The sequence below is a fragment of the Solanum pennellii genome, chromosome 6, assembly GCF_001406875.1.
Source record: "Solanum pennellii chromosome 6, SPENNV200".
Classification (NCBI taxonomy): Eukaryota; Viridiplantae; Streptophyta; class Magnoliopsida; order Solanales; family Solanaceae; genus Solanum; species Solanum pennellii.
Window position 1 is genome coordinate 43337922 of NC_028642.1, and position 70158 is coordinate 43408079.

Sequence of the window (70158 nt, forward strand, 5' to 3'; positions counted from 1 at the left end):
TATATTGGTTTCTATTTTGAGTTGGCCGATGATACCTACTCAGTACGTGTTCCTTGTACTGACCCCTACTTGTATTTTCTTCTTTGTTCTTTATGGAGTGCAGTAAGTGTACCATCGACTTCAACTCGCCCTCAGCTCTAGTCAGTCTCCAGCACATCAGAGTTCAGGGTGAGCTATTATTTCTAGCTCGTGCTGGATTCTTTCATTCACGTCTTGATGTCTTTGAATTTCGGACATGGACCATCTTTTTACTTATTTTGGTTTCTTAAATACTCTTAGACTTGGTAATTTGAGGATAGGTGTTCTTGATGTGATGACTTTCAGATTTTGGGGATAATAAGTGTTAAACTTTAGAAGCTTATTTAATTGGTTACATTAATATGTTTTGGATCTTCCGCATTATTTTTGTTATTCATAGTTGAACTATTGGTAAGTGTTGGAGTTCAGATTTGTTGGTTCGCTCACCTAGTAGGTTAAGTGTGGGTGCCACTCACGACTCGTTTTGGGTCGTGACAAAGGTAAAATAATAAAATTTTACTTAATTCATTAAAGTAAAACGCTATACATTTTATTCTCTCAATTTTCACTGTTCCTGACTAACATCCACCGAGAAGCCGCCGCCGTCACCAGTTTTGACGGAGAAATCAAACATCCTCTCTCTCACCGCGGTTAATCAGTGGACTCAAAATGTTAAGAACGGAATAGTAGGTGAATAAGAAGGATAATTTTTACTTAATTGTTTTATAATTTTAATCCGTCGACGTAAATTGCTTCTTCAAATCCTCCATCTCCGATGTAGTTCCTCCTCACCGGAATCCCCGATGGTAGCTGGAAAGAAGACCAAGAAGACTCATGAGAGCATCAATTACAACCTCACTCTTGTTATGAAGAGCAGTAAAGAAGCATTTGATTTGATGTTACTCTGGATCCTATTCGAAAGTTGTTCAATTCAAGAACATTTTTTTATGAATTTTCTGAAATGGGTATTATGAAATTGATAAAAATAGTTTTCTGGAAATTTATGAAATGGGTATGAAGGAAATTGATGCAAAAATGTATTTTCTGAAAAATTTGAGTTGGATTTTGGAGGAAGCTTGACTAAGTGGGTTTTTGATAAAGATGAATTGAAAATGAGTAAATTAATTGTTGGTCTCCGGCGAACGCTAATGTCCGCTGAATCAATTGTTGATCTCCGGCGAGCGCTGGGCTCCATTGTTGGTAAATCGTGGAGAAGGAAAAAAGAATTTGGTTAGGTGTGAAAATGGCAAAAAGATTGGGGAAGTGGGGAAGTAGAAGACTTTTTAATTAATTATTTTTTAATTAATTTATTTTTAAGTTTAATTTTTTTTAACCTAAAAAAGTTATTCACTCGCCTTAAAAAGAGTGAAGTCACACACTTTTGTCAATTCAGCCATCTTAAAGACACATAAGCTTGGTAAATGGTCAGAGGGATTTGTTAATTTGTGTTTTAATGAGTTTTAGGGTTTAGATGACAAAGAGGTAAGTAGAAGGGTTCTAAATACAAACTGATACAAGTATAAGGGTCCACCAGACCATTCCGCCTAATATTTAATATGGAGAAAAGACATAAACTGACACCTAAAGTTGTCCCGAACTTTCAATAAGACATTTAACTATATGAGTGTCCTATTACCCCACGAAAGTAGAAAATATCTTTGTAAATAGACCACTTTAACCCGTTTTCTCTCTATGTTTGTTTTCACGCAAATAATGCGCGTGAATGATATATTTGTCTTCCAAAGAATGAATTAACAAGTGACACGTGTTAAATTTTTTTAATCTATTATTTAATTCTTTCCTCTTTAAAATACCCATCTTCCCCAACTTTTCCCAGTTCTTTCAAAGGATCCATTTTTGACGATCGGTGCTTTTACTCGATATGAACTCCTTGGTATAACAAGAAAAAAAATTATTTTCTCTTTAAAAAGGGTACTGCTAAGACTGGGCAAAGGAACGGAACGGGATCACCAGATTCGGTATCGGACCGGAACAGGACGAGTTGACCGATTAGTTGATCGGTATCGGGATGAATCAGACCGGAATTACCGGGACGGATACTCAATTCCGTCCCGCCCCACTATATACCGGAATGAAATCGGAACAGACTGAAATGGAACGGGATGACACATCTAGTTATTTCAAAAAATGATTTTTTTGAATTACGAAAATATGAATATTTTTTTATTTTTCTAAATTTAAATTAATAAATTTTTAATTTTTAATGTAATTTTTTACTTAAGTTTCTTAAAAGATATTTTTTATAAAAATTTTACTTATTAAGTTTGCAAGTTAAGTCTAATTAAGTTTTCAAGATTTAAATCTTTTGAAGTTTATAAGTTATTACTTATTATTTATTAATGTGTTATAATTTATAAGTAATATTTATGACTTGTAATTTAAATAAATTAAATTTGTAATTTTTTTAAAAAATTAAATTAAATAAGGATAAAACAATTACACAAATTAAAAAATATCAATTTAATTTATTTAAATTTGTATTATAAATTACAATTTCAATTTACATCTACTAGTAAAGTGCATAGTTTACGCAACCACCTTCTAGGAAGGGTCTGTTTCAACTAAGTCTCGAATATAATTCTAATAGGGCGTAGTTGGGTTACTTGGGTAGTATTTATTATTTAATGTAAAATATAAATTATAATTTATAAATATATAATATAAATTAATTAATAAATATTAATTAATCGAGCCCGGAACGAAACCGGAATAAACCGGTACCGGTACCAAACCTCGGTTTCATTTTGTTCCGTGTCCCAGTTCGGGATGTCCCGTTCCGTCCCGTAGGCAACCGAACCGGGACGAACTGGAACGACCTGGTGCCGATAAATCTCATTCCGTTGCCCAGCCTTAGGTACTGCCGAAGTGAATCTCACCCAAGCTCGTAGTACATGCTTTGAAGCCGGCAAAAAGGATAAGGCAAATTGGAGCTTCATTGAATCAAATTTGAAGATGAAAGGTGTGAGGATCTTGGTCCTTCTATAGAGACTTTCCTCTTCTTCTTTTTTTCAAATTGTTTTCTTTTTCTGGAATTGGTAATTCCTTTTTGTTTGTCTGGGTCTTTTTAACCCAATTTTGTAATTTTCTCTTTTATTATTAATAATAAATGGACCATTGGTCCAATATGAATTTTAAAAAAAGAAGGTAAGATTCTAACACTTTTTAGTTTTTATCCTAAAATGATTTCTAACGTGTGTTTTTCTACGGAAAATCACAAATCCATGAAGAAAAATAATATAATCTTTATCAAATACTAAATAAACATGAAAATTTCTTGTTTGCTCAGCTATTGTCCCAAGAAATTGACCAACAAATGGCAAAATTGAAATAGATGTAATCTTCAAAAGAAGTTGTAATTGAAGTGTAATTGAGAAAGAAAATAAAATACAAAGAAAGAAAGTGAGAAACTGAGAGAAAAGAAAAGAAAGTGTATCATTTATTTTTTTTAAACGATTCGGATCGGGTTACACCCGTATTTAATTAATATTTAAATTGAATTAATTAATTAAAAAGAGAGTGTACCTCACGCGTGTGAGGTTGATGAGAAAATGAGTTAAAACGGTCAATTTACAAAGATATTTAATATTTTTGTAGAGTAATAGGACATTCACATAGTTAAGGTGTCTTTTTAAAAATTCGAGACAACTTCAGGTGTTACTTTATGTCTTTTCTCTTTAATATGCTTCTACTCTTGACGAATGATACTAAGTAGAAATTAAAACTAAAAAGTGCAACTCACTATTATATGAAGTTCAGTCCGTAGTTTATCTATTGTGGAAATTTCTAAGTATATGATGTATAGTTCTATGACAAATTAAGTTTTGATTTCATATATTTATACTATTTCAAAATTTATCCCGTTAATTGGTTAGGTATTTTCTTAAACTATAATTATGCAATCATTATTTATCAACTCTTGCATTATCAACTCTATATTCTTCTTTTTTTTAATCTCTTTAGAAATGTGCTCTTTTTGTTTTCTTATTTAAGTCACAATTTTTAAAGATAAAATATATATTATGTTGGAGATAAAATAGGTTTGATAAAATTATATGAATACTTATGTTTAAAAAACATTATATATAATTAAAAAGAAAAAATTACATACATGGAATAAAGATATAATAAATATTATGTTGGAGATAAAATAGCTTTAATAAAATTATATGAATACTTATGTTTAAAAACATTATATATAATTAAAAAGGAAATTACATACATGGAAGATTATAGGATTATACTGAATATGTTGTAGTAGTAAAAAATTGATGAACGATTTGAATTGTCAAGAGTATAAGTAAAAATATTTTTCACATTATTATTATAATCAAACAAATACAAATTGATTTTTAAAAATAAAATAAAATGAGTTTGTCGGTCACACATGAAACAACACTTTTTGTGACTATTGAAAAGAAAAATCGAATTCTTCTAGAAACTATTTTGACAATTAATTATACAATTATAAATTTAGAACTTTGCCCATAATAATGTTTAAAATTACAAAATTGTCATTGGTCGTCCTCATCATGACTCTTCTATATTAAAAAAAAACTAGATAATGAAAGGCCCGTTTACGGGCCCAATATTATAATTTATCATAGAAATTTGATTAAATTTTAAAAGAAAAATTATTATGATATTTTCAAATAAACATGATAGGAATAACAATAAAACATAATATTTATTAAAAATAATGACTGATGAAAATTACAATGAATCATCTCATTCTTTATAAAGTAATAAAAGGATGAAAAAAAATTATGACTTTGGTCTTAATATTTATTAAAATTAGGAGAACAATTTTGTATAATAAAGAAAGAATTTTTCCAAAATAATTAATAAACATGATGGATTAATGTTTTATATCAAAGAAAAAGGATTTAAAAATATCAGCAACAGTTTATATAATATATGCTGCAGTAATTTAACATGAGGTAGTTAATATAATAATTTATATAACTTGCTATGATAAAATAATAGTAATAAATAAATGTATATTTTTCAATAAATTATATTATATAATGACATATATGTTATGTAAATTTTTGAGATACATAAAAAGAGAAATCAAGTTAATTAGATACTTCAAAAATTATTGATCTCTACAATCCAAAAAAGAAAAAACAATGCCATGAATGAAAAGTCCGAAGAGAACCAAAGGAAATGACATAACATGCTTATGAAATTGTTGAAAATTTTGTTCTTGAAGAGCTATCTCACTGGTTGCATTCCTTTTGAATTAAGCATTTTGCGAAAAATAATTGTGATTGATATTGAATGTAACATGTTAACTGATTCATTAGGGTGTTTGAAAAGTTTGGATTAGTTGAATTTTGTTGAAAGTTGAGTCATTATAGAGATAATTGATCGAAATCTAGTTCTTAATGTTGAAAATGAAACTGCATTATTGATTTTTTTAATAAGAGATCTATACCAGAGTGTATAATATTTAGGACGCAAATAAAAAATAAAGGACGAAATATTTATTGATATAAGACATGAGAGGAGAGAGAATTAAAGAGCGAATGAAATGAAGAATGAGTTAATGTCTATTTATTTGTGTCATAATCGTAGTTCTAGAAAAATCTTATAATTTGTAGTTCTAGAAAAGACATGTAACTTGTAGAGGAAATTTACCACTTGAAAAAAATATTTTTATGAAGTTTAAAAATACAATTTATAATTTTTAAAATGAAATATATATGAAATGATCATATTACCGTAGATTGTCCTCAACTTTTAAAATCAAACACATATTTAGATTAATATGTTTGTAATCAACTAAAAGTACAAATTTGATTCTATTTTTTAATGAAGAACTACACTTTTATAATTTAGTAAACAGTTTTAGTTTACTTTAAATACAAATGCATCATCCTATTCATTTTATTTGTAAAGTTACTTTTTAACATCTTTTAAAATATATATATTTAAAAATATTGAAATTAATTTGATTTATTCTTTAATTTCAATCTAATATATATTATTAATTTTGTCATACTTGTTTCTTTTCAAGTACATTAATTAGAGTCAAAATAAAAGTGAAAATAATTAACTATATTTTTTAGTAATGAATTTTTATGTTAAAGTGGGCCTTTTCAGTAAGCATAATGAATATAAAAATTAGGAATTAATTAGAATAATAATTAAATAGAGTAATGAATGGATATCACAATAACTCATAAAAATGTGAAGTAATAACAAAATGTGTTGATAGAAATAACATTAGTCAAAGATGTTTCTAGAACTATTTAGTTTCTTGTTATTATTCTTGGTAGATTTTTGTAAGTATGAAATTACATTTTTACCCTTGATCACCATTCACTTTCATATATATACAAAGACATGTTTCTAGAATTATTTATTTCTCTTGCTATCTTTATTAAGAGATTTTTATTAGTATAAATTTACCTTTTTATCCTTAGTCTTCCTACCACTTCACTCTTCTATATAATAAAATAATAATAGAAAAATAAATTCAACAAGTACGATTAGTCCCTATAAATTAATTACACAAAGAATATTCATAACCGTTAAAAATAAATATACTTAAAACTATTGACGTTAATTAACTATTACTAAAAATTATTTTGATGTAGTGAATATATATGTACAAACTTTGGGCAGAAGTAGATATTGCTCCCTCCATTTCATATTAATTATATTATTGACATATTTCACATTCTTTAAGAAAAGAAGATTAAGACATAAATTAGGCATAACTTTTCATTATTACCCTTATTAATTATTATCAAATTTAGGATTAAAATAATTAAACATTAATTAATAATTAATTACATACTAATTAATGAAGGATAAAATTAAAGAACATTTTAAATGTAGTCTTAAAAATTAAACAATTTGTTAGGGAAAAAAATAAACAAGAAAGTGAACAGAAAAATAGAGCAAAAACGGAAGTAAAAGTTGCTGAAATAATTTTTTTATTAATAATGGAAGCAACAAGTCTGCCTATAAATAGACTTGCTTTAAAGGAAAAACTACATATCTACTCATACTTAACTACCACATATGCATATTTTAACTTTACTTATAAAATATTACATATAATATCACTTTTTTAAAAATATATCATATTTATTAAAAAAAAATTAAATCCGATACACAATCTCTTTAAATATGATAATGAATAATTATCTTAAAATTACATTTCCTCAATTAGTAGGACACTAACTATTCTAATTAATTTCGCTTTATTCTTATTCTTCATTAAACGTTTCCTTTCCCTATCACAAAAAATTTGTATCTCATTTCCACTCCCACACGTATCCCTTCTTCCTTAACCATTTTTATTCCTTTGGCATGTGCTAAATCCATATCAAACTCTACATAATCAGCAATAGTTAAAGTGGCAAAGTAAGATTTCTTTAGTTTTTCCTATCGTATATTTGTTTTCAATTATATCATGTATTTGATTCGACGATTTAGATTTTCTGTTATACCTCAATATTCAGTTTCAACATGCTTGGTCATTGCATTTAGCTCAGTTTTCAGTTATATTTCAACATTTACATTCAGTTCAGATTATGTTCTTGTTCAGTTATATTTGTTCAACTATATTTCATATCATGCATGCTCAATACATTTCACGTACTGATGCATACTCTACGCTACATCATTTCATGATGTAGGTCTAGGTACTCAGCATTCAGATCACGCATAGATCGGTTCTCAATCCGTATTCAACAGTTTCAGTGGTGAGTCCTCATGCTTCAAGGACAATAGACATGTGTTTTTTCAGATTTAGTCTTTCATTTCAGTTTAGTTTTGCTAGGGTTAGCTTGGGCATGTTCCAACAACTCTAGTCAGTTAGAGGCTTTTTCACACATAGTATTAGATTCAGTTTTAGCTTTTGAGTGATTTTTCAGTACCACTAAACTCATAATACTTAATATATATTCATATCAGTTTTGGGTATCCCCCACTTTAAGTTATCTATTGTTTCCAACTTCTGCATAGTATCTTTTATTCAACTGTTTAGTATGCTTATGATATGCCAATTTCAAGGTTAGCTTGAGGTTACTCGGGATCTTAGGTCCCATTTTTACGTCAAGGGGGTAGCCTTGGGGCGTGACAAGCGACCCTCATCCCACTGTTGTCTTTTTCCTAAGCGGCCTCTTGGTCGCTTAAGCGACCAAGAGTCCGCTTAAGGCGCCGCACCACACACCATATTTTCAGAAAAGAAGCTAGTGCCCAAGACTTTGAACAAGTCCTCGGATTCATTTGGAGTCCAAATGACTCAAACCAAAAGTCCAAACCATTTGGAAATGAAATTCCGTACACAACAGAAACGATGAAACAACCATTCGAGGTCATTTCGTCAAAATGTTGACCAAAGTCAACACTTTACAAAGAAACACAAACAATATGCCAAAAGTTAGAAACTCAACCACATAGCTTCGAGAATTGAATCAAAAGGTCGTTCTAAATCAAACTTGGCTCAGAGCTAACCACACTAACATAATTTGATTTCGAGCACGTTTAAGAAGAAAGTTGATCAAATTCAAAATTCAGGCAATCCTCTAAATCTAAAACGCTTAATCACACCAACTCCAAATAAAAATCTCAAAATTCAAACCGGTCACTCCACTAGACTAAAATAGTCCTTCCGGAGCTGATGGAGTTGACTGAATTCCAATCTGACACCAGAATCTCTAGATGTTGACTAGAGCCAACTCTTTCAAGCTTAAAGCCTCCAAACACAAAACTCACAGTGAACTCTACCGAACACCTCAAGAAGCATGTCACCTAACCCAGCATCACACAAAAGCCATAAGGAAGCTAAGGGAAGAGGAAAAATGGTAAGAACATGCAAAATTGAAGAAATAACCACGAGGTCATTACAACTTGTTGGTTGACTTTTTATTTTTAGTTAACAGAATATATATATATATATATATATATATATATATTCTTTTTAAATTAAATGTTGATTCTTCGATGCACCAAAGTTCTAAGACCTTGCACCAAACAATGAACCGACTTTTGAAAAAATAAAACCAAACCCAAAAAATTGATAAACCAAGTTCGGTCAATTCGCTTAGATTTTTTTATTTTCAATATTTATGCCAACTCTTAGGCCAAATGCTTTTATTTTTTTGGTTGGGGGGGGGGGAGGATTTTTACGAAGGCATCATTGATCACTTTTCACATTTTCTAGTTAATTGTGATCTCTATTAGTTGTTATATAAAAGATAAGTAATTAAAAATTGTTTAGCTTTGTTTAATTAGTTAAAATTTCTAACTAGCTTAATTGCACTAGATGTTATTCCCTATGAAAATCAAACCTAATTAGGTTAACTATATTGTTATGTCTCTGTTTGAGAAGTAAATTTGGACTTCACATAGAATAGAATGCTAAGTAGGTATTTATTGATCACTTCAATGTTACAATACATCTAGAGTATTTCCTGCAAAAGCGATGGCAAAATGGGCAAGTCTTTTTCCTTGCGATACATGGCGTGGATCCTGCAAAGCGCAGAACCAGCTACTTTCCAAGCAAAACCACATTTCTCTATGCTGTACGCGATCCTTGCATTATCATATGTTACATGATATATTGCAAGGGCCTCATCGAAAATGTCTTCAGTCTTTCTTACTGTTTGTTCAAACTCCACAGCACCATATAGCAACTGCATTGCAACAAATCAACTTAATATTTGTCAATGACAATCTCTGAAAGTTGATACGAAGGAAAAACTAACCATCTTGTACTTCTTTATAACTTCATTGCAAGAGGTGATTCTAAGTTCACAATCTAAGTTCATGGCCCGTGTCATATCCTTTTTGTACTCTTCATATCTTCCTCTCCACAATGTCATGCATCTTTGAGGGATTTCAACTTCAAAGCAAGGCAGTTTAGAGATCTCTACACAAAACAAAGAAGCAACACAATCATCACTCAACTGCTATAATTTTCAATCGAATCATCAAATCTTTATATATGCCATAGGAAAACATAAGCTCAAACACTATGCACCAATGGGGCTTCGTTGGAAACACAAGCCTAGATCTTATGCATGCAAGAGGGGTGCTTTAACCTGTTATACACAAATCTTCATCTGGATATGAGTCGACATGATCATAAATCTGACCCAGAATAGAAGTTGAATGATAGCTGCAGGAGTTCCCTTTTTCCATATAGTGGGGGAACTTGTTTGCCTTCAGATAATGAGGGATGCTAACCTGTCTTGCCAGAATAACATGCATGTGTTAGAAACTCTGCCTTCAGGCTGAAAGGAAGGTTGGTGGTTGGTAAAACTTTTTTGGTTCAACATAAGCACTTTGAGGTATCATAATAGAAAAGTTAGAGAAATAGATAAATAAATATATCCACCAAACCGAGGGCAGAATTTAAGTTAAATTAACCTTCTTCCCGCTTTTAGGTGCATCTAATGCATCATAGTAGATGTCAATCAGGTGAAGCATCTTGCCTTTCAAGCTATGCATATCATCCACATTATCATCTCGCAGCATCAGAAGACGATCCATAAATGCCAGCCAGCTATCAGCTGCCAGAGACATATTGGCACTAAACAGCAGAAAGGGACTACATTAGAAACAATAAAAAAGAAAGGCTATAAACAACTTTGAACAATTAATAAATAAACGTGTTAGCTATGGTTAGAAGTATCACAAAAAGAAGATTGTTCAAAATACTCGGATTCGATCATGAATTTTGAATTAAACGGATGAGAAATTGACGATAAGCATTATAGATCAGCAGGCCATCTAGGAGGTAGTATTACTGGTCTTGTACTTCTCTCAATTCCCATCATCGACCACCTAGATAGTTTCTCCTACAAAGAAAATATAACTAGAAAACATGCCAGCTCGCTGGATATCAGAAAACATTTCTTTGCCTGTTAAATCCCTCTGAAACAGATGACAAGTCAAAAGCTCTCTGGATACAATGATGATGTACAGATTACTGAACTTCTTAAATTAAACATCAGGATAAAATAGTAAGCATACCCTTTAGACTTTGCTTCCAGAAATTGCCTAAAAAGCTCATATTCCAATTCATCAGCTGAAAATTCACTTGGTTTTTTGCTAACTGCCTTAGGAGTTGAATGCATGCGAATCCATGGTCTACTTGTTGTATAAGAATCTACCACCTGAAATAGTAAAACCAAATGTTGTACAACTGTATTCCTCCAAGACAGGTAGTCAGAAATTCTAGTAAAACAATCAAATACCCAGCATGAAACAGATGTAAGTGATGAGAAATGGAACTTGAGCCTAACTCAACCCCAAAAGTTAGCTCATGAGGGGAGGATTGCCCAAGATTGTATAAAGAGGCCCATTTTTAAATCTCCAACCAATATAATCTTACAACCTCCAGCATACCCAGAACTGGACATCTAGAGCATGGGCATATAACATGGGGACCCAACATTGGATAAACCAAGAAATTGAGATAAACATTGTTTCTCATACCACAATAAGAAAATAGACCTTGGGCCTAACTCAACACCAAAACTAGCTCATGTGATGAAGATTGCCTAAGACCATACAAAGAGACCAAACTGCACCTCCCACACCAATGTTGTACTCAACACACACCACACATCCACTCCAAAGATTAGACATCTAGAGTGTAGACAATACAGTATGGGAGCCCAACATCGATACGAACTGGGATGGGCCAGATTTTGATTTCATTATAAGAAATGGACATTGGACATAAGCTGCCTCATAATCGCCCAAGACCATATAAGAAAATCCATTTTAAATTCCAATAATGTGTGATCTAACAATAAGTATGGTCTCTTCCTTCCAGAAAGTAACTTTGAGAAAAAACATCTGAAAACCAACCTTACGGTTTATGGAAACCCAATACATATCACCATCAAAGTCACCATTTGCAATCTCAGTAGCAGCTCACCTCGGGCCTTTAGTTGAAAAAAATATACCATATTTGGCATCACCAACAACATCTGCAAGCTCTTCCACATATCGCGCTTTCATCACATGTACATCTCCAAAGTGAAGACCAGGATTTCTATAGACCAAAACACGCCCAGATACTTGGCCATTATCTCTGCATATGTGATGCACATTTGGAAAAAGGATCAGAAGCTGAGACATTCTCCATAAAATGAGAATATTGAAATAAGCATACTAGATCAAAATCTAAACTAATTATTATGTTTAAAAGCTTAAATTCTCTTTGGAAGAAAACATTAGCTTAATATAATTTCAAATAATTGTAAATGTCATTTTCAGCATCTCTCCTCTGTTATCAATTATCATTGTTAAAACTTACAAAACAAAGAATTTAAAGTTGCTACACAATGATTTCCTTGGGTCACTATTATTGTCAAGTAACAGTTAAGCCACACATCTAGAATGCAAAAAGGCAATGCATCCTGTTGAAAATATAGATCCTCAGAATAGGAGGGGGTCAGATAGCAGGGTCAAACTATAAACATCCGTCAGTTGCCATTGAAAGGTACATTTCCTTATCTCTCGAACACAGAATATAAAAAACATATAAAAGCTCCAAACGCTTGTACAGAAAATGATTTTCAGTCTACTTACAGAATAACACAGACTTCATTGCTTTCCAGTACACCAGTGGGGTCAGCTGTTCCCATAAGATAAAAACTGTCATTTATTGGAAGCTTTCCTCCTCTAAGCTTAGTTCTTTCAATCTTTGCAAGCCTAGACAAGCGAGCATGGAGATGAGGCTCATTGAGAGGTATCCCAGACGATATCATCCTTGCTGTTAGACATTCATCATCCATTTCTCTATAGTTGATAGCAACTATTTGAAGAGTTGAAGAAATGACTCAGCAAACAAGTTCTGACAGGTTTCACAAATTAAATGAGAGATAGTAATAGAAATAATTGGACACTTGTTCCTCCCTACCTTTCTATGACTGAGGAGTAAACATATTACGATAAAAGAACACTAAAGAATATAAGGTTGCAGTATGGGTGATTCCATGGTTATGTTACAAGACTTATCAGTATAAGAATATAAATGCAATAGGAGTATCTGATTATGCTGTTACCTTTTAGAGCTGCACGTTTCCTCAAACGTACTTGTTTCGTCTCTTCCAGTGCACTTCCCAAAAGCTCCATAAAGTATTCTTTATGGACTCCTCCGTAGCTCAGCAGAGAGATTAAATTCTTGGACAGATATGCCTTATTTGGTCTATGACTTCAAGAGAAAAAGCCTAAGAATTAGGGAGTGAAATGCACGTAGAATGTCAAAGTTTAGCATTGACTAAAATGCCGACTAAGTTTGGCACACATCTCTCTCCCTGAAGCATCAAATATGAATTGCAAGAGATTGTCATTTTCCAACTTTGTTCCCATGAAAGGAATTTACTGATAATCCTTGTAGCCTTTTGAAGGTAACATTGCCCATAACTTTTCATAAGACTGTGAACCTCTGATACCACATCCACATCATCACAACCTAAATTTCCTAAATTGCACAACCATAGGTAAGTCTGTAATTACTTAACCTTTTATCAACAAGGTATGGTGAGGGTTCAAGATTAAGCTCTTGACCCCTTGATTCTCGAGAAAATCGGTGATCTCGAAGTTTTTTTGAAGCCTGGTTGGAATATGATTGGGCATGTCTTTGTAGATCTGGAATCAACACTTTCATCTAGGAAGAGAAACAACAATTATGGTTCGCGAAAACCCCCAGACTCACCTTTCTTTCCCAAAAAAGTAGACCTTTACCGGACGTTGAACATGCTTAAGGGCTTCTGTTTTCTAGTGATATAATAGAAATTGGAATGTCCGCCATGCAGGATAGCGGTGTCAAATGGGTAAGTTAAGGTGATTTGAGCGTGTCTAGATGGGTTGAACCAATAAATGGGCAAGTCATTAACTCGGACAAAGGTCACTTGGTATGGATCAAATAATGGTCTAAACAATGGGTCATATCCCAACCCAACTAGCCCAACTCTAACCAAGTTTTTATTTCTTCGTTTTTTTCTTATAATTTGTGCAATTACTTCATAGAACTTCCATTTATTATAGCTATACAAAACATATAAAAAAAAACTTTTTAAAAAGTTTATGACGAGATTTCTCGTGGTTCAGTTCTCTTGGGAGATCTATACGCGGTTTGAGGTCCGGGTCACGCACCCTCCGGCTCTGGACTCACTATGACCTGTTCTTAGTAGTTTTAGCTATTATGTATATCTATCGGATTTATGGGGGTTTGTTCAGATTTTCTCAAACTTGTGCATGAGTGTACCTTCTGAATTTATAAGAACCTAGTCAGAATTAGTTAGTTGTAATTATTTCATTATTGTCCTTAGTGCACTTGCGTGCATTTCTATTAACTTTCTGTCTCTTGACCTTTGTTTGTGCTTTATTCTCGCTTTTCATATTGCTTTACTTCTCTTGTTCAGTCGGCCTATGATGCCTGCTAAGTACCCGTTGTTTAAATACTCAAGCTACACTCTGCATTTGTTTCGTGATGCAAGTACAAGCACCAGTTACCAGCATTGATATTCGAGCCTGCTGCAACTTCAGTTCAGAGACGAGAGTGAGCACATGGCGTCCTGTACTTACCTGTCTCTGTCTATATTTTGTTGGCTAGTCTTTTGCTTTATAAGACAAGCATTGTATTTTTGGGTCCACTTTGGGACTTGTACTCTTTTTGTACTAGGAGCTCTGTACTTGTGACTTCCAGGTTCCAGAGGGATCTTATTGTATATATATTTTGGTTTGCTTCCACTTGTTCTCTATTTTTGTTCTTTAATTGTCGCTTCCGCTCTCTTTCTATCCTTATGCTCATTAATTGTTGTTCCAGGTTATGGGTTGGCTTACCTACGGTGGCTTATATTAGGTGTCATCATGACTTGAGAAATCAAGTCGTGACAAAGTTGTTGAGAAATTATGTGAGACAGATCGTGGCTTTCTTCTCCCTTGAAGAATGAGTTTTCCATGTTAAATTTCATTGTTCATTACTTTAGGTTTTAATTCTTTACTGTTCTTAATATTGTCAAGGGACCCTTGACTTGAGGTGGTTTCATACAAGCAATTCATTGCATTTCTATAACATTTAATAGAGTTTTTCTTTTTTTTTGGAGAATTAGTGCTGTTGTATTCTTTTTTTTTTTTTGAGACAGTAACAACTTGTATTCTATTCCAAAACAAAAACCAGAACCTACCACAATAAGTTACAAATTCTTAATTACAATTGTGGAGAGTACCAGGAAGATCTTTAATCCTAAAAATTTACAAGGAACCTAAAACATCTTTAGTTGATTCTAGATCTACCATGTACTCCTGTTTACACCAAAAAAGAAACAAAACTAAGCAGTTCATCTTAATTTCTGGATGGAATTGCTCTTGTTTTGGAAGCATCTGATATTTCTTTCTTTCCACACAGACCACCAGATGCAAGCTGGAATAATTTTCCATATTTCTTTATGCCCAGAAATCTTGGATAACTGCTCCATAACTTCAGGCTCTGCGTAACTTTCCTAGGCATAACCCATTTCATGTCCTTCTGATTGATAAAGACATTCCACAAAATGTTGGTTATTCTACAGTACAGGAAGAGATGGTTGCTGTTGTATTCTCCAGCATTAAGAAATGCTCGCCACCTCCAAAAAGTTACAAGGTAGCAAGGTTAAACTTTCAAGCTTTACAGAGCATCTAAGAAATCTACCATCTCATCTACATCCTCTATACCATCTCCTGTAGTGAGATGGAACACGAGGAGCATACAGAAACTTGGGAAACGAAAGTTTTACACCAAGTTCTCCAAGTGCGAGTTTTGGCTTGACATGGCATCATTTTTTGGGTCGTGTGGTAACTAGAGATAGGTTGGGGTATATCCAAAGAAGATTGAGGCAGTTCAAACTGGCTTGAGACATACTACTCGTCTACTCCAACAGATATCTCTGATTTCTTAGGCCTGGCAGTTACTACGAACGGTTTGTGAGAGATTTTTTAGTTTTGGCAACACCATTGACTAGACTGACTCAAAGGGAGTTCAGTTTCAATAGTCAGATGATTGTGAGGCAAGCTTTCAAAAGCTTATGGTTATCTTGACCACGACTCCAATTTTGACACTTCCTACCGGACCAATTAGTTACAAGGTATACTGTGATGCTTCATGCATTGGCCTTGGATGTGTCTTGATAGGAAGGTGTTCTTATGTTTCACGACTGTAAAAAATCATGAGGGAACTATCTGACTCTTGATTAGTTGGTTGGGGTTGCTGCTTTGATTATATGGTGGCACTACCTATATGATGAATCATGTACATTTTACACTGACCATAAGAGTTCGCTGTGCAGGTTCAACCAAATGGACTAGAATTGCAGGCAGCACAAGTGGATTGAGTTATAAAAACTTTATTACATCACTATCTTGTATCATCAAGGTAAAGCTAATGTGGTAGTTAATGCCTTAAATTGCAAATCTATGGGGAGTTTGGCTGATTGTGAGTGGATAGAAAGCCTACAGCTATGGAGGTTTATAATTTGCTAACCCAAGGGTTAGGATTGATGATTCAGTACCAGGCAGCGTACTTGTCTGCATTGTGACATGGTGTTCCTCAGTCACACCGATTAGGGAGAGACAGACAGGACGAGGATCCTCATTTAGCTGAGCTTCAGGAGCGTGGTTTAGAAGGATGGTTCACTGATTTTACCACTGATGATGATGGGGTTCTTCATTGTGGTGGTCGACTTTGTGTTCCTGATTGTAATTGTTTAAGGTGCCCAATTCAAGGTACTCAATACATTTGGTCTCTACAAAGATGTTTCAGGACCCTCCGGAGTTGTATTGGTAGAAACGTATGAAGAAAGTGGTAGCAACATGTACCTTGTTGCTTGAACTATTAGAAGATCAAGCACAAGCATCCGACACTTACTGCTTTGGTACATGCATTGCTCTTTCAACAGTAAAAGTGTGAACGGATCACTACGTACTTTGCTGTTTGCTAGCCACGAACTTTGCACAAGAATGATTCGGTTTGGGTGGTTAAGGATAAAATACTGAAGTGTTTAGAAGAAGAAACATGTCTTGTATTTTTGTATGTATTTGCATCCCATGAGAAGGGGTATCACGCTAGGAAAAGGAAAAATAATATGTCCTAAAATGATGCTAATTAATTAACACAATTAACACTTTCCCTCAAGTTGGAACATAGTCACATACATCTCGCACATGTCCAACTTGCAAATCAAAGTATCAAAAGTCTTTCTGCTAAGCCCATTTGTATGCACATCTGCTAGCTATTCTTCTAACAGTACATGAAGCAAACTCAAGGTGTCACTTGTAACTTTCTCTTTGATGAAGTGACGATCACTTTCAATATGTTTTTTTTTTGGGACAATGTTGAAATGGATTCTGAGCTTATATTGGTTGCAGCTTTATTTTTGCAGTATAAGGAATTCCCCTTTTTGGAGCAAACTCACTTTTCCCCTAACTTTTGTAGCCTAAGAAGCTCACAAACACCTTGGGTCATAGATCTATATTCTATGTCCACACTTGATCTTGTAACTAGACTTAACTTTTTTACTTCTCCAAGTAACTAGGTTCCTTTCTATGAAGGTACAGTAATCGTATATAGATCATCTATTATCTAAACATACAGCCAATCGCAACTATAAAAAGCTTCTATCTGGAGGTGACCATGTTTACAGAAAAGCAAACCTTTCCCTGGAACAGACCTCCGATAATACAGAATGCAAGCAACAGGATGCATATGAGGATCTTGAGGATCGTGAATGAACCAACTTAGTGAGCTAATGAATAGGCAATGTCTGGTTTAGTGTGAGAAAGATAAATGAATCTTCCAAACAACCTCTATTATCTCTCCTTATCAACTAACCCTTTCAATCCATGTTTGAAACTTGTGATTGTTTTCAATAGCTTATTTTGCTGGCTCATAACAGTTTTTTTTAAGAGATTTAGGATCTATTTTCTTTCAAAAATAAAGATTCCTCTTTTTGATCTAGCAACCCCAATCTGCATGAAATACTGCAACCTCCCTAGATCTTTGATCTCAAATTCTTGTGCTAACAACTTCATTCACATCATCTCCTCTTTGTCATCTATTGTCATTAATATGTCATCAACATAAACAATGAAAAGAGTGAGTTTACCCTTTTGATGTCTCGTGAAAGGGTGTGATTGCTTTATTGGAAACCGAAAGAAATCATCGCTCTGGAGAATCTATCAAATCAAGCTCTAGGGGATTACTTCAGTCCATACAAGGTTTTCTTCAATCTGTGCTTCAAAAGGTACTCTTTCCCAAATCCAGGGAAAATTGAAAAGAATTATTCTTTTTCGGTAAGTAAAGAGAAGAAAGAATGAATTAGGAGTTCATGTTTTTATATTCTGAGAGAGAGCGAGAATCTGAGAGAAGAGGGAGGGGCGGGAATCAGGTGAAAGATTACAGGGTTTCACCCCCTTGAGCTATCTTTTGTTGAATTATTTTAATACCTAAAACAAACAAACAGACATACAACACACACAAAGAGAAGGCACGAGAAAAGTATATTGGGAAAATTACTGAATGGGGAAGCATAATATTTTCTAAGATAATTTTAGGATTAACTTTAAATAGTATATTAAACTGCGTTTGAATCAAAAATTTTAGCTTCACACAGAAGAATATGCCAATCGATTCTTGTGCAAAATGTAACAATAGTCAGCAACGTATCCAAAAGATAATGACTTTTTTCAGTTTCCAAATACAAACTATATCCTTCGATACTCAGAACAAGTATTTTACTCAATATTCAACTGTGAATCAGTGCCCAGGAGATAAAGAGGATACCTGATTGCAACTATCTCCAATGAGTCAAAAGTTGGTATACTTGAAATTGTTGGATCTATCTCAACCTTCACCATTGAGGGTCTAATATGAATTTTTCGTGATCCAATCTATAAGAATGATGAAAAAGTGAGGCAATTATTGAAAGCTCCATAAGCAACACAGGAACCAACCACATAAAGGGGGCATAAAGTTTTCACATAACAACAGTCTGATTTTTTATCAATACGAAAAACTATCAAAAAGATATCTAGAACTTTTACTAGCTGGCACGTTAAAGTTCAAACACAGAACATGATATATATTGTAATAACTGGTCAAAGATGGAATTGCAATAGAAATGTACAAGTCAAATTTATTCTCCAATTAAAGAAGGTAAACTAAGAGAGCTTCTTTGAAGGATTAAGGATAAGCTTCTCCGGATGAAGAACTAATAGGGCTAGTGGTAGCTTCCCTAGAAGTACTATTTTAACTAGTGCTGTCAAAAGACTATCAAAAACTTATGCAAGTACTTTTAAAAGTACTCTTTTTGAAAAGACTACCTGAAAACTTCTAACACAATGCCGACATATTTTAAACTATACAGCAAATGTGTTATCCAAAAAAGAAAATAACAACAATAACCAGCAAATTGCTCCACAAAGAATCAACTACATGCATATACTACAGTAACTTTATAGAAAATGATGTTCCTTTGAGTATTTGATTTCTTATATGCACATACGATGTCTAGTAACAAAAGTTGAACTGCAAAGAAGCATGCTAGCGTTATTATTGCTTCTACTTGAGTTATGTTCCTTCTATAATTGTTCCAATCTTCTCTAGCTATAATTTTGTTTTTATATCACTACCTCTTTGGTATATCCATGTCAATGTATGAAGATAAATTGAGCAATTAGAAGATTCTCAATTTTGAGAAACAAAATATTTTTTTGAGTAATTCTTTATTCATAGATAAACAATTGCATATGTTAATTGATTCTTCCATTATGTCAAATATTTCTTTAAGTGCTTTGAATTATTAGAAAAGCATGCGAGAAGATATAGTCTCTCAATTTGGACATGTTCTTTATGTGGTGTTTTTATACACTTAGATAAGGGGTACACACGCAACATGCATGACGACAGATTAGATAAATGCATAAAGTGCTCCGACAAATACATGGTCAAAGTATTTGAATGAAAATAGGGGCATCGAATAAGATACCATGAAAAACTTAATAGAAGTCAAAACATATCACATAGTCCAACCAGGGATAGGACAGACATAAGAAGATGCACAAATGTGTGGCTAATTATAATACATATTCATTTTTCAATAGTTTATCACTTCTTGTTTCAATAATAGCTTTTTAATCTTTAATAATAAATTTCGAGTTTTTGATCATTAAGCAATAATAAAGAAAGGCATGCTACATTTTTTATCAAATACTACTCTTAACAGATCATGGCAAGTTTAAATTAAGGCAACCTCTTAATATAACTTTCTTGGACATTTTCTCATGAACAATTCCTTCCTTCTTCAAGATTGTTTTCTAGATGTTGGAATTAGTTTAAACTTGATGCACAGAGGAAATTAGAGTAAAACAGAGAAGAGTTTGTGGTACATCAATCAGGGTATTCTTCAGTATTGGTCAAACAAATGAAATGCTCAGAGGCATACATGGGAACATTCATATATCAAACATCCTTTGTTTTTTTGATGCATGATCTACGACTTATGCGATATGACAAAGCTAACCAAAAAGATTATGATAGAGGATTAAACATATAACATATCTTAACTGAAAGGTGCAGAAATACCTTTCTATTGACAAGAAAAGTCCCCTTCACAGCACAACCGTTGAAGAACAAACGGCACTGCATCAACAAAGGCTTGGAGGAAGAACAATGAAATAATTAATGGAAGCTTCTTTCGGAAAATGAAATATAACAAAGTATTCATAGATTAGTTACCGGTTCCCTATTGCGAGATACACTCGCTCTTCTTTCTACATTCACGTCATCAAGGTCCACGATATCAACAAAATTCTGAGAAAAATTATATGATTGATGGAGTTATACCAGCCCAAGAATAAACAAATATCAGCAGAGGCAAATGATGATGCACAATCCCAAAGTGTTTTGATAAGTTGATATTTTGCCATCTGATCCATATGCGTATCTTCATGTTTTGTACTCTTAAAGTGATCATTCTAACCAAAACTTATGTAATATTGCTGTCTTCCAGACGTTGCAGTGTTGAAGAAGCAAAATAATGTAAAAGGAACGGAAAAAGAACAAAACTGTGCAAGATAGGAAGCTTTTGGACTCAAGTGATAGAAAGTAAGAAATTTGAAAAAGAGCAAAGAAAAGTGTGTTGGCACTTCATTGTGTTGGCCACACTTTCCGGTAGAGAAATCATGGAGGCCAAATCCGAGAAAAATGTGGACACACTAGAAAGTGCCGGACAAACTTTTGGGCAAACTTTTATATTATTATTTAGTTTTGATGATTTGAAAAACAATGGGATCTGATAAGGGGACCTGATCCCATATGAGAATGGTGTTCCTGTACAAGATAAGGACAGCTAGGAAAAGTACTCTGCACACTCTGCCATCCGTAGGACTGCAGGAGGTGGTGCGTCTGGTGCAGTGTGGCAGGGTCGTTGACCAATAGCATTGCTTCTAAGATTTTGTGTCCATCACATATAAGGTTCACTTCAATGGACACAACATTAGTTTTTGCATCCTGAAAGGTTCAAGAACATTGCAAAAGCCATTCTCTTAAGAAATATCCTCCTCAAGAACAAAAAGAGACCTGATAGAGTTGTCATCGTTCTTAGTTGTCTTAGGTTTATACTTCAGTGCTTATACTTGTAGATCTATTCCTGTGTTATAAAGGAATTAGATCAGTTAGTGTTTTCATCTTTGATTCTTCGTTTTAGCTAGAGTTAGCTATGGTGAGTAACTGACGTCTAAATTGAGTTAATTGATTTAGTGGGCAATAGAGTAGTAGCTTTATAAGGTGTTGTAACAGAATTGTTACAGTGAGGGGGAAGGGATTTAGAGTTAAATTCCTAGATTGCAAGAGCTTGTTATCGACTTTACATAGAAAAATGGAATTCGAAACCGCTAAATTGTTGCTCCTTGATGATTATAGAGTTGTTGAAATCATGTGAGTAAAGATCGTGGTTTTCAGCGCCCTTGAGCAAGGGGGTTTCCACGTAAACTGCTAGTGTTATTTACTTGAACGTTTTTATTTAAGTTACTGTTCTTCACCGCCCTTGAAGATTAAGAGGAACAAGCTAATCAACCTCAACCCTTGACGACTAAGTCAGGGTGGAAACACAAGTCTTCTAATCCTCTTGATAATCTCATTTTTCCCTTGAATTCTGAGATGCATACTAGGTCCAAAACTAGAAATCTAGTTGCATTCTCAGCATTCATATCATATATTGAGCCCAAAAGTATCAAGAAAGCCTTGAAAGATCTTGATCGGGTGAATTCCATACAAAAGAAACTTCACCAATTTGAACAGAGTAAAGAGTGACACCTGGTTCCTAGGCCCCCTAATAGAACTCTAATAGGGACCAGATGGTTGTTCAGAAACAAGATGGACGAACATGGTATTATTACAAGAAACAAATCAAAGTTGATGGTGCAAGGATATAACCAAAAAGAAAGCATTGACTATGATGCAACATTTGCCCAGTGGCAAGGATGGAAGCTATCAAAATTGAGATTACTTTGCAACTTTCATGGAATTCAAATTGTTGCAAAAGGATGTAACAAGTGCATTCTTGAATGGTTAATTGAAGGAAGAGGTTTATGTAAAGTAACCCCCTGGGTTTGATGATGTTGATTATCCAAGTGATGTGCTAAAATTGGATAAGGCTCTCTATGGACTGAAACAGGATCCTAGAGCTTGGTATGAAAAGTTATCTAAGTTCCTTATGGAAAATGGCTTCGAAAGAGGAAAAATCAACAATACTATCTTCTTGAAAACAAGAGGTAAAGATTTTCTCATTATCCAAGTGTATGTCGATGATATTATCTTTGGAGCAACTTCTGAAGTCATGTGTAAGGAATTTGCTTCACTAATGAGAAGTGAGATTGAGATGAGTATGATGGGAGAATCGAGTTTCTTCCTAGGGTTGCAGATCAGGCAAACATCGAATGGTACTTCCATTTGTCAAGAAAAGTACATCAAGGAGCAGCTGAAAAAGTTTCACATGACGAATGCAAAGCCTATTGATACTCACATGAAAAAAAAACCAATTGGATGCAAATGAAACTGGTCCTACTGTGAATGAAACTATAGATAGAGGCATTATTGCAGACGTGTTCAGTGTGGGTATGTGTGCTAGGTTTCGAGCTTGCCCCAAAGAGTCTCATTTGAAAGTTGTCAAGCGAATCCTAAGGTATCTGAAGAAAACGGGGAACCTGGTCCTGTTTTATTCTTTAGGAGACTCATTTGAATTGGTGGGATATGCAGATGCAGAATATCAAGTTGATGAATGACTCACTTTCTGGGTTTTCACTCATCTTCTAGGGGAACCAAGAAGCAAAACTCAGTGGCTTTTTCGATTGCTGCATCTTGTTGTGCTCAGCTTCTATGGATAAAACAACAGCCTGAAGACTTTGGAGTGATCACTCACACTATCCCACTCTTGTGTGATAATACAAGTGCTCTCAACATGGCTATGAATCCAGTTAAGCATAAAAGGACCAAGCACATTTATGTGAGAACCACTTTTCTGAGAGATAATGCAGAAAGGGGAAACATTTGTATGCAGTTCTGTAAGACTGAAGACCAAATTGCTGACATCTTCACTAAACTTATGAGGATCAGTTTGAGATTAACAGATTGAGATTGGAAATGTTGATGATTGACTGAGATGATTTCATTCGAAGACAAAACAAGCAATACAAATCACGCGGATACCTGCCTCCTTATCATAGCCGATGGGGATTGGATAATTCGAATGAAATCGACTCAGTCAATCTTCCGCATTCCCAACCTCAATCTATTAATCTCAAACTGGTCCTTGCTCAATGTTTTGGCGAAGATGTCAGCAATTTGATCTTTAGACTTACTGCATACATATGTTACCCTTCTTCTACATTATCTCATAGAAAGTAGTGTCTCACATCAATGTGCTTGGTCCTTTTATGATGAATTGGGTTCTTAGCCATATTGAGAGCAGTTGTGTTAGCATACAAGAGTATGACAGAGTGAGTGATCACTCCAAAGTCTTCATGTTGTTTTATCCATAGAAGCTGAGCACAACAAGATGCAGCTGCTATATATTCTCCTTCAGCTGTAGAATGAGCCACTGAGTTCTGCTTCTTAGTTTCCCAGGAGATGAGTGAAGACCCCAGAAAGTGAGTTATTCCTGAGGTGCTCTTTCTATCAACTTGATATCCTACATAATATCAGCATATCCCACTAGTGCAAACGAGTCTCCTAAAGGATAAAACAGGACCAGGTCCCCTATTTTTTCAGATACCTTAGGATTCGGTTGCCAACTTTCAAATGAGACTCTTTGGGGCAAGCTTGAAACCTAGAACACATACCCACACTGAACACGACATTAGGTCTGCTTATTGTCAAGTACAACAATGAACCAATGATGCCTTTATACATAGTTTAATTCACCATAGGATTAGGTTCATCAACATCCAGTTTAGAGTTTGTTCCCATAAGAGTATCGATAGGCTTTGCATCCGTCATGTGAAATTTTTTTAGCAGCTCCTTGATGTACTTTTCTTGACAAATGGAAGTATCAATCAGTGTTTTCCTGATCTACAACCCCAGTAAGAAACTCAATCCTCCTATCATACTCATCTCAAACTCACTTCTCATTAGCGAAACAAATTCCTCACACATGACTTCAGAAATTGCTCCAAAGATAATATCATCAACATACACTTGGATAATGAGCAATTTTTTTCCTCGTGTTTTCAAAAAGAGAGTATTGTCGAATTTTCCTCTTTTGAAGCCATTTTCCAAAAGGAACTTAGACAACCTTTCATACCAAGTTCTAAGAGTCTGTTTCTATCCATAGTCTTATTCAATTTAAGTACATGATTTGAATAATACATCTTCAAATCCAGGGGGTTGATTTACATAAACCTCTTCCTTCAAGTAACCATTCAAGAATGTGTTTTTTACTTCCATTTGAAACAATTTGAATTCCATGAAAAGCTGCAAAAGTAATCAGAAATCTGATAGCTTCCATCCTTGCCACCGAGGCAAATGTTTTATCATAGTCAATGGCTTCATCTTGGTTATAATGAAGCTCTATTGGGCAAACCTCGAACCACAAACCTGTTGACGGGCGGTAGTTCAAATGACGGTCCGCCAGTCCCGTAGTACATTGCACTGCATCAGTTTTAAGTTAGCATCGTTTTGGTTTTTTTTTCCTATGCATTAGGCACTTAAACTACGTGTTTGGTGCTTGAACTACATCAATTTACTCAGTCTAAGCCTAATAATCTAGTCAGACATACCCAAAACCCTCATTCTCCAAAAAATCATCCAAGTTAGAAAAAAAAAAAAGAAAGAGGCGACCAAGTCTTCTAAGAACACATAGAAGCATTCTTCAAAGTTCAGCCCCGAAATCCAAAGGATGTCTCCACAGATATTTTGTCACCACGTTTGTGGGATTTTACTAGTGGATTCTTTTCAACCCCTAAGTCCCTAGAATTCAATTAGTTCCTTGATTCCACATAACTTGTTTAGACCTAGGGTTTGTAAAATCTTGGGAATTGTGGTGAATTCAGCTGCTATAGTATCCATAGTCTAAACAATATGTTTTCTTGGAACGTTGCTTAATTCCTGATAGAAAACTCAGAACCCTAGGTTGTTTAAATTCTCTTAGTTCATGAATTATATTTGCTAGGTTAGTATAAACAGAAAATCATGCTCCGGATTTTGAATATCACATTCTCAATATATAAATGTTGCATTCTCAGTTAGCATATCAGTATTTTGAGTTATTCAGTACTTGATGCATTTCAGCTTCATATGTATTTAGTTAGGAGTTCACTTAGCATCGAGTTGGACTAGAGCTCAGCGTACCCTCATAGTCCTAAAACTACGTGCCCGCGTAGGATTATAAAGTCTACTTTGTTGGGCATCAATATTATTGATCAGGCCACAATCAAGCATTCATACCCCTTGCAAGGTATATTGTGTCCTCTCGATGGGGTGTATACATCAAACTCCACGTTTAGCTCCCGTAATTTATGTCGGTCAATAGTAGCTCACACAGTTGGACTATTAGTGCATTGACTAGGTTTTCCAGCATATACTTCAGTACTCAGTTCAGCATGTTATCTTCATGATTAGTACTTGCCATTGCATTCAGTTTAGTTTTTCAGTTATATTTCAATATTTATATCTTTGTTCAGATTGTATCATCGCTCAATTATGCATTATTTAGCTTATATATCTTTTATTCAGCTTGGTATCTATATCCTGCATGCTCAATACATTCCAAGTATTGACACATACTTGGTGCTACATCGTTTCATGATGTAGATACAGGCACTCAATGTCCAAATCACACTTAGATCTATTCTTGATTCGACTTCAGAAGCATCAGTGGCGAGTTCTCATACTTCGGGGACAATAAACATGCTTTTTATTTTAGTCTTTATATTCAGGTTTTGTTAGAGTTAGCTGGCGGCATGCTCAACTCAGTGTAGATTTCGCACGATTCGTTAAGTGTTGGGTCAGTCAACATTAAAATCTTAGTTTATTTAACTTATATTTAGACCATTTGGGTATTCCCTATTTTCAGATATCCATTGTTTTAGCTTTCGCATAGTATATGTTTTACTCAGTTATTTTCAGTATACTTCATACATGCCAGATTCAGCATTAGTTCGGGGTCACTCGTGATCCTAGATCACGTGTTACGTCTAAGGGGTAGCTCAGGGGCGTGAAATATAACTTTCAGTTTCCCATTTTCTTTAGAAGATGCTCAGGGAAGCTCTTTACACGACATTGAAACTGTAAATCTGTACACTTGCCAATTTCAGGGTTTCACTTCTATGAATAAAGAAATTATGCATACCTCATAATTTTCATCTTTTATATATTCTGCTTTTGAAAAATCTTTGGGACAATGCATAGCTAAATCTTCTGATATGAAACCAGTCCCATCAGTATGTATACGAGGTTCGCCGTCTTCATCTTGAATAATACAACCATTTTCATCCTACGATTAATCAAATAAAAGGATAAGCAAATTTTCTAGACATATTTATCAGAAAATCACAACAGGAAGTCCAAATATATGAAACAGAGCCGCTACCCGACAAAGTATATCTTCAATTCTTTCAATGGTGACAGAATCAAGATCCGTTTGAAGCTTAATCGTCTTTGATAGAATTAAGGAAAGCCTGCATGTATGCATAATATTACTATCTGCCAAGAAAGCTCAATAAATACTCAACATGACTATCAAGGAGACCAACCTGGCTGCATATTTTGCCATATTAGAAACCATATGCACATGCATGAATTTACACCTTGCTTGACTGATTGTTTTGGTAGAAAATACATAGGATTCTCCATCATTGCAGGTTCCAATGGACTCAAACCTAACAAAGTAGCACTTCAAAGAAGCAGTTTTTGTCTTCATCATAGCTGGACTTTTCTTCCTCTCTTTATCATCTTTATACACTGCACAAGAACCATAATGTCAGAAAAGAACTAAAATGCAGCCAAAGGTTGGGACTTGGGATTATCAGGTGTAACAGCAATTATGACAAACAACGACATTGGCAATACCAACACGAATAATAATGGAAGTGTGGCATGTGTTGGGCTTTGTGGAGGCTTGTGAGCCGGCCCGACCCATTACTGAAACCCTAGGTTAACCATTTGGCTTTCCTATAAATATGATCCTTGTATTTGTAATTCCAGAGTAGCACAAGTGAAATAAAAATCCTCCTGTTACAGTCGTGGAGTAGGGAAACCGAACCACGTTAAATTCTTGTGTGTCCCGTTTGTGTTCCGTTTCTCTTTTCTCTAGATTATTTGTGTGTGTTGTGTGTTTAATTCCCAACTTGGTATCAGAGCGAGGTTTCAACAACATTGTAACACAAACTGTGAGAAATTGTCACCTAGGGTTCTTGTGTGAAGAACTGTGTGCAGGGAGGAGTAGCCGCCGTTACCGTGTGGGTAACCTCAAGCAGCAGCCGGCTAGGAGAACCGCGCAGGGTGCGAACAGCCGTCGTCCGTGTGCTGTCCGTCGCGCCGTTTCGTTGGCCGCCGCGTCGAGGAGCCTCAGATCCAGCCGCGAGCGTCCAGATCGTGAGCATCGTCCAAATCGCCGCCCGCTGTCTGTAGACGCCGTTAAGGGAATTGCCGAAGTCCTTTGAGATGGCAGAAGATGGGAAGTTCCGAATTGAGAAGTTCGATGGTACAGATTTCAGTTGGTGGAAGATGCAGATTGAAGATTTGCTGGTTCAGAAAGATTTGGACGTAGTGTTGGGTGACAAGCAAGGAAAATTGTCTGATGCAGAGTGGGCAGTTTTGGATCGGAAAGCTATGTCAGTTATCCGACTCTCGTTGACCAAGAATGTTGCGTTCAACATTCTTAAGGAGAAGACAGCGAAAGGCATCTTGGAAGCCTTGTCTAACATGTACGAGAAGCCATCTGCAGCAAACAAAATTTTTCTGATTAGAGAGTTGGTGAACACAAAGATGAAGGAAGGCAGTTCAGTTACCGAGCACATCAACTCATTGAATTCGATCTTAGCCAGACTTTTGTCAGTTGGCATTAAGTTCGATGATGAAGTTCAAGCTTTACTACTGTTATCATCATTGCCTGACAGTTGGTCCGGAACGGTTACAGCAGTTGCCAGTTCAGTGGGACCTAATGGATTCACCTTTGAGAAGATTCGTGATCTCGTTCTTGGCGAGGATGTCAGAAGAAGGAGTTCTGGAGAATCATCAGGTGATATGCTAAACGTCGTCAGAGGCAGAGGAAATAACAGAGGTAGTGGGAGCAGGAACCGAAGAAGGAGTCAGTCAAAGGCTCGGGATGGCTCAGGTGTAACATGTTGGAACTGCAAGGAGGTGGGGCATTTCAGGAATCAATGCCAGAAAGACAAACAAGTCAACATTGCAGAAGACAGCGTCAACGAGGATTTGTTTATCTGTTGCGCGGAGAGCAATGTGGATTCCTGGGTCATGGATTCTGGTGCTTCTTTTCACGCTACCCACAGCAGTGAAGCATTGCAGAATCTGGTTATTGGAGACTTTGGAAAGGTAAGGCTTGCAGACGATAGAGCTCTTGATGTTACGGGCATGGGTGACATGGTGCTGAAGACGCCAGTCGGTTTCTGGACCTTGAAGGATGTCAGAGTTGTTCCAAGCTTGACGAAAAGTTTGATTTCTGTTAGGCAGTTGGATGAACAGGGACATCATGTGAAGTTCGGAAATGGGCAGTGGAAGGTCGTGAGGGGCAATCTTGTCATGGCTCGTGGAACAAAAAGAGGATCGTTGTATATTGTCGGATTACCGTCTGAGGGAGTGACCGTCCCAGTTCAGAAGAAAAACAAAGTCCGGTTCACAGAATCTCGTGGGCAGAAGAAGGTTGTCTTTGCAAGAAAGAAACCCAGAGCCACAGGTCAGATTCAGGATGAACGAGCAAGGAAAGGTTCAGGAAGACCAGTCAGAGGCGTTTGTGGCAGTGGGAGCACCGGCCGTGCTTCAGCCAAGGCTCCTAGAAGACAGTGGGTCAAGAGAACCAGTATTCCAGCTGTTGATACGTCTCCAGAAAATTTCTTGCTGAGTATGGAGAGTGTTTGTTCTCAGGGAGTTCTAGGATCCGGCAGTTCGTGTCTCAAGTGGGAGCCGGTAGGGACCGAGGACGAGTCAAGGGCAGTTTCAGCCGTGACTGATGTGTTGAAGCTTCGGGGAGCTTCAACGGGCCTTTCAGTTGACTGATGAGAAGGCCGCTGTAGCAGGAGAGAGTTGAAAAAGATTACTAGACATACAAGTGTTCTAAGTGGATGACAGTTGAAATTCTTCAAGCCTCCAAGTGGGAGATTGTTGGGCTTTGTGGAGGCTTGTGAGCCGGCCCGACCCATTACTGAAACCCTAGGTTAACCATTTGGCTTTCCTATAAATATGATCCTTGTATTTGTAATTCCAGAGTAGCACAAGTGAAATAAAAATCCTCCTGTTACAGTCGTGGAGTAGGGAAACCGAACCACGTTAAATTCTTGTGTGTCCCGTTTGTGTTCCGTTTCTCTTTTCTCTAGATTATTTGTGTGTGTTGTGTGTTTAATTCCCAACAGCATGATGGGGACAATTGAAAGTCAGGAGAAGCATTAGAACTTTTACCTGCAGCTATATTGTTTTTTTTTTTAAAATGAATCAAGCCAACCATTAAACTATTGTGAGGAATGTATTTAATGATTATGCCACAATAATTTGGAATATCAAGAATTACACCATATCCCTATTTCATAAACTCAAAGGACTCCTCTTTTATGCAGTAAGGAGATCGATGGGGCAGTATAGAGAGAGGAAGAGGTACTAACATGTGGTGTTCATTGACCTAGAAAAAACTTGCGATAAAGTCCCAAAGGAGATTCTTATGGGGTTGTTTGGAGGGCAGAGGCTCAAGGTGTACATGAAGCTTACATTATGGCAATTAAGGATATGTACAATGAAGCAAAGACCCGACTGAGGACTATGGAAGGAGGTTTAGATCACTTCCCCATCGTGATGGTATTGCACTAGGGATGAGCTCTTAAATCATTTCTATTTGCCTTAATGATGGACTTTCTAACACGATGCATACAACGAGAAGTGCCATAGTGTATGTTATTTGCAAATGACACAGTTTTGATTGACGAGTCGTGCGATAGCACTAAAAGATATGTTGAAGGTTTGGAAACAAACACTGAATATAAAGGGTTCAAGTAGGCGGACTAAGACAAAATACTTAAAGTGCAAGTCCACTAATATAACCCACATGGAAAATGTGGAAGTTAGAATTGACACTTAATTCATCCCCAAGAAGGAAAGTTTCAAGTATATGGGATGAATAATCCAATGGGACGGGGAGATAGATGATGACGTTACACATTGTATTGGAACAGGATGGATGAAATGGAAGCTTGCATCTAGTGTCTTGTGAATGTGTCACCAAACCTTAAAATAACTTTAATTTAGTGGTGGTCAGACCAGATATGTTGTATGGACTATGGAGAGTGTTAGCCAGTCAAGAACTCACAAGTCCAAAAGATGAGAGTAGAAGAATTGAGGATGTTGAGATGGATGTGTGGGCATACAAAAAGAGAGTATTAGGAATGAAGCTATTTGGGGCAAGGTAGGAGTGGCCCATGTTGGAATGCAGTAAAGTCAGACAGTAAAGAACAAATACGAAAACCTAAATATTGACAAGTAACTTTACGTGGAAACCTCCTTGCTCAAGGGAGGAAAACCACGATCTGTTCTCAACAGGACTTTTCAAACCACTTTCACTAATCTTCAACAACCAAAAGTAAATGTCAGTTAACAAAAGAGATTAGCCTGCTGATCTCCCCACTAAGTAATACTCCTTATCACTTAGCTGAGCCTGAGTAGATACAACACTGCTCTCAAAAGTAAAAGCCTAAGTTACCCGTAACCCAAACCCTTACAATGATTCACCCAAGGTTGAAACGTTTCTATCACAGTTAAAACGAATTCTACGATTTAAGAACAATTACAAGTAAACAAAATACAGCAAACACAAAAAGCAATGGAAGCACTTGTATCGGTTTCCTTGTTGTTCTCGAGGCTTGAATTTCTCTCTTTAAATGAACGAATGAATTTTGTTTTTATTTGTTTGATATATACCAAGAAAAGTTATTACCTATCAAACAAACAACCTGGTCGTCGCTAATTGGTGAAGTACTCTGCTACTTCACCAACTTTCCTGACGCAGACAGCTTTTACAGCTGTCCAGCACTTTGAAGCCTGGACGAGTTTCATACTCTGCAAAGGACCAGATCCCAGAAGATCATCAAAACATCTAAGAGCATAAACACTTATCAATTTCCACCGTTTTGATGATGACATACAACCTACATAACTCCTCACGTGAGTATACAATCATTCATTCATATAGCCATAAACAGTAAGCATTATTCATATGGCCAATGAACTCTCCTTCACTATATCAAGTCTCTTTGTTGAGTTGAGCAGAGTTTTTCCTTGAAGATGGCTTTCACTTTGTAAGCTTATGGATTTTCAGAGAAGAGAAAATCCAAATTTAGTTTGTCAAATCTTGAGTTTGTGTTATGTGTTAAGAGATTATATCAAATACACACAAACTCCTTGGGACCGCCCATTGGCTGAGAGCCTGCCATTCTGGAAGGACGTGCATCTACCACATCAGAAGTGGCAACTTTTCTGACAGCTGTCTTGTCGTCCTTTCACATACAGAGTCTTGCAGGGACCAGGTCCCTTGCAAACTTCTTTATGAATTCTTGAAAGGCTTGTTGGCTGACTTTTTTCTTTGAATGAATGTATTTAATATGGTGTTTTTCATGTTAAAAATATCAAACATAAAGAGTTATTATCCATTGGACAAACACCCTCGTCCATTCTGATTGGTGTAGTACGCTGACGCCTGATGTACCGTGGTTTCACAATACTTTCAATGCCTTTTCCTTAAGTTTAGTGTGTCTAAGGCCTTTTTGTATTGATTTTTGATGTAGTTTTCTATTTATTCTCGGGAAATCTGTCCAAAGGAGAATGCGGAGATTTTGAGCTGAAATTAAAGAAGTGACCACCTACGGACCCCACGACGGTCCGTCGTGACTGTGACGGTCCGTAGGGGTCAACCATCGTGAGAATATAATGGTTGTTGAAGGAAGTTGGGGAATTCTGACCAAGTGTGGGACTACGGAAGCTCACGACGGACCGTCATAGCCACGACGGTCCATCTTGCACATTCGTCAAGGCTAATAGAAAGTAGTCCCAGTACCCAACTTCAGAAGATTCTAAGTGTCGTGAAACGAAGTCCCTCGATGGACCGTCGTGCTTGAAATGGTACATCACACCTGTCCGTTGAGGGTAACAGAGAGTTGATGAAGAAAGCAGCAGAGATTTGTGCTTAAGTATGGAACGACGGAAGCCACGACGGTCCGTCGTAGTCACGATGGTCCATCATGAAGGTCGTCGACTCGGACACATTTTTGGCAGATTTTTCCTTGAATAGATTTCCCTCTTTTATTAGGTTTTGTTTTATTATAAATAGTTCGAAAAACCTTGTTTTTGGGGTTGGACCTTTGGATATTTTTCAGTTTTATTGTCTAAGTATTGAACTCTTGATTTTGGGATTTGATATTGCTTTTCCGGAATCGATCATTGTTTTTTTGTGATTTATTCAAGTAAATTTCTGGATTTTGTTCATTCTCATCAAAATAAGTGCATGAATTTTTATATTATCAATATGAATTGTGAGATTATTAGCATGGGTAACTAAACTCCATAACTAGGGTTGTGGGAACCATGGGTAAATAACAAGATAAAACCTAGCTAAAATAACAATTCTAGAATAGTGTCTTGCATATATTGATAATTCTTTCGCTAAGAAGTCTTTTTAACGGTGGCCAACGTTAGAACTCGCCTTATTGCTACTTGCCGGACCAAGGAGGTAGATAATACGAAAAGAATTATCAACATAGATTTAGTGTATACTATCTAATAGGCTAGTGTCGGTTGGTACGAGGTAACAACTTAGTCAAATATCAAATATGATGTTTTATATGAGGTAAAGATAAGGTTTAGTAAAGCAACACACTGTAGCCGGACCAAGGTGCGGAGTGAAATTCTCTAGATGCCAGACCAAGGATCTAACTTATCACTTTGCATGCAAGATACTAGGAAAGGATTGTTATGGCTAGAATTACCGAGTTAGGAGCCTATGGGGAACACTTGCGCCCTAGTTACTCTCATTACTTGATTAAAACTCCAATACTTGAACCTGTCACTTGTTTACTTTAATTTAGCTAATTGCTTCATTAATCAAAACCCCTTTTTTGTTATTTGTTTTCGAGAAATAATTGACTAAATAGAAGTAATAATAGAATAAAGTTAAGTCTGAACCATTTTCCTCGTGGGAACGATCCTAACCTCATTAGTTGGGTTCTTTACTTGATACTATCGCTTTTACTTCGTTTTGAGAAGTAAATTTGAGTGTATCAACGCCTCACCAACCTCTAACACGACAGCTTTACAGTTGTACCCCATCATAGATCTGGACGAGCGAACTCAGACAGAGACCAGGTCCCTTCATTTGTGAGGATCATCAAAACACCTATAATATAACAGCCCTTTTGGTAGACAAGATGAGGCAAGGCTGAGATGGTTTAGGCATGTGAAGAGAAGATGAGTAGATTCCCCAGTTAGGAGGTGTGAGAGGTTGGCTACTACGGCTATAAGCAGAGACAAAGGTAGACCAAAGAAGTTGTGAGGAAAGGTGATAAGACAAGACATGACTCACAATGACCTAGGAAATTACCCTAGATAGGAAGATATGGAGGTCGAGGATCATGGTAGAAGGTTAGTAGGTAGTCAAGCTTTGTTAAGTTCACTTGTCAATATATGTTGTTTCCTTTGCTTCATTTGTCGTATTATTTGTTGTTGCTACTTCTTCTCTTCTTAGTTGTTTTCAGCATGGCTTTTTCACTATTGTATATACTTTACATATTTGATTTGTGACATAATTACTCGAGTTGAGGATCTATCAAAAACAACATTTTTACCTTCACAAAAGGTAACGGTAAGGTTGTGTACACTCCACCCTCTTCAAACCTTGCTTGTGGAATTACACTGGTATATAACATGATTGTTTGTTTTTTCTCTTTCATTTGTTATTATAAAAGAGAACGAAAACGAAATTTCAAACAAAACATACCAATAACATGTTGAAGTACAATATACAAAAAGAAAGAGAAATTCATAATCAAGGAAAAGAATAAAATGTTACCAAAGAAACGGTAACGTCTCAAGCCAACAAGAATGCCTTCCTCGAGAATTATATTGGCACAACTTGTATCTTCAACAAATTTTACAATCAGTACATTGTCATCTCCCAGGGCTCTCTGTAAGTGAGTCCTTACTGTGTTCAAGTATGGACCCTTGATAATTCAAAGCCAAATAATTTGAATAATGTCAAACCAAGAACTAGGAAATATAATTCTTAAAGAATACAAGGAGACGCAAATTAAAAACTATCATATTTTATGCCACACCGAAATCCTAATGCCAAAATTGATGGTCATTGAATGTCTAAAATCTCTTAAAGCTGAAAACAAATAAGATAAAGGTATTTTCTCACAAGTAAAAATAAGAAAAATATTATTACTAGAGAACAATGTATAAAGAAATGAACTTTGCTAGAGTAATATTTCTCTTTTTTATTTCTATGCTCAGTATGCAAAAGTTCTTCAAAGGCTGGTAATACTCCCTCTAACACTTACTGGAAAAGAGGATTCAGATGTCAGAAGGTAAGGTATGCAATGTAAATGATCCATGAAAAGAGTAACCACAGATTGACAATACGAACCTTGAAGGTACAGTATCCGTTCTGCTTAATGTGGCAATAGTAGATATGTGTCTTTCTGCAATTCCAGTCTAAGTACTGCAATGACGAAGAAGATCTGTAAAACAAGGTGCTCAGCATCACCTGAGACATACTTAGGCTAAGGGTACTCCACAAAATAGATTAAAGAATAAGCAGATACAGTACATATCTTTCCGCACTACCTTCACCACAGGTACAACTTATGTGTGTTGTCTCTACCAATTAGCAAGTGGGAACCAGAAGAAGAAAATAGAGAGAGAGAGAGAGAGAGGAAGACAGAAACCCATGTTTGAATAATTAAGTATTACTTGTGGTACATGTTTTCACTAATAAAGCCATGCAAATTAACAATTCCATTAGATGTGCATTTTGGCTCTAACTAGATTGACCTGGAATATAGGTCATTAAGCAACAATCTCCTCCTTCCATTTATTGACCTACCTTTTAATCTTTTGGGCTATCTCAAATACTATGACCTACCTAGAGTGTTAAAATGATACTGCAAAAATAACATCACGGGATTATAAAGATGCATACACAATAACCGATACCAGCGAATCAAAACACTTAAAAAGACAGATATGTTTTTCTATCATTCTGTTCCTGCACCAAAAGTAATAAATTTTGTAAGCATCTGTTCTTCACAAATGATATACTCCCTCTGTTGCAATTTGTTTGTTTGATATTGACTTGACACGGAGTTTAAGAAAGTGAAGAACGGCTTTTGAATATTGTGGTCTTGAAAGGAATATGTTGAATTTACCAAAATGTCCTTCAATCTTATGGTCTTAAAAAGGCTATGTGGAAAGTTAAAATTAAATAGTTGTCAAAAAAGGAAAGAGGTCTTAAACATGCTATGTCAAAGCCACACTTTCACACTTCTTTATATGATTATATTACTTACACTCTAAGTTATACAAGTACCATAGTTTCTTTCCAAAGGATCTTCATGATCCAGACACCCATTGGCATGAAAATGTCGAGGGAAGTGATGAAGGACCCAACTAACATACCTTATTCTACACTTCTACAATTAAAAAAAAAACATGGCACCACATGTTCCTCAACAAATATTAACAATTAATATCATTGGCATATTAAAGGTTGCCGAAATGTTTTGATCCTTTATTTTTCAAAAAAAACTTTGGTATGTACTCTTTATTGTACTCTTCAAAACACAAAAGTCAGAGTATGGCTCCCCACTTTCTTCAGCATGTTCTATACAACTTTATCTTTTAGCTTTCTTTTAATAATCATGTAAGATTATAAGAAGGCAACCAAATCAGGATAAAATAAGTTGATAACAGAGTAGTTATCAAATATATAAAACCATAAAAATAAATCCATACTGAAAAGATGCACTTGAGAAATGACAAAAAAAAAAAAAAGATTGGAGGTGAGAAACACTTTATGCTTGAGTTATTAGAAAAAGAATCGCCTTCGAGGGGAGGTGATGTACCTTTGATCTATCTGACACAGCATAACATGCTTTTCCAAAAGCATTCCAAATTTCTGATTCAAAATCAGTCATGGAAAGATTATTCTTTCTTACAATATCATCAGCAATTTGAGGGGATATAACATCTTCCAACTTGTTGCTGCCAACAGCAGAGATTCAAGTCACATACAATTAGAAAGTTATTCAAGTAAGGGTAATAGAGGACTAACCATCCAATGTAGCTCAGTACCAAAAACAATTTTCTAAATTCGAGTTCATTGAGGATCATCAACTGTTGGCTGACATAAGGTGAGGTTCTTCTACTGTTAGATTCAGGCTCCTCGCAAAATGATAACTGGCGAGCAACTTTCTGAGGGCTTGCACAGGCCAAGAAGCCCATCTCAAGCTTTGATTTAGAAGAACTTTCACCTTGTACACGTTTACCCTCTAAGCATATATAGAAAGTACAAACATATAGTAAGAAATATAGTAAGAAGGGGGTTCGGCTAAAGCTTATAAGCTGGTCAAACAGACTTTGTTAGCTTACTACGTGTTTGGTAAACACCCGAGCCTTCATAATTTATACACTTTTAAATTTATAATTTTTTTCAAATACTCTTAAGAATGTTTTTGTCATTTTAACAACAAAACAAATTATTTATACAGTGTTTTTGACCAAAATTACCCTTAGACTATACCTCAAGCTTATATTATATCCTTAAAATATCATAGCATCCTTCAAGTATTTAAAATTGAATAATTTTCATCCTTTTATTTGAAGTCATCAGAAAACTAACAAATCTCACAATAATCAAGTCACACTTTCGTAATTATTATTCGTAGATAAGCCGAAATTTCTATTGTATACTTTTTCGGTAATTGAGTTTAGCATTACACAAATTCTTTTAATTTGATAGTTTATTTCATTTATTTTTTCATGTAATTTGATATTAAAAATATTATTAGTTGAAATATGTTTTTTCTCAATTGAATATGCTAGAAGCACCGTTTGTTGGAGACTTTCACTTCTAATAATGTAGAATGAAACTCAAACGCAAGAGATAGTCAATATTTTGATCACTTCAATATCATATTGGCCCAAAAATCTATTAATCTAAATACAATTTGGCTATGAAAAAGGTAAAAGATAATTAAATTTCACCTTCTTCATGTTCTTCATGTTACTAAATGAGAAAAAAAAACAAATCATGTATCCTCACATCTTCCAAACATTTTTTGTTTCCATAAGCAATAGTGTCTAAAAACTTAAATATATTTTCACGAACTTCTTATAGTAAGTAATGATATTATGGATGAAAACTTTTATTGATAATTACATAAATTATTCATGTTTTGTTTAGGGTGTGTTTGGTAGAAAACATTTTTTGAAAAATATTTTTCGATTTTCTCATGTTTATATGGATAAAATATTTCCCAAATCAACTCATTCTTATTTATTTTTTCTTCTAAGAAACATTTAGTTTATTTTAAAAAATATTCTCAATTGCAATTCAAAAATTATATTCTACTCTTTAGTAAAAATAAAAGATAATTTTTTTAAAAATATTTTTTTCATAAATCAAACATTTGAAAAAATATTTTTATATTCACCCACCAAACATTGAAAAATAAGTCAAAAATATACATGTTTTTTCTGGCTAAACACACCTTCAAAATACTTGAAAGATAGGTTTTGTGTTATTTTTAGAATGTAATTTAAGTTTTTGGCGAAAGACTTTGTGTACGCAAACATTATAAGAAAAAGGAATTAAAATTAGGGGAAAGGAAAATAGTACCTGGAGATGGAAAGAGAAGAGGGGAAGAAGAGCGTTTGAGTAGACTATTGAAGGGGCTAGAGGAAGAGGAGAGACAATCCGGGTAGCGATCAATCATGTAAACAAGAAAAGCAGAGAGACTCTTCTTGATAGGACGACGTGATATTATTTTGAGCATTTCTAATGACCCTTTTTCACCAATAGAGCTCAGCCTCCTTCTAATGCCAGTACACGGTGGTTTCTGCCCCTGCTCCTTGCAGATTCTCTCAAGCATCGTCTCTACAGAATATGGTAAAGGTGCATCCAGTATACACGAAGGAACATCAATTTCTTCAATAAATGGGTCACCCATTTTTCCTATATATACTTGAACAAACCAGCAAAAAAAGAGTGATCACACTTTTAAACAAAAAATCATTTAATTTCCCGGTTTTTAAGACATTGGTAAAGAAAGTGGAAAAAAGATATTAAATTCTTCATACTTTTTCTTTTGTCTTGTCAACTTTGTTAAAGAAGAAAATTACATAATGAGTTTTGGGAGAAAAACAAAACTAGTGCGGTAGTAGTAACTACACTCTTGCATGTTAAATGCCGTACAAGTGAAGTAATACTTTTTGACCGAAACGCTCTGAGGATAGGTTTAAGGGAATCGTGTCAAAAACATGTTTAAATTGTTTTTAATATATTTTAGATTTAAATTATTATTTATTAATTTGAAAAATGTAGATATATTTTTAGATATTGTCTTGATTTTTTTACTTTATTTAAATTTACTTTTTTCCTAAAAAATTAAAGTATTAACTATTTGAACTATTTCTGGCCAAATATAATTCTTTTTCATATTGGATTTATTATTTCTTTATATAAACATATCGAATTTATAAATAGAAGATTCATCTTCTCATACTAAGAATACAATATATGTGTTTAAAGGATCGTTTGATAGATTGTATAAGAATAATATAAAATAAGGTGCATTAATAATGTTTGATAGATTGTATAAGAATAATACAAAATAAGGTGCATTAATAATGTTTGCATTAGTAGTGCTTTCATTAATAATGATTGCACAAGTTATGCAAGCATTATATTTTGTACACAGTTTGGTTTGATATATTAGAAATAACAAATCTTGTTAATTTTATTTAAAAATATATGTTTACAAAAATATCTTTCACACTTTATTTATTTTTACACTTCTTTTACAACAATATTTGTTGTTAAAACATCATTTACTCTTCTTTTTTTTTCTTTTTCAAAACTATATTAAATAGTTGTGCTATTCGAGTAAAAATATTTTTATGAAAAGTTGACAAACAATTTTCTTATCAATTTATTGCCACAATAGTAAATAATTTTATTAAACTACGTTGAAATTAGATTATTTTTTAAAAAAAATAAAAAAAACCTTAAGAGGCTATAAAATCTATGAAGACACAAACAAATTAAAAGATATTGAAAAACATATTAAAAGAAAAATAAAACATATGACAAGAAACAAAATGAAAAGAATAAAAAATGTTAGGAAATGTTTTTAAAAAGGTTTTGAGGATAGTTTTGTAATTTTTTAATCTAATGCAAGTGTTAAATGTTGTGTATTACTAATATCTAGAATTACTTGGTATTAGTCATATACAACTTAATACACAGTAGAGTGTATAAGTAATGAAAGCATTAGTTATACATGACAAGAAAAAGTGTACCAAATAAGGTACTACTAATACACACCTGATACATGCATTATATTTCCTAATACACTCTTATGAGAAATTTGATTATCTTAATAGTTAATATTTTTCTTTTATATTAGTGTTCTTATAATAGTATTATGTTTTTAATATAATTTTTGTCATCTAATTTAGGGAAACTTACATAAATATGTTATATTAAAAAAAATATTAACTATTTATAGCAATAACATTTTCTTTAATACATTTATACTACAATTTTACTATATATTACAAAGAACAATTTATTGTTCACCTATAAAACAAATTTTATTGATGGACAATATATTTATCACACATTTAAATTCACGTATAATACAATGTGTCAGTTTCTTACCGAACAAACATAATATACTTAAAATAACAATTATAATACATATATATTGCATACATAATTCACTTTTAATACAAACTGCAGATCGAATATACTATTGTTACGCATTGCTATAAATGATAATAAAAAAAATATTAATAAAATTAGTAATTATTTATTGAAAGGCACTCATCCAAATAAATATTCCTCTAATTTATCAATATTTTGATATGCAATTATAAATTTCCGCATAACGCCATGATCACTTTCGAACCCAAAATGTTTAATATACTCTTTTATTTATAAAAATCTTTATCACACAGAATTTACATAGATAAAATATTTTACTGTGATAAAAATTAAACAAGCTGTTAGAATTAGCTAAACGGTAGATTAAAGTATTTGTATTCATATTCTCTCTATATATATATTCTCACTTTACTCCACCACCTCTTTCCACAAAACCCCATCCTTTTATTTTTCTAAATTTTCTTTGTAAAATATTTTTGAAAAATTCAGACTTCACCCCTCTTCTCTTTACTAAAAAAAAATTGATGTTATTTTTATTAAAAATAAAATATCCACTCCATCCCTATCAACCCTTTGAACCTAATTATTTTTTAAAATTTTCTTATTTTATGTTAGATATATACATATATTTTAGGAAATATTTTTTCTACTTATGTTTCGAATATAACATAAATAAAAAGATTATTTTTATGAATGAAAAATAATTGTAAAAAAAAATTAAAAATTGAGGGGAATATGATGGAAGGAAGTGATGGAATGGGATGAGAAAAATATTTTACATTTTATTTTTAAAAAAATTGGGGAAGGGAAGAATAACAATACTTTAATTTTTAACTTTAACTAATACTGATAATTTATTTTTTTTCCTCATGGTGGAATGTCTTATCCATATAGAGTGTGATACGATAATTTTTTTTAAATAAAAGAGATATTGTATTACACACATCATGATGAGAGTATCGTGAAATCACTCATTAGTCCATGATACTATAAGAGTTATATATTTTATGGTATTACTAAGGTTTTTTGTTCAGAAATTACTCATTAGTCAATGATATTGTAAGAGTATATGTATATTGTTGTGGTATCATAATTTCCGAATAAAAAACCTTAATGATATCAATACAGTATATATATCGATTTATTATCAATTAAAATAATTGTCACTCTTAATGATACTAATACAATATATGATCTAAGCGAAGTTATCAACCTTGATGATATCAATACAAGTATAATACTGATTTTATATCAGTTAAGCGAAATTAATTAAGGGTATATAGTGTATTTATTTAATAGGATATGAATATAAAAGGGTGTATGTCTGTAACTATTTTATTTTTATAGGATATTTGTTTAGTTTCCCCAAAATTATTTTATATGTCATGTAAATATGGACTTCACAATAAACTAAAATTTAAAAGATCTCCTTCTTAATTTATAATAATTTCGACATGACAAATAAATTATCTTATTTGTCAATATAAATATGAATCTCACAAATTAAACTTTTATATTTTTAAACCGTATCGCCCCCATATAAATTCCATTTATACCCACGTTGCTTCAATTTTCAGTTTCTACACTATGAGCTACTGCTCGTAAAAGATTTTATTTTTTTTAATTTATTGTTTACTTTAGTTGGATACTCCAATCTCCGTATTCATATATGTTGATATAAGTAAACGAGTAATAATGATATATACACCAAAACAAAATACAAGTAATAATGTGCAATTTCTCTTTCCAATTCCCTAATGTGATTTATAGAGTTCCATTAGATTTATGTTGCTAGCTAGTTGTAATGTGATTGTGATATGTCTGGAGCTTTAATGATTTTGGATTTCATACCGAAAATTGATATATATTTTTCGTTTGTGATTGGAAACAAAGAACCAGATTACTGAAGGATAAAGTGATTTACTTCTTTAAAAAAATATTTATATGATTCGTGTAATTTATATAGCATAAAAATAATTTATTTTGGTATATTAAATTTATTATAATAATAAATGTAGTTGGATATTTTTTTAGATAAATATCTTAAGTTGAGTGATTTTTTTATGTATAAAACAAAGTTAAATGACTTTGTTAGATCATTTCTCATAGTTCAATGACCTCTTAAGATATAAACTCATTAACTTTGTGTATTAATAATATCTTATTTTGTGGTCGTTTGATAGAATATATGATAAAAATGTTAAATATTGGGTCGTTTGGTAGTATGTAAAAAAAATATAGAGTGTATTCGTAATGTTTGTATCAATTATGTTTGCATTAATTATACATACATTATTTTTTGTGCATTGTTTGGTTTGTATGTTAAAAAAGGCGAAATGGTCTCGTAGACCCTTATATTTGTATCGATTTGTATTTTGGATCCTTCTACTTACCTATTTGTCATCTGGACCCTTAAATTTAATAAAACACAATTATCAAACTCCTCTAATCATTGATCAAGCTTATGTGTCTTTAAAATGGCTGGTTGGCAAACGTGTGTGATTTCAGCACCTCAAGGCAAGTGAGTACTATATCTCAGTTTTGAAAATATTAGTGAAAGAATAAAATAATAAAAAATTAAAAATTAATTAAAAAGTCTCCATCTTCTTCACCCACCTAACCTTCATTGCAACCATCTCCATGTCTGACCCCTTCTTTCCATACTCTTGTAATTATTGTCTTGAAGAGATCTTGGCACTGAAACCTCCTTGAGTCCATTGGTTCGCCGACAAAGGGAGAGGTCGATGGTGACAATGCTCGTCGAAGACAACTGATTCGTTGTAGAGTGAGAGAGACGGTGCTAGTAAGTTGAGGGGAGAATGTTGCGGGTGAGAGTTGGAGGATCTAGTTACTATAGCAAAAAGATTTTCGGTGAGATCTGGTGGTGTGGTGACAGATTAGGTTCGTAGTTTTGTGAAGGTTGAAGGAGGAGGGAAGCTTCTCGAGCGCTATATTCATCATCTTTATCTTCTTCATCATTTGACCGATGAAGATTAACCCAGTAAAAAGGAGAATAAGAAATGCAACAAGGAAAAGAATCTTGGGGGAAGCCTAACGACAAAGCCATAGGAGTGCGACCAGAAAATCAAACCCTTACATATGACAACAATTGTCAACAAAAAGTAAAGAGAATAACCCAAATTTGGAGATCCAATCATCAAGTGAAATGATTTTTGATTGTTTTAGGGAAAATACACAAGTAACCCCCCCAAATCTATGCCCAAAATCACACTTATACTATAGTAAGGTCCTATTACCCGTTGACCTTATTGTATAAATAACTTTCTACCCCTCTTCGGCTTATGTGGCACTATCTTGTGGGCCCAGGGCGTATTGACATTTTTTCCAAGCTAGTGCCACGTAGGCCGAAAGGGGTAGAAAATTATTTATAAAATAACTTCAGGAGGGTAATAGGACCTTAGTATAGTATAAATGTGTCTCTGAAATTTCAGGCATAGGTTGAGGGGATACTTATGCCTTATCTCATTGTTTTAAAGTGGGAATGAGGAGAAGATGTAGGAGTTTCAAAATTTTATTTTAAGGAATAAATATAAATTTAATTGTTTTACTTTTTATTAAATAATTTTGGTTAGTAAATTTTAAAATAGTTTAAAAAGATAATTATGACATGCAATTGATATAGATGATACGAATTTGACATGTCATTGATATAGGTGATATGTATTTGACATTTCATTAACTTAAAGGAGAGTGCACTACACACGTGATGAGAGGGTCTAAAAATTTTATTTGGATTAAATTTAAGGATCCAAATGACAAAGAGTTAAGTAGAATGATCCAGAATACAAATCGATATAAGTACAAAGATTCACTAGACCATTTCGCCTTAAAAATATGTACTGCATAAAAAGATTATTTACAAAAATATCCTCCACAATTATGATGAAAAAGATGTAAAAGAGATTTTGAGTGATAATTGAGTCTTTAACCATTTTAATGCATGTATTAAATCTATTTGCACTACTAATACTTAGAAATCCATGCTATTAATTTATAATTAAAATAAAAAGAATGTGATGACACTTGTCTATTCCCATCAAAATAAGTTAGCTTCAACTCAACGAAATGAAAGTTAGACGAAAAATTCATCTTTCTTATTAGGTAATGTTATGGCTGTCTCAATATTTCTATGGCTCTGCCTATTTGAACTTATGAAATTACAATTGCTCTATATTTACCTAGTGTAGGAATAAAAGTTGAACTAATACATGCAAGATAAATTTGTTAGGTCCGTGCTTAGCACTGACATTTCATATGAGTTCAAAGTCAAAAAGGCAAGAACAATTGTCAAAATTTCCAAAAGGGCATATCAATTAAAATCAAAAAGGTAAAATTGATCCTGACGAAGCGATTTTACTGTTACTCTGTTAAAAATAAAAATCGCTATCTTAGCAGCGACACCAATTTTATCCAAAACTTCTTTTTTTCTCCATTAAAATCACTATTGTAGCAGCAAATTTAAGTTCTTTTTTTCGTACATCGCTGTTGTCACAGCGTTTTAAGTCCATTTTCTTTTTCTTACCTCACTTTGTAGGGGCAGCGTTCTATCTAGTAAGTCAAGATTTTACTTTTAGAAAGTTTAATTTGTCGGCAGATTTAATTAAATCCTAGTTTATCTAAAAAACTATGATAAGAATCAATTAAATTAACACTTATGTTGTCCATTGTACTTGATGATGATTTTACTTCTCCTTTTCCTTGCAATGTGTGACCCTATCTATTTTTTCTCAAAGCATAATTAACTCCCTACCTTCAAAGCATCATTTTGCTTTAAATCCCATCACAGTATATCAATCAAAATTGACATTAAGCAAATAAAATAGTCTGATATTTGTTAGTACTACTAATTTTTTTATGATAATTACCATGAAAGCTAATTTTAAGGCAGCGACTTTAAAAAAGAAAAAAAATTTATATGCAATTGTTGTCCCTTTCCTTGCAATGTGCACCTTGTCAGAGTTTTTAATTTTTTTTAATAAAGCCATGCCAACGACTTTCAAAAAGATAAGATTTATTTGTTAAAATCGCTGGCTGGTGAGCGGTTTTCAGGGGAAAAAAATTATTTTATTTTTATCAAAACGTTGCTATAGCAGTGATTTTGATTTTAAAAAAAAACAAAATCGAGAAAAATATTGTTTTCAGTAGCGGATTCAAAATTTTATGGTTATGGGTGCTCACTATTTTTAATTTATATTTGTATTAACCAAAGAGCCTAATTCTGCGCTAAAATTTCTCGACAAGAGTGTTTTATTAAGAACATCAATAGTCAATCAGAATTCTCTGAATTGGTTCAAAAAAAAAAAAACAATATATCTTTACGTGCGATTGTAATAACCAAAAAAACAAGTCAACGAGAAGAGTGATTGATTAATTTTTTGCTTTTGAGTTGGAGAACTTAAATGAAGACTCTAGAATAGAATATTTCCCCCCTCCCTTTTCATTTTTCCTGATTAGACTGACAAGAAAGAAATAGTAAATAAACATGAAAAATCATAATTATTTATATTTTCTGGAGATTAGGTTGCATAATAGACATGATAGTGACCGCTTCAAGATTCTAGGATCGTGTTGCTTCTTTAACCATCAATCACACAATATAAATGCACAAATTTAACGATGGTCATAAGAAATGATATTTAAATACGATAGAAAAAAATTAATTAAAAAATTAAGATACTAAGATCATGATTATTTCTTTTACTATCAATCACAAAATATAAATGCAAAAATTTAACATTGGTAAAAAAAATGATTTTTAAATACGATAGCCAAAGAAATTACTAAAAGAATTAGAGTAAAAATTTTTTGAAAAATTTAATTTTGCAACTTTTTGTTTAAAATTTGTAATATAATTTAAGAAAAGCCAACGGTACAATCTGAAAGAAAAAATAGATCAAGGAGAAAAATGAACAAATAAATAAATAAAAGAAAGTGTAATTGAAAATTCAAAGGTAGAAAGAGAAATACAAAATTTAATTCAAGTTAAATGGGACAATGTGAAAGGTGTAATTGGAAATTAAAAGGTAGAAAGAGGAGTTGAAAAAGTAGAAATAATGTGTTAAGAGGGATTCAAACTCAGGTGAGAAGCAAATGTAAACTTTCGGAACCCACTTGAAACCAACACGCCAACTGAATCGTTTGTTGTATGCGTGCTCATTTTTAGTTTTATACAATTTGTCTTAATTTCTATATTAGTATATATAGTTCGATACGAGGTTAATGGGTGCTCGAGCACTCGTAAATCTCCATGTGGGTCCGCCCCTGGTTGTTTCTGCAGCGATGTAAGGAAGAACAAAAATAAAGACTTAAAATCGCTGCCATGACAACGATTTTAATGGAAAAAAAGTTCTAGACAAAATCACTCTTACGATAGCGATTTTTATTTTTAACAGTGTAACAGCGTCAATATTGTGTCAGAGGAAAATCACTGTGTCAGGAGCGATTTTGCCCTTTTGATTTTTTTAAAAAATTGATCTGCCTTTTAGAATTTTTGATATTTTTTTGAAAAAATTAGCAAACTAGTCAAAATTAATAACTTAATTAGTAAAAAACTCACTACTTTAAAAATATTAGTTAAAATATCAAAAATGTCATTATTTTGAAAAAGAATATATATCCTAATTAAATCCCTATTTTATCTCCTAAAAAATAATTTATTTACATTTCTATGTATATCCATAGTTCACTTTTTCCAAATTATTTTAATTTTAAAAAAATCAAAATCTGCAAATTTTTTCCATATCTCTCTCTTCCATATTTATCCCATAAGTAAAAAAATAAAATCTCTCTCTCCATATTTTCATGTTCATATTCATATTTAACCTTCAAATATTTCTTCTCTTCAACTCCAATTTTTTATTATCTTTTACCGAAATGTTTTTTCTTATCTTCAAAATCTGGATTCACACAAATTTCTCTAATTAAGGTATTTTCATTGTTATCTTCTTTTTTTTAGATTTATTTTCTGATTTTATTGTTGTTTAAATCATTGGTGAAAGTAGAATTCTTCTCGTTTAGAACTATAAAACACTCTTCAAAGAATGATTCTAAGAGACACTATTCATCTTAATAAAACGATTTCTAGTGATTTTCCATCATTTAATCTATATATTACTCAAGAAATAGCGGATATTGTAAGATCTGCTTCTAAAATTAGGAAAGAGAGACGACCAGAATAAAGTCTTCATCAAATTCAGATTGAAAACGTAACTTGTAGGGTACAAGAAAATGACGGCGAAGACCAAATTGTTGATGAAGAGGTATTTAAATATTTTTTACATGTTTAGATTTTTGCATGTTGAGTTGAAGTTAAATACAATTTGTTCAACAATGTGTACCGATTATATTTGTAAATTTCTTGTTATGTACATTGTGCAATATTTATTAGTTTGTATTTTGTATTCAGTTGTTATTTTATTATTGTATTTTGGGGTCAGTTTTTGTTAATTTTGATAATGTATTATTTTTTTTCATTCCTTTATATTTTTTCACATTTGTAGATATTCAATAATGTATGAATACATTTACATGACTATGACATTTCAGATTTTATTAATGAACTTTTGTTGAATTTGTGTTGTATGCTATGAAATTTTTATGTATTTGTATTTGTAATTTTTTCTTAGAATTTTGTATCCTTTCTCAATTAATATTCAAATTAGTATGTATGCTATTAATATTTATATTGATTCAAAATCTAATGTTGTATAGTTATGAATCTTGTATTTGTTGCTAATTGAATCCATCCCAAATGTATACTAACTAGATATGTATATTATTTACATGAAAAACAAAATTCTATTAGTTTCTTTTTATATATATATAAAAAATTCAGAATTTTGTATCCTTTCTCAATTTGTATTTAAAATCGTATGTGTACAATTAATATTTGTATACATTCAAAATTATGTTGCATAGTTTATGAATTTGACATTTTTTTCTAATTTGTATTTATTCTAAAGGTATGTCAACTAGTTATGTATTTTATTTAAGAATGATTACACCAAATATTCAATTATTTCTTTTCAATTTTATATTTCATTCTCACTTTTTCATTATACTAATTTTTTGTATTATATATATTATTATACAAAATTCTAAATAAAAACTAGAATAAATAGAAATACAAATAAAATACACATTGAAATGAATACGAAATACAAGATTTTTGAAGAAAAAAATAATTACAGAGGGAAAAAAATATATGAATACAAATATATTTCTTAAATAACTATATAGATACATTTGACATACCTATTGGAATGAACACAAACTAATAAAAAACTATAATGAATATCAATAGAATATGTTGTGGAATGAATATAACTTTAAACGGTAAAAATTCTGGAGAAAAAAAAGAGAACAAAGTTTAAATTTTATTTGAAAATGTAACTGATGAGAAAATTAGTGATCCTTACCTTTTTTTGAAATATTCTCTCCCTTGATTTTCTCCTTTTGTTATTAAATAATTATATTCTTTAAATAAAAATAAATAATAAAAACATAAATAAGATACATAATAAACTAAAATTTGACATTTCTACTAAATATTGAAAGTGTTGCTAATGAGCCCTCTTAAATGTTAAAATATTGACATTTTAAAAAATTTCCCTTTTTTTGTTTGCCCTTTAGGCTTCGGACTCCATTTCATATCTAGTATTACTAGTCCTAGATAACTCGTGGCCCGTATAGGGCCTAATATAATATTTTACCCATCTTATATTAGTTGATCATCTTACAAAAATAATTGTCTCTTATTAGTTGTCCACCTTATTATATCAATAAAGCATCAATCAATTTTTCCTATATTATCTTGGCAATTAATTCTTTATTAAAGTGTTCACATTTGTTTGTAAAATTTTCACGAAATTTTTTAAGGCGTGAATTAGCAAAATCATCTTCTTATTTATAATTTCTTAATATGCATATAAAAAGGAAAATGATCAACTAATATGAAATAAAGACGTTATCAATTTCTTATATAGAAAAATTAAGTTTTTGCTGTTATCTCTAATTTTGGCAAAAAATATGAGATTGTAAACAAAACTATTAAATAGTCTTTGACCAATATTTTTATTTGTCTCAACCATAATATTAGCATAAATAGAGAAATGCAATAATGTAGTGTAATTTAGAAATAGTTTTTAAGAATTGTAGGTATTAATTATTTATTAAATTTGGGTCATTCGTTTCTTCTTTTGTGTAATACTCGAGGTTTAAATTCAAATTTTCTTTTTGCCATCCATAATGACATAAATTTATAGGTTTTGGAAATAATTTATTTATAAAATTGAATTGAGTTAGAGTATATAATAATCATGAGTTGTTATATGTTATTCTTTTTCAGGACAATATTTTTAAAGGTCATGAAACTTAAAAAAAAATACAATCTTTCATAAAGATTACAAACCTTTGAAAAAATCACAATCGTTCAGGACAGTCTCAATCGTTCCGGATTGTCACAATCCTTCATTTCCTATCCACACCTTTAAAACATAACAAGACGTTCCAAGCATGAATCATATATCTGTAAGAAATTGATATTGATGCTAGAAGGATGAGTGCTGTGAAGTACTTAAATTTCATGTTAAAAGGAATTCTGAAAAATCATTTTCGTTTGTAATCAAAGATTTTAACCTGATAATTTTGGCAAGTCATATCTCTACTACACACTAGTGAGCTCTTATTAGCAAATTCCTCCTAGAATTTTTCCTGTACAATATGTGATTCCTTAGGATTGCCTTTTCCTTACTCTTTTAATAGGCTACGAGGGACAATTTCTTTATCAACTTCTTTGAAAAGCAAATAACGTAATTCCTCCCATCCATTAGTTATTTTGACATAAAAGGATAATAAGGCTATTAGCTAGCGTTTGGTCATAAATTTTCAAATATTCTTGACAAATATTATTTGCGTGAAAATTTGAGTGAAATTTCACCATGTGTTTGGTCATAATATTTGAGAAACATATTTCACTTTTTAAAAAAAAATATGATTTATACCATAAGTTTTAAAAACTATCAAAACTAATTATAAATTTTTATTACAACTCAATTGGATCTTCCTTGCAATAGTAGTCATGTCCATGACACTGGAGCAATGTGGTGGTTTGGAGTTAGTGCAACAAGCATATTCCATACATGGTGAAGTAGACAAAACACATGACTTTGTTACCCTCAATCGATTGTTCATCGTTTTCGTCAACATGCAACCATATCACTGCATATTTCATCAGTACTTTGATGTTCAGGTAAAAATTATGTGATACAATTCAAACAACTACTATGGAGGGTGTTTTATAAAACTTAGAAGCTTGGTGTAAAATTTCATTTTTTAAAAGATCCCAAATAATGAAATTTGACTTAAATACTATAAAACTAGTTTTTTGAAGTTTTGGATATTCGTCAAGATATTTTGACCAAAATGAGCTATTTTAAAAATCAATTTACCTAATTAATACATTTTTAATTTTTTTTACAAAAATAGTATAAACGTACTTTATGGTAACGTTTTAGGCTTTATTTGATTTTAAAAAAAATAACGCCGTTAACTTAATAAATGTTACTGGCGGTAACGTTTTTATGCTAAAACGTGACAGCGCCATATCCTCACTAAACGATGTCACTTTGTTATCCTCATTTACTTTTTATACTAATGTGACAGCTGCCAAACCCTTTCATCCCTTCACCCTTTCAGCCCTTTCCCTGTAAAAAAAAAATTGGCAGCCGCCATTGTCACTTTCTAAGCCTCCATATTCCATTTTCGATCGGTAATTTGTGGACGAAGAGGAGGCGTGAAAGAACAAAAACACAGGAAGACAATGAATGGATCAAAACCTCATTTCGTGGATAAACGGTAGCGGTAGTTTTTCCAAATCAATTTTGAGGATTTCTTGTTATATAGAGTTTCACGATAAATTGCGGCTATCAATCTTCTGGAAAGCTTGAAATCAAGTTAATTTCCTGTGTTAGAGCCTTGAGGTATGTTTTTTTCCCTTACAAACTAGTAGATGGAATGCTTGAATTTTAGAATTTCTATCTTCTCGTATTTATATCGTTTTGGTTATATGGAATAATCACTCAAGAAATTCTAATCTGCATGTTCTGTTTTTATTTTGAATTCATGCATCTTGTTGATGCACGGAGAAACAATGAAAAGAAAAACAAAGAAAAAAAATGTTCACATGAAAATGGAAGGAAGACTATAATAGGTTGACCTGCAATGGCTTCTACTGAAATTGAATTTATTTTTCAATATTTTAATAAAACATTTGGTGACAGTACATTACTTTGATTTGGTTGTTATATTTTGGACTAACAATTATATTTAATTTACTTTCATATGGATTTTTCAGTTTAATAGATACGTATATGACTGGTTATAGTGCATATCGATTGGATCCCGGTCCACTTGAACCATCGGTACTAACTCAACAACTTACCCATAGGTCACGGGATATATGGAATGGAAGTGTTAATATGATTTTAAATACGAGGAGGTGTGATGGAAAATTGTGGGACCTCGTAAAGAAATATCCCATTCATCCACGAGTCTTAGAAATGATTGAATTATCAGGACTATATGGTGTTTATAGATCAAATCGACCTTCTATTGATCGTAGCTTGATCACTTCACTAGTAGAGAGATGGCGTCCCGAGACTCATACATTTCACTTTAGAACGGGTGAGGCGACAATCACCTTGCAAGATGTAGAAGTGTTGTATGGCTTACCTGTGAATGGTGATCCAGTACTTGGTGATGAGTCGATAAGGACCATAGGGGATTGGCAAAATATTTGTCAAAGATTGTTAGGTTTTATTCCACGTCCTCAAGACTTCAACCGTAGTAGCCTCAAGGTAACTGCACTTAATGCGCATATGCTCGAGCAACTACAGTTACCTGACTTGACAACACAAGAAATGATCGATCAAATGGCTAGATGTTACATGTTTTGGATGATTGCTGGTATGATGATGGCAGATACATCTGGCAACTATCTAAAGCTTATGTACCTTCCTATGCTCGAGGATCTCAATGTAGTTAGCTCTTATAGTTGGGGTAGTGCGACCTTAGCGTGCTTGTATCGCTTTCTCTGTAAGGCCTCACAGAGTAACCAAAATGAGATAGCTGGCTTTCTACCACTGCTTCAGGTATACTTAATAATTACATCAATTCTTTATAAATATTTCTTCTAGTTTATAATATCATAATTATATATTTATATATTATGTTTAGATTTGGGCATGGGAGAGAGTAACCGTCCTCAGACCTCAGGTAATAGCACAAAGGGACATCGAAAATAATTTTCTTGCTTGTTTACCTAGGGGTCCACGTGCTACTAGATGGTTTGCACATTTTAGTTGGACTGATACCACTAAGCATGTGTTGAAAGTTTTTAGGGATGCACTTGATTCCATGACAGAGGATCAGGTATGATGTTATACTGTTTTTCTTTAAAAAATTATGTATATATTGTAGTTGAAACTCATGTATTTTTCTTTATGTAGTTTATTTGGGAACCATATTCGGATGACTTAATTGAGAGTCTTCCTGATTATTGTCGAATTGAACGAGACATATGGCGTGTAAGAGCTCCAATTTTTTGTTGGGATATCGTTGAGGTTCACTTGCCTGATCGAGTTATGAGACAATTTGGATTAAAACAAACGATACCAACTCCATTTCTATTTGACGCCACACATTTTCACTATGATCGTAGGGGCAGACGAAATACAAATTGGAAGTTGGAGCATGCACAATGGTTGCCTCTTTGGAACCAACGACTTCAATATGTTTGTGATGCTCCGGTCAATCGTGAACCACTTCGATATGACGACCCTTACCTTATTTGGTTTAGACGCATTACTCGTCTTGTTATTGGTAATCCTACTCAGCGTCCTCAACAACAAGAAGGTTATGTGCCCAATTCAACGGCATATGAAACAATGGTATGTATTAGATTTAGTGTGTTTGTGATTTATCTTTTGAGGATAATATTGCTTCTTCTCGAAAAATGTGACTTGGAAAATTGTTACCTATGTGTGTGGTTAAATTAAGCTACTTCTTAAATGGTTAACTTAAGCTACTGATTTGCACAGCTCTTTGTGCTGCAGTAATATTGATCTAAAATTATCGAATTTCGAACACTTTCCATTCTAATGTGGTGCAAAATTGATTGTTTACTTTTTTGACATAAAAAGATGGTGTGATATTGCAGCATTTGAATATATACCTTATTCCATGACTTAGATTTAGTGTGTTTGTGATTTATCTTTTGAGGATAATATTGCTTTGGAAAATTGTTACCTATGTTTTTTCTTAAAAAATATAAAATTAGTGCTTTAGTTTGATCTTTGTTTGAGCATCTGTTAGAAAAAAGAATGGAAAATGTTTGTAAGAAAAAAAATTGATCTTTGTGTAGGTGCGTCATATTCATTCCATGGTTGATAGAGCAAAAGCCCTTGGTGATCAGCCATCAATGGAGGATTTATACATATTTCGTGCAATGGTCCGAAATGAAGGAGAAAAGTGCTTGACATATGTGCACGAGGCTGCTAGGATTAATGTACAAGCCGATTATAGAAGAGATGAGGTACATGATGATCATTTACATCATCCGGTTCGTAGGCGAGGAAAAGGTGGTGTTGCCGGTAGGAGGGCTCGTGCTGTTGAGAAAGGACGAGCACCTATTGAAATGGATGAACCAGTCTCCGAAGATGATCACACAACTTGTGATTTTGGTTCCATTTCAAGGGGCCAAACTCAAGAATTCACTCCCGGGGCATCAGGTATGACATATCAACCAACAAATACTGATATTGTTCCATACATGGCATCACAAATATTAAGGAATTCTAGTCTTTCATCACTTGAGAATGTATTTGGTGGTTCTCGACCTCAACATTTTGAGAATGCCCCCAACTTTAATTCATCACCTGGGCTGCCAATGTCCATTGAGACCCCTGGTGTTGTTAATCATTTAGAGGACTCCAACGATGAAGTGGAGAATGAAAACGAATGTGGTGAACCATCAGTGAAGGAGAAGCGTAGGATTTTTCCTAAGCGTTGTGGGACTGGTACTATTAACATCTTTATTTTATTTTTTTGACATAAATACTCCTCTGTTTAGTCGAACAACTGAAGATTATTCTTGTTTGTCAGGGAGTCACTATCTTTACCAGCATGGCAAAAAAAAACAAGAAACGAGAAACAAAGAACTGTAATTAAAAGGTTTCAGGTATCCAAATTTGGTACTCCTTGTTAAATTATTGTTTCTTCCATGTTTTGGAGTATGAGGAAATTTAGTTTTGTGTGTGTCTAAGGAATCAATCACATTTTCTTACAATGACAGTTCTCTTTTGGTTTGAAACTTTGCAAAATCGAGATCTTTCAAGAAGAAACGTTCTTATAGTTGATTTTTTTATATCTGCTGGACCTGGGATAGTGCTGATTTTTTTTGGTAAAACAGAGTTGTTCCGAATCTGAAATGCTTCAATTGTTCCGAGTTAATTTAATGTTTGTGTTGTTTCATCTCTCGATAGATATTGGAAAATTGATTTGCGTCGAGTTTTAGCCTTTTGGAAAACTGAAATTCTTTAGTTTTTCCAAGTTATTTGAATGCTTGCGTCGTTAGCCTTTTAGATATCTTGGAAATTGTTGCTTTTTGTGTGCTAGCAAATATAAGTTTTAGAACCATTGTTCTAAAACGTACATCAAGTATTGTTCTGCTGTACATCAAGTCTTCTAAAACGTCTCTTGTTCCTTTATTGCCAAACTATCCAAATGATGCATAAAGGAATAAGCTTCCGTATCATGTTGAATTCCCATGTCTAAAAATATTGAATTCCCATGTCTAACAAGCAGTTAACTGCTGCTGTACATCAACTTTCTTGTAAGATGTTTAGAGTAGCAAAAGTTATTTGGGCAGCCAAATGAACATCTGTAAATTCTGGAAATATATAAAAATAATGAAACTCGATGTGCTAGCTTGTGCCACTGAGTTTGTGCTTTCAGTATAGATTGAGATTCTTGGTGAATGTAACTCATCAAAGTTTTCTTAATCATTTTTTCTTAGGTTGATGCAGCTTGTTGATATTCTGGATAACCCTTGGTGAATAGTAGAGATTTTTTGTGAAGAATGAAGCTACTAGTCATTATTTTGTAAAGCAACATGTTCTATGAATACATGAATGTTTCAATTATTTTCTATTTAGTTAGTGTTTTTCAAGTATTCCTTAATGTAACTTCAAGTTTGTGAAGCAGTAGCCATTGATGAACTCTTCAGCTAAAACTCACGAGGGCTTTCTTGTCTTTTTCCCTTTCGATTTGATTCTCTGTGAGTGTAGTAGAGATATATAAACAAGCCTATATATATGGGTGATTTCAGGGAGCATAACAAATCTCCACACATCTGAGATGAGGTGCCAATGGTTAGCACATTTTCTTGATGGAACATTCAAGTTGCCAAGCATAAAAGAGATGGAAAGGGATATACAAGAGTGGGAAGAATACATGAAAACATATGCTGGAAAAGAGTACAAAAGGACTTGTATTGCAGCCCTACACATATGGTACAATGATCAATTGTGCAAAGACATTGGGTGCAAAAATAAAAGAAAGAAGACTACGTTTCCTACTTGCAATCAGATTATGTTAGGCTAAGTCCTAATAAATAGTCCTATTAAGTATTTCCTATATTTTTGTTGCGACGACAAAAAGTTATTAGTAAGTCGTTTTTCATTGTTTGGTTATCGGAAGTATTTAAGATATTTTGATGTGATAGAAGTGTTTTTTTATAGTAAATTATTGTTTTTTATCAACTTATCTGGAAAAGAAAATTACATCAAATGGTGAAATGGACTTTCCACAGTAATGATCCAAAGTTAAAATTATATATCTTTGCTTTCCTTAGTAGATAACTTTATGCACTAATAATTGAAAGGAAATTAATATAAATGGAAATTTGGAAATTAACATTAATAATTTTCCTTTATTAGCAATCTGGAAAAATTCACATTACATTAGATAACATAAAGAAAATTAACACCATTAGACATTGACCCACAATTATTCACTTAAATTTAATTACGATTGGGACATTGACGCCTATCATGTCCTGTCTGCCTGCATAATCCACAAGCTCGCTCATACACTGTAGAACTACGATCCATTTCATTATGTATTCTAGTTGTCCTTGGCCGATTAGGACGACGATAGAATTCATTACTTCTCATTGTAAAACTTGGAGATGGCCAATATGACTCATGACCAATTGGTGAGAATGACCCAGAATATGTTGCAACATAATTCTCTATTGTGAAATGCTCGCTAACAAAATTTCTAGCTAGCCCTCCCATTCTATCAGTTACCTTCATGACATGTGAACACGGGAAGTGCAGATTAACCCATTTTCCACAATCACATTTTCTTTCATTTAGTGAAACACAATGAGGATTACCACCAGTACCATCAACTTGTATAGATCTAACCTCGTATACTCCTGTGGGTATATTCCAATCAAAAACAAAGTGCCTCTTTGAACTTTCATAATTCTTCTCCCACTTTATTTTGAACCTCCCGGTCCATAATTCATTTTGCTCTGCAAGTTGGTGTGCTATTTGAGACCTACGGGTATACCGTTCAATAGTTTGCTCCAATGAAAGTCTAATCATAGCAGTGACAGGCAAACCTCGTGCTTTTTTCAACACTCCATTGAATGACTCTGAAAGATTTGTTGTCAACACTCCCCATCTTTTTCCATCATCATGGCTAACAGTCCATTTATCCAAGGGAATTTCCATGAGGTATGCATATGCTTCGATATTTTCTTCTTTAATTTGCCACATCATGGACTCAAACTTCCTTACTTGATGGGCTGAAGCAGCCCTCCACATCAATCTGCTGAGGTCCTTGTTTGGAAATTTAGATTGAAAGTTGCTCTTAAGATGTCTTATGCAAAATCGATGGAAGACTCGAGGCTCTTGAAATCGCCGCAACTCCTGCAAACTAGTCAAGATTCCTTTTGCCCTATCAGATATAACACATACATTTTGTCTACTTTTTATCACATGTGCACTCAAATTTCTAAAAAACCATTTCCATGCCTCTTTTGATTCTTTGTCTACAATAGCAAACGCTAAAGGGAGAATGTTATCATTTCCATCAATTCCAACAGCAATTAATAATTTGATCTCATATTTTCCATAAATATGAGTTCCATCTACTGAAATAACTGGGCGACATGTTTGGAATCCATCAATGCATGGCTTGAAAGCCCAAAATACAAATTTAAAAGTTTTTACCTCCGATGAACTCATAGACTCTTCGTGTTTCCATTCCACAATTGTTCCATGGTTAAAGTGTTGAAAAGCTGCAAAAAATTTAGGTAGGTCACTAAATGATTTCTTAAAGTCACCATACACCAATTCAAATGCGCGTTGACGTCCAAGCCATGCTTTTCTATATGTCACTTGGTGACCAAAATTTTCATGAACCTTTGAAATGACATCTACCACCAAGAACTTAGGATTTTTTCTAATTTGATTTAGAAGTAGTGATGCAATCAAATTGGTATTTAGGTTGGCGTGACCGCTAGAAAGCCCCTCAGTCTCACATCTATGGTTTTCAACATATTTTCCTATCTTCCAAAATTTATCTCCAACTTGTCGTCCTCGAAGAAACCACATGCAACCCAATAAATTATAAAACTTACATCTCACAACCCATAGACTTTTGGTAGATGTTACCACCTTGAACTCCTTATTTTTGTGCAAACTCCAAATCGTTACAGCCATTTTCAACTTTTCTTTACTACTAAAAAGCATACCTTTTTTTAAATCTTTTTTTGCTTGCTCAGACCAAACTGAACAACATTCCATCTCAGATTCACATGTAGACATGAAAATGTCTTCCTCATTCTCTAATGTCCTGAAATAGGGTATGTCATGAGACACACCCTGATCATGATTATGAAGATTTACACCATTTTGAGAAAAATCTCTAATATCATCGATATCTTCATCAGGTTCACTTTCATCACCATCTTTCGGAGGTTCATCTTCCTCCGAACTTTCATCACTAATTTCAGCATTTACATCATTATATAGATCAACGTTGATATCAATATCTCTGTAAAAAAAATATTAGTCAAATTCTAGCAAAATTATAAATATACAAGCTTGTTTTAAAAGCGATAATAAATATTCTAAAATATTATTTCTTCTATTTATAAGAGATAATTTGTGTATACTGACAAAAAAATTATCTTATTAAATTGTTAGACTAAAATTTAATAAAATAAAGATTTGTTGTTTACCTAGCCTCATATTCCATGTGACTATTATCAATATGCATTTGACTACTTGAGCCTTCACCAAATGATCGATGATCATGCATCAACAATTGTTGAAATGGTGGTTGAACAATCGGTTCTACAAAATGAGGTTGATTGATCGTGGTAAGGCCATAATTTTGAGCCAACAAATTCATGTGATAACCATGATGACCACTAACTTGAAATGCAACATTTTGATCTGTCGATACAGTCTTTACATACATCTCCAAAACATTTATATCAATCTTATCCGCAAATTTTTGAGGTATGAAAAGAAATTGTAACAAAGATTGGTCATTCTCAATTTTAAACTCAATGAACCTTGTATTGTTACCTTGAATTGAACATGGATATTTTCCAGAAATATCCATATGAATATTTTCACTATATGTTCCCATTTTCTCATGCAACAATCCAACCAATTCAACATAGGTAGTTGAAGTCGACATGCTAATAATCATTCTAGCACATTCAGTATACCTAAATCCGTTCATATCCGTAATTATTTCTCCACCCCAATACAAAGCAACCATCACATTATGTTCAAAGCTCGTCATCTTAATCCTACACATAAAGATAAAATATTTTTTAAAACAATATTATTAAATTAGAAAGATAATTTTAAAGCTATAATAAGAACATAACAAAGGATAAACTTCACTTATTTAATTCATACCTGATGAAATTTTGTGAATATTATTTTTAAAATGGACCACACAACGAAAAATTTTGCTGAATTATATTTGAACATGCAAAATATTACAACAACATTTATTTATAGTCACTTTGGGCAGTTTGAAAAATGGAGGAATATAACTTTAACAGAGTGTTGTAATTGGTAGCAACGTTTTTAAGGTAAAACGTTACTCTGAGTAACGTTTTATAGCTAAATATATTCTAAATTTGCAGAAGTCGAAGGCCCGTGATTGGATTCTTAAGAAACGGGACTCGAAATAACATTTTAAGTGTAAAACGTTACTCAGAGTAACGTTTTACAGTTGATTGATTTGACTCCGCCTTTGCAGTATTGGAGTCAGTGGCCCGTGATTGGATTCTCCAAAAACGTACTCTTGAGTAACATTTTAAACCTAAAACGTTACTCAAAGTTACGTTTATGCGTTTAACGTCGCCAATCCGTTAACTTTTTGTCCGTTGAATTTTTATAATGAAAATATCCTAAAGCGTTACCATAAAGTACGTTTATACTAGTTTGGTGAAAAAACTAAAAAACGTATTATTTTGGTGAATTGGTTTTAAAAATAGCTCATTTTGGTCAAAACTTCTATTCGTCAAAAATATTTTCCAAATAATGACAAATTATATGGACAAACACTATTTGTCAATTTTTCTCTCAAATATTACCTGGAAAATCTTTGACCAAATGGTCCTATTAGTTTGCAAATGTTGCTAGCTCTTCCTGAGCGGTAAAAAGGAGAGAAGTCACTGTAAAATGTGAGTAATCAAGAGATTCTTGAAATTGTAATGTCGAGGTGGACACAATTTCTGTCTTTATAGTTGATTTATGAAGTTATTGTATCATATACTACATCGAGTAGAAAATGGCTAAAATAGATTCTTTTTATGTCAATGTTATTCTTCTCTTGCAATTGAACAAAAGGTTAGGTCTTCTCTTATTTTTAGATTTAATAGTTAAAATAAATGTACCATTAAAAAAATATTTCTTTATAATACGAAAGATCGGGAACAAGGGAATATCGGACTGCATCTACTTTTGCGCCATAACAATCTCACTCGAATTACGAAAATATACACATATTAGTACAGTATACCGAGATTAAAGGCCAAAACCACATGTGCAAGTTTAATGATATGGTAATAACAATACTAAAGGTTGCATTCAAATTATAAGTCATTCTTCACATTAGATGAATTGCCAAATTAAAAAACTGCAACCTCACAAAGTACTATAAAGAGATAACAAGGAGGTGTATATTATCTTATTTATGAAAAAAAGAAACGAGTACACTAATAATCTTATTTTTAGAATGAAAAATAAAATAGAGCGGAGATTGAGAGATCAAGAACTTGTTATTTTGGTTATGTCGTAGTTGATATTAAATTTGCAAGATCTCAAAAAAAAAAAGCTGGTAAAATGGACAATAGTGGTTTTGAATCTCACGATTACATGTACTTTTACTAAACAAACAAAATCAATGTAGCTATAGAAAAATCTTCATTTTTTTCTTTTTTCTATCGCAAAGATGCTTATATTATATAATAGCGATTAAGGACATTATTAGATTCTCCATCTATATTGACGGGAGGCTCATAGTAATTAGCTTAGGTCACACCCCGACCCTGGGAAATACAAAACAGAATGTTTGTAGTCCTAGGATAACTAGTTCCTAGTACATCTTCATTCACATCCTTTTGCACCCATGATGGTGCAGTCATCAAAATGGTGGTTGGTTAAATACTTCTTTTTTGGACCCCCTCTTTTGTCAGCTTGTCCGCCACTTTATTATGTTCACGGAATCTATGCTCTAGCTTCCAGATCTCTATTCTCGCTAGCAAGGACCTGCATTCAACAATGAAAGCATCATAGAGAAAATTATTGTTTGTTAGCATTCTGATGGCCTCTTCCGAGTCCGAGTTACTTTCTAGGGGTCTTAGATTGAATTGGATTGCTATAGTCAGCCATGTCCGGAGTGCTTGGAGTTCTGCTCTAAGAGGGTTTGTGTGAGGTGTGTATTCCATGAAGCCCACTACCCAAGACCCGAGGTGATTTCTAATTACCCCGCCCAGTCCACCCGAACTTGGATTGTTTCATTGATCCATCGACATTGAGCTTGTAAGTTCCTTGATCGGGAGGTTCCCACTTGACTTGGATGGTGCATATGTTATTCTCTCTTTTCCCTTCTATCTCTATGATGAGGTGATATTCTGTGGCTTGGGATATGGTGACATATGTGTCTACTCCCTTCTTTTTGTTGTTGAAGGTACTGTGATTTCTTGTGAGCCATATGTTCCAGAGTGCAAAGGGATAAGTGTCCCCTAGTCTAGCTATTTGTTGTAGCTATGGCTTTGATAGTGTGCCATTGGTCTATCCAATCAGTAATGTCCACAATCGTGGGGTTAATGGAGGCTGGGTTGTGGCTGGTTGATATTAGGTGATTCCAAAAGCTTTGAACGTTGGGGCATTGGAAGAATATGTGATTAGTGTTTTCTTCACTGTTGCCGCAGAATTCCAAGGGTGTTGGAGCAGTTGTCCATAGTCAGTGCAGAACAGTTCCTGGAGAAGATGATCTTGGACTTTTGGTAGTTGATTATCTGGCCTGAGTGACCACAAAAGGTGTAGAAGATATTCATTACAGTGGTGGAATTGCTTATGTCGGCTCTTGCAAAGAGGCAAAGGTCATTTGCAAAAAAAGAGATGAGAGATGGTAGGGCATCTTGTTGAGATTTTTACTGGGGTCCAGTATCGATCCCTAACTGCCTTCTTAATGCTTCGCGAGAGTCTTTCCATAAACACTATGAAGATGTAGTGGGGGAGGGGATCAGTTTGGCGAAATCCTCTTAAGGGTTGGAAGTACTCAGTTTTCCTTCTGTTCACCAAGATGGCTATGGAGAAGTGGTAATGCAGGACATTATGAGATTGGACAGTTTGGGAGGGGGGGGGGATGTTGAAAGTCTTCAGAGTATCTTAGATGTAGGCCCATTCAAACCTGTCAAAGGCTTTAGCAAAGTCAATCTTTAAGATCATGTTAGCCTTCTTCCCCCTCATCTTACCATAATGGAAGGTGTATTCTTGGACAATTATGGCATCATTTGAGGCTCTCCTGTTAATAAGAAAGCTGGCCTGGTAGAGGCCAATGATGGAAGGAAGGATTGGTTTGAGGCGGTTGACAATTTTTTTTTCACTAGCTTGTAGTTGGTGTTACAGAGCCCCATAGGCCTGTAATTCCTCATGGAGGGTGGGTTGGGAATTTGGGAATGAGGCAAAGGAGGGTAGAGTTGGACTCGGGGAAGTCGAACAGCTCTCGAAGGCTGCCTTGCAGAAATCTATAATTTTGTTCTTGACAATTCTCTAATAATTCTGATACAAAAGTTGGTGGATGCCATCAGGGATAGGTGCTCTGGTTGGTTTGAATGATTTCACAGCTATGCTGATTTAATGTCCCTAAGGGGACGTCTAACATGAGGTGTTGATCTTAAGTGAGGCTTTGGTAGTTTTCTTTCGGTGGGAGATTCTTTGCGAGCTGAGATGCTCAGTGGTATAGAGATTTTGGAAGAAATAAGTAATGTGGTTTCTAATGCCATCTTGGTATTCTATTTGGTTTCCATTATCATCCTCTATTAGAATGGTATGATTCCTCCTTCTTTGGATGGCAGATTACGGAAGAAGCTTGTGTTTGCGTCCCCTTAACCAAACCAATTGATTTTGGGTTTCGTTCTCCAAAAGTCTTTTTCTACAGGCAAGAGGCTATCATATTCTCGGAGGAGAGAGGTTTCAAGTTCTTGAAGGTAGGTGCTGAGGTGGTAGGAGCTGGATTTTTGAATTCCATCTAACCTAGCGAGAATTCTCCCCATTTTGGAGAAGTTATTGCCAAATGTGGTTTTGTTCAATTCCTCCCCCTATTTTTGGAATATAGTGATGGTTTGCCTGAGACTTCCATGCTCTGCAAAGCATTCATGGACAAGACCCTCGAAAGTGGGGTGAGCGCACCACATGGGCTCCATTCTAAACGGGTTTTCACCTTTATTTGTTTGGGGCGTCAGACTTAGTCCTAGGAAGATGGGTTACTAGGGATTTTAAGTACCTCTTTATCCATTGGTAGTTTTCTACACACCTATCAAGTCTCTCTAATATGAGGTTGCTCTTATTTCTATACCTTTTATTTGTCCAGGTATACTTATAACCCTTGAACCCTAAGTCTACCATTTTGCATTTGTTAAGGCATTCTTAGAAGAGGTTTCTCCTATGTATTGTCGTTGGTATTGGATTGTATGTTGTAGTGATATTTTAGGTTGAAGGAGTTGGATTAAGGAAATAGGTAAGGAATACATGGGCCATATAGTGTGTAAAGAATTGTTGGTGTTGAGTATTGAAGAGAAAATTGACATTGCTGATGAAATTGATGGGTCAAGAATAATGGGCCAAAGTTGGACTTTGAATGACCCAAAAGGTGGAGCAAATTTGTCCAACTGAAGTTAAGAACATAGACGATTTGAATTAATTGGTGAATTCAACTAAAAGTTAAATAAGACGAATTAATAAGAGCAACTTTCACATTTGGCAAACATAAAAATCATATTTGTATGTTATGACTATAGTTTACATCATTGTGCTAGTTTGTTGTGAAGTATCAAATTGTATAAATCATTGGGGGCATCAGATTTGTATTAAGTCGTTGCCAACCACTCATGTTATGCCTAGGGTGTACTCCTGGGCCTTGACAAGTCCAAAATCACCTTTTCAAAAATATCACCAATCCCGTGAAACAGATGTGCACTAGGAATGCTTAACATTCATGTCACTGACTCCTATGGAAAATACCTAGGTTTACGCTTGGAACTTACGTCTTATGAATCTAGACCTTAACTTTGCATCCTTTAGCATTTTTGATACATGCCGCCTCGAGAAGTTTTTGAAAAGACTGATGGTCACTAAGGTATACCCGTAAACTTATTCTAAACTAGTATTAATAAAGTCACAATGTGATAGTTTGTAATAAATTAATCATCAAATAAGTTTTCAATAAATAATTTAAAAAATGCAATCTCGAATATGTTATTTTGAATTGTAAAGATAGAATAGAATATAGTAATGCACGAGTGAAAAATATTACTTATATATTAAAAAAAATAGTAATAATCCAGTAGTCTTATTTTTTGAAAGAAATAAAAATAAAAAATAAGAAAAATTCGATATTCATTCCATCCTCGTGAGTCATGTGCTTTTATAATGGTTCGCCTTCAATTGGCGCAAAATATCTTCGAAAACCCTAAATTGGCGATAATTAATCTCTATCAAAACGAACTTCTTGCTTCCATTCTTTGCAAAAGCTGAACATCTCAAAAGCATTGTGGACTATGAGGATATCCCTGAATATCTCAAACAAACTATGCTTCGATCATCGCCATCGGCTACACATTACAAGTGTAGCCTTTGGCCATGCAAGAGATTTTCCCTAATCCAACTGGATCTCAAGAAGTACTATAAATCCATCCATCCAAATGCACCAGTAAAAAATCGGAGACTTAATTGTAATACTTGTGGGAATTTTTATGAATCGGAGGCATTACTCGAATCCCATCGTCTGTTTTATGGACATCAAAACTGACGATAACTATTTTGGTGAGGCATTGAATTTGTTTGATTGTTGTTAGTTAGTGTTAGTTTTGAAGCCTATTTGGCCCTTTTCAAGTTGAAATATGTTATTGTTGTAGAGAATTATATGTTATTGTTGTTGAGAATTATAAGTTATTGTTAGTTTTGAAGCCGTATCTTACTTGTTTACTGTTGAAATATGTTGTTGTTGTTGAGTATTATAAGTTACAGTTAGTTTTGTAGCAGTATGTTAATGTTAGTTATGTTGCTATTGTGTTGTTGTTGAGTATTATAAGTTATGGTTTAATTTTGAAGTAGTATATTAATGTTATATTGAAGCCCCATAAGTCTTGTTTCCTTATAATCCTGGGATTAGGATTCATGTAGTGTTGATATTATGTTGTTGTTGAGTATTATAAGTTATGTTTAGTTTTGAAAGATATGTTAATGTTAGTTTTGAAGCCCTATCCGGCTTGTCTCCTAATAATTCTAGGATTATGATTCATATAGTGTTGTTGATGTTGTCGTTGTTTGAGCCTTTTTTTAATATATTTTCTTTCCTGTTCAAGAGGTTTGACCCTAGAATAATCAAAAGGTTTCTCCCAACAATCATTGACATCCTGCCTCGAGACGTTTTTAAAAAGACTAATAGTACTAAGATATACTCGTACACTTATTCTAAACTAGAATTAATAAAGCGGAAAAGGGCCTAAAATACCCTCAAAGTATTGGAAATGGTACAAAATTATCCTCCATCCACCTATTGGCTCCAAAATACCCTTCTCATCCACCTATTGGGTCCAAAATACCCTTGTCATCCACCTTTTGGTTAAAAATTGACCACTTATTTAACGATTTTATATTTAAACTATTTAAATATTTTTTTAAATACGTGGCGCTCAACTATTGTTATAATTTAACTTATTAGTATAATTTATAAATCAATCCACTATCCACCCATTACTAATTAAACCCACCAAATTAATAAACCCGTCACATTATTAATGCAACAACAGAAAAGCTACTGCCAATTGAGTGTTTTTTAAAAATTTGAGACGAAAATATCTATAGAAGTAAATTATCATACATTCAAGTGTCTAAATAAAAATTATCGACAAATTTAAAAGTCTGACTATGTTCATCTTAATTATTCTTACGTCTCAGTTACTTCATAGGTAACTTTTTTTTCAAAATAATATATTAAAGGTTTTAAAACAAATCATAAATATTTGTAAAAGTATATTTTAAAAAAGTGCATGAATTAATTCGGGATATATTAATTCTTTACATTTAATCATAAATTTCTAATTCAATCTTGAAAGAGAATCCTATTGAAAGTGTTCTCCTAAATAAGCGGCTCAACATAAATTTAATTGGGGCTTTGATTCGGACTCGAATAATTTTGGATGTCATTTTCAGAAATCTATAATTTCATCGTGTTTTAGTAGTGTTTATGGCGATTTTGATATAATAGTTGGATTATTAATTGAGTGGGGTTTAGTTAGTAATGAGTGGGTAGTGAGTTGATTTATAAATAATACAAATAAATTAAATTATAACCAATAGTTGAGCATCAAGTATTTTTAAAAATATATAAATAGTTTAAATTTAAAATCATTAAATAAGTGGTCAATTTTGAACTCAAAGGTGGATGACAAGGGTATTTTGGAGACAATAGGTGGATGAAAAGGGCATTTTTGAGCCAATAGGTGGATGAAGGGTAATTTTGTACCATTTTCAATACTTTAAGGGTATTTTAGGCCCTTTTCCGTTAATAAAGGAACAACGTGATAGTTTGTAATAAATTAACTATTAATAAGTTTTCAATAAATATTTTTAAAAATACAATATCGAATATGTCATTTGAATTGTAAATATGAAATAGAATATATAGTAATGCACGAGAAAATATTAGACATATATCAGAAACAAATAATAAAAATTTGATATTGTTATTTTTAAAGAAACAAAAAATAAAAAATAAAATAAATTCGGTATTAATTTTATCCTTGTGAGTCGTGTGCTTTTATGTTGGTTTGCCTTGACTTGCCGCACAATATCTTTGAAAACTCTAGAACGACAATAATTTCTCCCTACCAAAACGAACTTCTAGCTTCCATTCTTTGTGAAAACTCAATTCTCCATGCCAAAATCTGAATATCCAAAAAAAGAATTGTGGACTATGAAGATATCCTTGAATATCTCAAACAAATTCTATTTCGATCACGACCATCGACTACACATTACAAGTGTAGCCTTTGTACATGCAAGAGGAATTTCCCCAAACAACTGGATCTCAAGAAGCACTATAAATTCATCCATCCAAATGCACCAGTTAAAAACCAGAGACTCAGTTGCAATACTTGTGAGAATTTTTATGAATCAGAGGCACTGCTCAAATCCCATCGTAAGTTTAATGGACATCAAAACTGAAGGTGACTGTTTTAGTGAGATATTAAAATTTGTTTGATTATTATTAGTTAATGTAAGTTTTGAAGCACTATATGACCTTTATCCTATTGAAATATGTTGTTGTTGAGAATTATAAGTTATTGTTAGTTTTGAAGTCGAATCTTACTTGTTTATTGTTAAAATATGTTTTTAATACTGAGTATTATAAGTTATGGTTAGTTTTGAAGCCCTATTTGACCTTTTACCTGTTGAAATGTGTTGTTGTTGTCTAGAGTTATAAGCTATTGTTATTTTTGAAGTCGTATCTTACTTGTTTACTGTTGAAATGTTGTTTTTGAGTATTATATGTTATGGTTAGTTTTGAAGCAATATGTTAATGTTATCCAACTTATTTCTTAATAATCGTGGGATTAGGTTTCATATAGTGTTGCTATTATGTTGTTGTTGAGTAATATAAGTTATGGTTAGTTTTGAAGCAGTATGTTAATGTTAGTTTTAAATCCCTATCGGTCTTGTTTCCTAATAATCCTGGGATTAGGATTCATATAGTGTTGTCGATGTTGTGATTGTTTGGGCCTTATTTTTTTTAATATAATTTCTTCCCTGTTCAAGAGGTTTGTATTTAGAATAATCAAGATATTTCCCCCTAAACAATCAAGAGGTTTCTCCCTAGAATAATCAAGAGGTTTATCTCTAGAATATTTTTCTCCACCTCTTGGGCCATTTCTAGTCTAACTTTGGCCCATTATTCTTGGTCATCAACAATGTCAATTCTCTCTTCAATACTCAACACCAACAATGCTTTACACATAGTCAGGTCCATGTATTCCTTACCAATTTCTTCAATCCAACTCCCTCAGCCTAAATCCCACTACAGCATATAATTCAATACCGATAACAATACACAAGAATGTCTTTTGGAAATGCCTTAACTAATGCAAATGGTAGACTTAGGGTTCAAGGGGAGTAAGTATACCTGGACAAATAAAAGGTATAAAAATGAGTAACCTCATACTACATAGACTTGATAGGCGCGTAGAAAACTACCAATGGATTAAGAGGTACCCAAACTCCATAGTAAACCATATTCCTAGGACTAAGTCTGACCACTGCCCCATGCTTCTCCAGCTAGACATCATAGAATGGAGCCCATGTGGTGTGCCCACCCCACTTTCGAGGGTCTTGTCCAGGAATGCTTTGCAGGGCATAGAAGCCTCAGGCATGCCATTACTATATTCCAATAACAGGGGTCTGAATTGAACAAAACCACCTTTTGTAATATCTTCTTCGAAATGAGGAGAATTCTTGCCAGGTTAGAGGAATCCAAAAAGCCAGCTCCTACCACCTCAGCACCTACCTTCAAGAACTTGAAACCTCTCTCCTCCAAGAAAATGATAGCCTCTTGGCTGTAGAAAAAGACTTTTGGAGAACGAAATCCAGAATCAATTGGCTTGGTAAAGGAGATGCAAACACAAGTTTCTTTCATAATGCTAATATACCGTGGTTTCACGGTATTATTAATACTTTTTCCTTAAGTTTAGTGTGTCCAAAAGCCTTTTTGTGCTAATTTTTATATAAGTTTCTCTTTGATTTGCAGGAAATCTGTCCAAAGATGAATGCGGAGATTTTGAGCGAAAAAATGCAGAAGAGACCACCTACGGAGCTTGTGACGGTACGTCGTGCTTGTGACGGTCCGTAGGTGGCAGCGTAGTGCAGCTGCTGAAGGAAGATGGGGAAGTCTGACCAAGTGTGGGGTTACGCAGCTTGTGACGGTCGTCGTGTCTATGACGGTCCGTCCTGCAGATTCGTCATGAAGTTCAGAGAAGTAATCCCAGTACCCAGATTCCAAGAGTTGAAGTGTTTTGGAACGAAGACCCTCGACGGACCGTTGTGCCTGTGACGGTCCGTCATCCTTGTCGTCGAGGGTAATGAAGAGAGCAGCAGAAGAAAATTGCACAAGTATGAGACACCGGATTCCATGACGGCCTGTCGTGACCACGACGATCCGTCGCGAGGTCCGTCGACCCAGCCGCGTTTTGACAGATTTCAAGCAAATAGAGTCCTTGTATAATTAGGTTTTTATTTTTCTATAAATAGGTCAAAAAAACCTCGTTTTTAGATGTCGGAGTCTGGACCTTTGATTATTAGGTTAGACTCTGGACCATGGTCGGAGTCTGGACCTTTGATTATTAGGTTAGACTCTGGACCATGGTCGGAGTCGGGACCATTGTTAGACTCCGGACCATTGTTAGACTCTGTATTATTAGGTTATCTTGAGACTTTTATCATTGAGTGTTGGTGATTTTTGTTGATTAATCAAGCGAACTTTCGGATTTTACTCTTTCTCATTGAGGTAAGTACATGAATTCATATATCATATATTTGAATATTGTAAT

General features: G+C 33.6%; 3 protein-coding genes and 1 long non-coding RNA gene across 6 annotated transcripts in view; 2 read left to right on the forward strand and 2 right to left on the reverse strand.

Annotated features, from left to right (window-relative positions):
* Window positions 1–154, forward strand: part of LOC114077566 — a 1523-nt gene extending 1369 nt beyond the window's left edge. Inside the window, exon 3 of the long non-coding RNA XR_003578896.1 lies at window positions 104–154. This is a non-coding gene — a long non-coding RNA (uncharacterized LOC114077566). The remainder of the gene's footprint in view (window positions 1–103) is intronic.
* Window positions 155–9405: 9251 nt separating this feature from the next.
* LOC107021779 (probable RNA-dependent RNA polymerase 3) lies at window positions 9406–38988 on the reverse strand. The gene is given in 19 exon segments (XM_015222485.1): window positions 9406–9692; window positions 9765–9928; window positions 10101–10245; window positions 10429–10591; window positions 11035–11177; window positions 11878–12103; window positions 12604–12829; window positions 13080–13228; window positions 18836–18942; window positions 20636–20707; window positions 20789–20863; window positions 26898–27041; window positions 27138–27225; window positions 27301–27508; window positions 34827–34977; window positions 35406–35480; window positions 36883–37021; window positions 37092–37308; window positions 38658–38988. Coding segments are annotated over 19 exon segments (3057 nt in total). The 3' UTR covers window positions 9406–9458.
* Window positions 38989–51995: 13007 nt separating this feature from the next.
* LOC107022338 (serine/threonine-protein phosphatase 7 long form homolog) lies at window positions 51996–54988 on the forward strand. 3 transcript variants are annotated; one of them, XM_027917479.1, is made up of 5 exons: window positions 51996–52876; window positions 52962–53156; window positions 53234–53674; window positions 54148–54802; window positions 54888–54988. In XM_027917479.1, the coding sequence occupies exons 1-5, from the start codon at window positions 52097–52099 to the stop codon at window positions 54947–54949; spliced, it is 2133 nt and encodes a 710-aa protein (XP_027773280.1). In that variant the 5' UTR covers window positions 51996–52096; the 3' UTR covers window positions 54950–54988. The 3 variants fall into 3 exon arrangements, with proteins under 3 accessions (XP_027773280.1, XP_027773281.1, XP_027773282.1); XM_027917480.1 differs by having other exon boundaries at window positions 52968–53156; XM_027917481.1 differs by having other exon boundaries at window positions 52977–53156.
* A 1818-nt stretch (window positions 54989–56806) lies between these two features.
* LOC107022340 lies at window positions 56807–59615 on the reverse strand. Its single transcript, XM_015222978.1, has 2 exons — window positions 59041–59615; window positions 56807–58853 (listed from the first exon to the last, which is right to left on the reverse strand). Exons 1-2 carry the CDS (start codon window positions 59613–59615, stop codon window positions 56807–56809), a joined length of 2622 nt encoding a protein of 873 aa, XP_015078464.1.
* Window positions 59616–70158: the final 10543 nt, after the last annotated feature.

Bases quoted from the DNA above. Each gene is read 5' to 3' on its own strand.
- LOC107022338 (XM_027917479.1), top strand. From the start codon at position 52,097: ATGACTGGTTATAGTGCATATCGATTGGATCCCGGTCCACTTGAACCA. The intron at 52,877-52,961 runs GTATACTTAATA...TATTATGTTTAG, and splicing joins GCTTTCTACCACTGCTTCAG to ATTTGGGCATGGGAGAGAGT. The intron at 53,157-53,233 runs GTATGATGTTAT...TTCTTTATGTAG, and splicing joins ATTCCATGACAGAGGATCAG to TTTATTTGGGAACCATATTC.
- LOC107022340 (XM_015222978.1), bottom strand. From the start codon at position 59,615: ATGACGAGCTTTGAACATAATGTGATGGTTGCTTTGTATTGGGGTGGA. The intron at 58,854-59,040 runs GTAAACAACAAA...TTTTTTTTACAG, and splicing joins CACATGGAATATGAGGCTAG to AGATATTGATATCAACGTTG.